At 34.2% G+C, this 72,089-nt stretch overlaps 1 protein-coding gene and 2 pseudogenes across 8 annotated transcripts; 2 read left to right on the top strand and 1 right to left on the bottom strand.

Annotated features, from left to right (window-relative positions):
* Positions 1 to 480: 480 nt before the first annotated feature.
* LOC308654666 (UDP-glucuronosyltransferase 2B31-like) lies at positions 481 to 7,935 on the bottom strand (annotated as a pseudogene). The gene is made up of 4 exons: positions 7,212 to 7,935; positions 6,187 to 6,335; positions 908 to 914; positions 481 to 701 (listed from the first exon to the last, which is right to left on the bottom strand). The product of its transcript is annotated as a UDP-glucuronosyltransferase 2B31-like (transcript).
* Positions 7,936 to 19,892: 11,957 nt separating this feature from the next.
* On the top strand, positions 19,893 to 42,080 carry LOC308655095 (sulfotransferase 1B1-like). Of its 6 annotated transcripts, none has more exons than XM_081304890.1 (9): positions 19,893 to 20,093; positions 23,573 to 23,764; positions 25,274 to 25,460; positions 25,735 to 25,863; positions 30,097 to 30,194; positions 34,751 to 34,877; positions 35,538 to 35,632; positions 36,617 to 36,797; positions 39,969 to 42,080. In XM_081304890.1, the coding sequence occupies exons 3-9, from the start codon at positions 25,313 to 25,315 to the stop codon at positions 40,079 to 40,081; spliced, it is 891 nt and encodes a 296-aa protein (XP_081161016.1). In that variant the 5' UTR covers positions 19,893 to 20,093; positions 23,573 to 23,764; positions 25,274 to 25,312; the 3' UTR covers positions 40,082 to 42,080. The 6 variants fall into 6 exon arrangements, with proteins under 6 accessions (XP_081161016.1, XP_081161017.1, XP_081161018.1 ...); XM_081304891.1 differs by having other exon boundaries at positions 25,277 to 25,460; XM_081304892.1 differs by lacking the exon at positions 23,573 to 23,764 and adding an exon at positions 39,426 to 39,495.
* Positions 20,186 to 20,758, top strand: LOC308654121 (E3 ubiquitin-protein ligase RNF5-like; annotated as a pseudogene). The gene has a single exon. The product of its transcript is annotated as an E3 ubiquitin-protein ligase RNF5-like (transcript).
* Positions 42,081 to 72,089: the final 30,009 nt, after the last annotated feature.

Consider the following 72,089-nt stretch of genomic DNA (forward strand, 5'->3'; position numbering starts at 1 on the left):
TTTGACAGTTCTTAGCAGAAGAAGTTATTAATGTTTAAGAAGATGGAAATAAAAATTTCCCTGATTAGATCATTCCATATTGTATACATATATCAAATTATTCTGCCATACCAAATAAGTATATATAATTTTTAAAAAGTTTGGTAGTTTTGGAAATTTTAGGTATCAAATGGAAGTATCTTATTTCTTCAACTGCATTGTCCTTCTCTTGTCATATTATTAAAAACTATGTTTTTTATATTTAGCTTTAAAGTAAAAATTTTTTAGTATCACATTATTTTACTAATAACTAGTACTACTAATTAAGTAAAATTTAAGATTATTTGCAATGTAAAAATGATTGGTTGAGAATAAAAGCACATTTCAGAGAATTAAATAATTTTAGTTATTAATATTAGACTCAAAGAGGAATAAATCTTTTCTCATTGTCAAGGGTACCTAATTGTAAATATTACTTGACTGAAAAAATTGTTATACTTATCAAGGTTCATTAATGACTGTATTCAATGCATTGAGTAAATCTATACTTGTCATTGTAATAAAATCCAATCTAAGAGCTGCTCCTTTGGCCTTTATGTGCATGACATTATCAGGTTGATCCACAAACAAGGGGATGCCAACCAGAGGTATCCCATGATGGATGGCCTCATAGATGCCATTGGTTTCACCATGAGTTATGAAATCTTTGGTTTTTGGATGACCTAGGATTGGAACAAATCAAGGAAAATTATTTATGTCAGAAGAAAAAGTGTCAAATATGTAATATAAAGCACTAAAGATAGTTTTCTAGGTAGTAGATTATTACAACTGTGAATCTATATTGCAATTACTTTCAAATCTTGGGGCAAGAGGCACCTATGTCCACTGGTGAGGTAGTGAAGACTACATGAAAGACGTGGTATGTTACGTGAGATCTGAAAAATGAAAACAAGGTTGTCACCTGGACAAACTAAAGGAGCACATGCTGGGTAGGACAACCAACCTGTGCAAACATAAGAGGGGACCTGGGTTTATGTGCTCAATTAAAACAACAATGACATCCCTGAGCATGCTGTGAAGGGTGTTCAGTGTAGCAGGGAGTGGGTTGTTTGTGGTTATGAAATCAGAGGTAGCAGTGACTACACTTCATTAGGAAATACAACTTCATGATTAAGATTTTAAACTTGATTAAGAAGTGTTTTTCAGTAGAAAAAGAGGATGATCAGAATGTTGTGCCAGAAACTACCTCTGAAGGCTGTACCTTCTAAGTTCAGGAAAGGACTCCTGGGATTTTAACTTCTAGGCCACACCACTGAGACATAAAGTTTATTGTGTAGTTTGCTCAGAATAAGTTTGTCTTACTATTTCTCTGCTAAGAATGCTTTGTAAATGTGGTTTGTTATTGTAGCACTTTTTACAACAAAACTGTACTTGAACAGTACCAAACTGTATGAAGTGTGTCCTCCACATGGGTTTTGAATTTCTATGAGGAATTTCATACAGTGTCTTGTAAATAAAGATTAAATTCTACCCTTTTTTCTTTACTTAAATTTTTTTTTTTTAAATTGTGGTTTTTGTTTCTTTTTTGTTGTTTTTGTTTTTGTCATGGAACATGCAGTCAGTTGTCATAAAAGAGTGAGGACTATTTTTTATTGGCATTTCAAATAACCCTATTGTAGGTCAAAGGTTAGTTGTAAAATTGTAGAAATAGAAGATAAGGGACAATCCAGGAAGTGACTAAAAAATTCTCTGTGAGAGGTAATTATCCCTGAAATAAAGATACTTGGATGACCATAAAGAACGCAAATTTGTGTAATAAATTCCCACAGTTGCTCTGTATTCATTTCCCTGGAGGACTAAAAGAAAATTTTTAAAAATTGGATTACTCTGAATTTTTCTTAAACTTTAGATATCCCCAAACTTGCTCCTTGATGACCTCTCCCTTTCCATCTCCTGCTTCTTCTTCCTTTAACATGTCATTGTTCCCCTCAGGTCCCTTGCACCCTTTGCTATGTCTCCTTCAAGGTCCTACCTCCTCCCTCTGCCTGTGCCCAGAGTGCACTTTTCACTTCCCTCTTTAGCGCCTCTGTTCCTGCATTGACAGTCACTTGTTCCTCTGTCTCAAGCAAGGGCTCTCAAGGAACTCAGGATCTTCCAAAAGCAACTACTTGAGGTTGAAAGGAAAACAGCTAATTAGACATAAACTGAATATGTTGTCCAAGTGATGGGCTTCAAAGTCACTCAGAGGACCACAAGATGTCTTGTCTCCCTCACCTAAAATGCAACCTCCCTTAAAATCCTTCTTCACAGATTATTTTAGTTCCATGAAACATTAACTCATATTGAACAAAAAATTTTACCTTGTTGTATTTTTGTCAGAAACACATTTAACTGAAATATTATGTGGAGATGATAACAGTGAGTTTTGTGTTGCCTGATTTGTGGCTAAAATTTTAGAATGAAAGTTAGAGGTTCTCTGTGTCTGCATGTTTATTTATTTATGTGTATGTATGCTTGTATGTTACATGTTACATATATATGATAATCTATTTCAACTCACTGTGAGATAAATGAGCACTTACATAAATTAAACATACCTAAGATTAACAGGAATGTAGAAAAACCCAAATTCTTTCAATATCACATGACTTTGTAAATCTTTGGTAAATGTGACTAGTTTGATGTTATTGGTTTACTAAAACAGATGTTTTTCTCATTTACCAACATAAGTATAATATGAGCTAAATATTTATTCTCCCTGGGTTTACTAGTCACCTATGGTTACAAATTGTTAACAAGGAAATAACTTGAGATGAGGGCTAGTATAGTATTGTTGCTGTTATAGTACGTCTTCCTAAAACCAGTTACCAAAATTTTTTTGTTTATTTGATACCTTAGTGATATACAAGTTAAATTAATCATAGACGTTTATTAGATTGTAGCCCATTTCTAAATAGACTAACTACTGAAACACTTAAGTATGCATTTATTTAGTTTTTACATGTGGATTTGAAGCTTAATTATATTTGGGTGTGTTAAGAAACATAAGAAATTATTGAATGACAAAATAGTCCTGTAAGAAAACATGTGTCACAAAAACATTTTCTTGTCAAATGGAAAACTTCTGCAGTTTTATAAACCTGCTAGCCCTAGATGAAGCAGATTTGGGAATGGATGATCTGATAAAGAACAATTATAGTATTTTGTGATGTTCTTGTTTGAGATTTTGCTGGAATTTGATGTTTTAGTTTCATGATTCAAGGCATCCCTTTTTCTTTTGTCTTATGCTATTTTTATATGTAACAAATTTGTAGTTTACACTTTTGTTAATGGAAATGAAACATTTATTGACTTCTCTTGTTTTAATCTCTGCACAATTTGGAAACAACATTATAAGTGCTCTTTACATTGAAGTCGAACTTGGCTTTCCAGGCTTCCTAGCTTCAGAAGGCTTTTAGAATTCTAATCTGAGATTCCTTTTGAAGAGATCTGGCAAGGCAAACCCCAAAGTCATTATGGTCAATTTCCATTTTTGCTTCACTTGTGAAACTAATCTGACCAATCCAATGAAACAAAGCATATTTTATCAGGAAGCATTACCTTACTTTATTTATCATTGTTCAGAAATGGAGTTGAGTAATTGTAGGTAAATTTTATGTTTCAATGGAATACCATGATACACCGTTTGTGTTGTTTTAACCTGTAAATTGGACTGGGCCATGTTGTGTTTATCCTTACTGAATTTTCAATTCTAGGTTCCTCACCAAACTAAAGTGTCCATTGTTTCTGCTATCTTTCTGTCATGGACCACTGGGAATGATAACCTGACTTCCCAGATGTTTTTTTTTTTTTTTTTTTTTTTTTGTGACTCTCTAAAGAATTTCCACCAGTTGAAGCTGGCTGGTTTCATGCTTTGCTCTAAGAAATCATCAAGACTGTGATGTTGATGTCTGTGCCATCACTTCCAATACTCTTAGGTGTGCTTTGGGAATTGAATATCCACAGATAGTTTCAAAGATTGGCTTTAAAAACAGATATTCAGCAATAAGTTGTTTTTTCAGAACTTCAAAAATACACTGTTTGAATCTTCAAAGAAATGCAACATGAAGACTTACTATTATATTCTAACTCTGGATTTGTAATTTTTCTACAATTTATATTCATGAAACAGATACATTACCTTCTAAAACCACTACAGTATCCTCAACATTAATAACATCTCCAAGGTACATCTCCCCACAAGGTACGATTTCTGTGTGTCTGAGTGGAATATTGGCCTGCTTGACCCTTCCTCACCAACAAAATCCTACCAATCTTGGTTCTCAAAGCAGAGCTCTTTCAAAATGAGAATTTTTTTTTTTTTTTTTTTTTTTTGCACTTGAAGCATGACATCTATCAATCATAGCTGTTTTCCTTAAATGTGGGTGGAGGGAGGATTATGATACATTGTAACACTAAACCATTTATCTATTCCTGCTGGAAAGATGATTTAACTTAAAATCATATAATATAGGTATCATATCTTTAAGAACTGACCAAGAAAACTTGAGTAAGTTTCTCACTGTAAGCTAGAGATTGTATAGCTTACTATATGAGATTCTTGTGAGATGGAAATCTATGCAAGAACACTATACAAATTTCATATACTTTCATTTTTGAAGACAGATTTTTCTCCATCACATATGCTTAAAATGGACACAAATGCACAGTACTTAAGGCTTTATAGTATTTCTCAAAAGCTGAAGAAAAATGTGTAAATGAGGCTTAGGTTAGAAAGATGGGGTAAAATCAAAGAAGCCTATTCCCACTGCTGTTGATGCTCTTTTATCATACCCATGGAAAATGTTATTAAGATCTTATTGTCATTATTCTTCATTTGCTTAACATTTGACATCTTCAATTGGAAGGACTAACCATAAATTATTTAAAAAGTATTATTCAAAAATCTATGTCTCAGTAAGTTTAAAGGAAATGTAAATGATTAAATGTTTTATGAGCTTATGGCATTTATTTTTGTGTATTAAGAATGTACTTTATATATAATCAGAGATATAAAAAATTTTGCTCTATATGTATAATATGAATTGAAATGCATTCTGCTGTCATATATATCAAATTAGAATAAAAAATAAAAAATAAATAAAAATGCTAAAAAAAAGAATTAAAAAAAATAAAAACAGATATTTGGATTTAAAATGTTCAACGAGATCAGAAAATGCGATGTTACTGCCAATAAAAGGGTAGACAAACAGAGTCTCTCAGGGACTGAGGATATAACTCAGTTGGTAGAGTGCTTGTCTTGCTTGCACAAAGCCCTAGGTTTGGTCCCCAGAACCACACACACACACACACACACACACACACATACACACACACACACACACACAAATCTCTTTGAAGTGATTATTTAATAGTGGAAAAAAATCCGTGCTATGTATTAGAATCATAAAAGTGTGGTATTTGCTAAAAATACACGAGATTCTTAAGGTTTTTCACAAGCCATATTATCCTAAATACTTATAAATTTTTTACAATTGTAAGCTAAAATCAGACTACACATACATGTAGCTCAAATTAATAGATATTCCTCAAATATGTAAAATTTATGCTCTTTGTTAATTGTGAAGTTTATATTTCTCCATCTCTTTCTGCCAGTCAGCTAAGGTGTGGAGACCCATGTTCTCTGAGGGAGTCATCCTGAGATTCCCCTATAGGCTTGGGGTAGATAAGAAATACCTGTGGTCTTTCCTTATTATAATATTTTCAAAAACTTTGTCTTTCTTGTTCACAGTTTGTCTTTCAATGTAAAATGTAAGAAAATTGAGAGCAAAGTCTATGCTACTTTGTTTCTCTGCATATCTGGAACTTTCATATGGTACACTCTAGTCACTTATTTGAATTATATTTTTACTATAATTTGTCATTATATATGACTAATATTTTCTTATATGTTGAATAATGAAGACTTACATTTAACTGACCTCATCCTCAAAATTCCCCCGGGTTTTTCTTTTCTACTGTAATAAAAATGAAATTCACATACTTATGTGGCATAGACTCATAAGAATTTCTATCTGCAGGTCTCATTACCCCATTACTATAACTTTTTTTTTCCCACACTGAATGAGACATTCTGAGTGAGAACAGAGGATCATTTCTGGTGAAAATTCAAGGACAACAGAACCAACTAAATGAAAACAGGTTTACCTTAGGCAAAGGTTTGGCAGGTCTGCAGTGGAGTCCTCCAATGAAATCAACATTTGGTAGGGTTAGGCGAGGAAATTCCAAATCCCAGTAGGTTCTAATGAACTAGATATCTGCTTTTGACATTGTCTGTAAAAATGTAGTGGGTCATCCTGAACAGGAAAAAGAATACAAATCTATAGGACATTAGAAAGTTGTCAGGTGGAAATGCGTATGACTGGTAAGTATCTGAAAGAACTTTTAATAGTGAAGCCAAATATGTTTAAAAGTGTGTATGCTTTAATAAAGCTAATGTGTGTGTATACATATTTATGTATGTATATATATTTATTGCTCATATTCATGTGGACATATAAGAAAGACATAATGTGAAAGATGAATAAAGTAACAAAATAATTGACTTTATAAATGAGGAAACTGACCTACCAATATGAAGACAGTTTCCTCAAAGCTACAGAGATGATTGTTTCAGAATTATCTGTAGAGGTTCTCAATCTATATCTATACTCGTGAAGATATTCAGTGATATTTAAAATTATTGCTTTTGAAGATGAAACCAAATGGATAGTAAAATGGTAATAAATATGTGTGACTGCCTAAGGAAGTCCTCAGTGGTTTATTTTGTGTGTGTGTGACTTTCTGTTGTGTCCAAAGATTTCAAACTGACTCTACAATTTAAACTTTTTGCTCAAGTTTTGAGTTTAATGTATTATTGTGGTAAAATATTTTAAAAAGATTTTAAAGTTAATATTTTTTAAAGTATCTCTTTATAGTCCTTCTTATTTTTTTAATATTTATTTTTTAGGTGTAGATGGACACAACACAATGCCTTTATCTTTATGTGGTGCTGAGGATCGAGCCCGGGTCCCGCCCATGCTAGGCGAGCGCTCTACCTCTGAGCCACAATCCCAGCCCCTAAAGTTAATCTTTTAAAAGATTAACTTATATGATTTCATATTCCTTCAGGCTTACTTTCAAAGACACGGCAAATTTTGGAATTTACATTGCTGTTAGAAAACAGGGCTTACCTAAAACTCCACTGTAAAACTGATTCCACTTCTTCTCATTAAATGTTTGGAACCAAAAATCAAAATAAAATACGTGCAGCATGTATTTTGTCTGCTCCATGAATGTTATTTGGTCACTTAATTCTGACAAAACAGGCACATAGGAAGGAGGGAATGAAAGTCCTGCACTATATTTTTTACACGTGTAGCCAGACAATAAGTGAAGAGTGTACACGAATGGTATTTAAAGTAACTCAGCTGGCAGCTCACCACAGGGACCAAATGCATCTGCAAGAATGACATTAAACTTGGATCCACGTAGTTTTGTCATAAGATTCTTGTTGAAAACTACTTCTTTACAGAGTGTCTCAAAGTACTCAGAATATTCCCATACCATTTGTTGGAACAGTGAAAAGTGTGTCCAAATTGATTTTTTTTTTGACAGCTCATAAATCACCTTCCTGATTGTTTCAATGAAATAAACCTCTAAATCATTTCTAGATATTGTTGTAGGGTAAATCTCAAATTTAATAGCAGATCCTTCTTTAACATAATGAAAAATGGAAGCTGAGGGTTTCAGAACAGTCACCTCATAAGCCCTCTGGACTAGTTCATCCAATATTGTCTTTATATTGATCCAATGGCTGTATTCCATTGGCCACACAAGCACCTTCCCACAACTTCCAGAACCAAAGTGACAACTCAGCTGTAACAGAAGCAAAACTGCAGTCATTTTCGTAGACATCCTGGTGAGATGCAAGACTTCCTTTTACACTGGATTCCCTCTGCTCTTGCTGATATTCAAGCAGAAATCATTAGTTAAAATATAACTTGTACACTCCCAAGTAAATACATACACTAATAGACAGAGTGTCTGACGGCCAAGTGGGAAAAGCAGATGGTAGATGACCTCATGTCCATATGAAAATGTGCCATGATTCCTTTCTGAGTGCTTTCTTGTAGTTAAGAGTTAATGACCTTACATGTATGTGTCACTTATGTTTTAGTTGACATGTTAGAATAATGTAAGAACAGTGGCATATGACATGTTACTTTTGTTTGCAGCTTCTGTGTACAGAAACAGAAATGTAGTCATGATCCTGGTGAATCAGCATTTGGGGATAATGTCCTTCAATGGATATTTTTTTTTTTTTTGGTGTGGTGGCAATCTTATTTTCACATAAATCACATATCATACAATTCAGCAATAAGTATAATGCTCAGTGGTCCACAGTACTATCTCTGAATTGTAGACCCACCATTGAAATCAAGATTAGAGAATTTTAGCATCCTGGAAATAAGCCCTGTGCCTCTAACCATTCTCCTTTTTTCCAGTCCTAGGAACCTCTAATATACTTTCTCTCTCTCTCTCTCTCTCTCTCTCTCTCTCTCTCTCTCTCTCTCTCTCTCTCTCATTCAAAGAAGAGAATTTATTTCTCACAGCTCTGGAGGCTGGGAAGTCCAGGATCAAGGAGTTGGCCTTGGAGGACTGGGCCTCTTGCCATGTCCTCACCTGGCAGAAGAGCAGAAGGGAGGATCGGGTCTGGGAAGCACAGCTTAGGACTTTCAGGAGGGTGGAGCTATCAGGACCTGAACATCTGCACCGGCTCCCATTCCAACACTGCTGCACCCAAGATGAGTTTCCAGCACTTGATTTTGGGGGGACACTTTGTAGGGACTAGTATCAAAGCTATCTAGGTACAGAATATGAACCATTTGCCACTATGTTATACTGGACTCCATTTCCTGGGTAATAGTTACTTTCAAAGCGTTACATTCTTAGTCTCCCCTTTATATATTAACTGAAAATGTATCACATTAGTGTAAGTAAAGATATGTCAATAATGTTCCAGTTATCTATCACTGTTTAACAAATTGCCCTCAAGTATAAAGGACTAGAACAGCAACATTTGTTTTGGTATCCTCTTTCATAATTTGGTGTTGACTGGGCTCAGCAAGGTGGTACTTACACAGGCTTTCTTAGGTGGATATGGTCCTGTGGCGGCAGAGATATAATCATGGAAGGTCACTCATTCATTTATCTGGTGATTGTCAAGAAAAAGTCAAACTGATGGTGGGTTGGACAATTCTCTTGCTCCACTAAAGGGTCATTTATCATGGGGGCATCTGTTTTGACTCAGATTCTAAAGAGAGTGGAGGACTGAATAAGAGAGAATGAAAGAGACAGAAAAAGGATACTGGAACAGAAACTAAAGATAGATGAGAGAGAGAGAGAGAGAGAGAGAGAGAGAGAGAGAGAGAGAGAGAGAATATGAATATGTGTTGTCTTTTCTAATAGTCTTTTAAAATAAACTATGTTACTTCTACTGCATTCTCTTTGTTGAGGGATCTACAAGACTTGCTGAAATTCAGCAGGAAAGTTCACTGAGAGGGGACATGGTTTGTTAAGGTTGTCAGAGTATTTGTAGTCATATGTCAAGCTATCACAAATTTTTGAAGTCACTAACAAAGACCGTTAAGTTACTATAAAGTGCATTAAATATTGATATTAAAAGCCAAGTAATTTCACAAAAAAATGTGTGAATTTAGATTTTTTACAGTTAGATAAATTTAAGATATATTTATTTATAGATTTCTTCGTAATTTTTTTATTTGTTCTTTTTATATATACATGACAGTAGAATGTATTTTAACATACATGAAGTATAACTTATTCTAACTAGGATCTCATCATTGTGATTGTACATGATGTGGAGTTTCACTTCTCATGTATTCATATATGAACATAGGAAAGCTGTGTCTGATTCATTCTATTGCCTTTCCTATTCCCATCCCACCTCCCTCTCCTTCATTCCAATGAACTTATATCTTTCCATCCCCCAGCTGTTGTGTATTAGCATCTGTATGTTAGAAGACTTGGCCTTTGGTTTGTGGGGATTGGCTTATTTCACTTAGGATGATAGTCTCCAGTTCCACCCGTTTACTGGGAAATGTCACAATTCCATTCTTCTTTATGGCTGAGTAATATTTTATTGTGTATATTTACCATGTTTTTTTTCCCATTCTGTAGGTTTTTTTCTGACAGTGCAAATATATAGGGAAGAGTTTCCCTAGTGAGCAAGCTCCGGCAGGGGGTACCTGGTGCCCTGTTTCCCACAATTGCAATGTCCAGCAGTTTCCCCCCGGAAGCTATTAAATAACTATCTAGTTTCTATGGTGATGTCCTTGGAGAGAAAGGGCTGCGTGTTTGTATTAACTTGGACCTTATTTCAGTTAGCTAGCACATGGGGTTAGAGAAATACTAAGCTAGAATGTAGACATGGAATGGGAGCTATGTAATTTTTGAGATAATAAACACAGCTGCTGGGAGGAGTGGCCACTTTTTCTTCTTGCTTCTGCGCTGAGGGTGTGTCTCTCTCTTTTGTTTGCTTCTTTACAGGTTTCTTTACAAGAATATTCTTTACACCATTTATCTGTTGAAGGGAACTTAGCTTGGTTCCCTAGCTTTGTGATTGTTAGTTGAACTGCTATAAACTTTGAAGTGGTTGCATCACTGCAGTATGCTGATTTTAAGCCATTTGGGTGTATGCTGAAGAGTGCAATAACTGGGTCAAATGGTGGTTCCATTCCAAGTTTTCTGAGGATTCTCCATATTCCTTTCTGGAATGGTTGTACCAATTTGCAGTCTCACCACCAATGTATGAGTGAAACTTTCTTCCATATCCTTGCCAACATTTATTGTTATTTGTATTCTTGATAAAGGCCATTCTGATTGGAGTGAGATGGAATCTCAGTGTACTTTTAAATTGTCTGTCTCTAATTTCTAGAAATGTTTAACATTTTTTTTGCATGTTTGTTGACTAATTGTATTTCTTCTGTGAAGTGTCTGTTCAGTTCCTTTGCCCATTTATTAATTGAGTTATTTGGTTTTTTAGTATTAAAATTTTTTGAGTTTTTTGTATATCCTGGAGATTAATGCTCTATCTGACACAGAGAGAAACCCACATAAATACAGTTATCTCATACTAGACAAAGGTGCTAAAAACACACATTGGATAAAAGATAGCTTCTTTAACAAGTGGTGCTGGGAAAACTGGAAATACATATGTAGCAGAATGAAATTGAACACCTATCTCTCATCCTGCACAAAACTCAACTCAAAGTACATCAAGGACCTAGGCATTAAGACCAGAGACCCTGTGTCTACTAGAAGAATATGTAGGCCCAATTCTCCATCATGTCAGCTTAGGAACCAAATTCCTCAAAAAGACCAGTACACCTTTTAATCCTCCCTATCCCTTTCCTTGGGCATTCTTCCCTGTAGTACCACAAGTCTTGCTCACATGTCATGATTGAGGTCTTGGCTTATGGGTCACCTCTCTGAGGTTTATTCCAGGTCATATTAGCATGGGAACCCTAGGCATTTCTTCTTTTGATTTGTGTTTATTTTTTATATTTGTTTTCTAGTATTTTAAAATGTAGATATATCATATGTTGTGAAAAAAGTCCCAGATTTAAATACAAAAAGCACAAAAAATGCACATATCCTAAGTGATTAGCTGGACATTTCACATTTAGCTTGGTAAATATGGTGAACCAAGGACACCATTGTACTCACTAACAGGATCATGATGCAAAATATTCCTAGAAGCACCCCTGCTCATGAGTACTTTTTGTTACTACTACTTTCCCCAAATTAATTATGATCTTGACTTCTAACACAAAGCTTAGTTTAATTTGTTTATATATTGTCATCATATGACATCTTCTCAATTATGCCTGTATTTTGTGTAGGAGCTCTGATTTAATTTTATTGCTATATTCTATTTATGAAAATACTATTTGTTATCTCATTGTTTTATGTATAATAGATATTTGAGTAGGTAACAGTTTTTTTCTGTCATTGGTAGTAATTCTGTTATAAAACATTCTTGTAAGTAGTTTTTAGTTAACATACTTAAATGTTTCTTTTGGGTATGTACATATGAGTTGAACTACTGAGACAAAAGTTCTTATTAAAATGTTGGTTGAGGGGCTGGAGTTGTGGCTCAGTGGTAGAGCTTTTGCCTAGCATGTGAGAGCAGTGGGTTCAATTCTCAGCACTGCATACAGTTAAGTGGATAAAATAAAGGTCCATGAGCATCTAAAAAATTTTAAAAAATCTTCATTGACTCTGAATTATTTAGAAAGGCATTCCTTATCTTTCATATTTTAGATATTCTAAAAGTTATCCCTTGGGTCCCACTATATTATTCTTGGTAATGTAGTTTAATGTGATACTCTGTTTAAGGAATAGTGCTGGTGGTAGCAATAATGAATGCTGAATTATGATAGTGATATTATGTGGATACTACACATTCCACACATTATTTTGCTTTGGAGAATTGAAAATATTAATTTAAAAAATTATTTCATCAAATATCATGCAGGACATTTTAATGTGTTTGAAAAGATCATAAATAAAATTTTAAAAATATCAACTCATTTAGAATGGTAGAAAATATTTACAAATGATACATCTGTTAAGAGGCTTACATCCATAGCCTGTAGAGAATCACTACAATAAATTATAAGAAGATAATTCTATTAAAATGCATAAAGAATGTGAATTCATATTTTTCTCAAGAATCTGTATTAATTGTGAATAAGAGCACAAAATAATTTGCTTTAGCCATAATGGAAATTCACATCAAGGCCACAATGAACTATAATCTTCTGTCCCCTATGAAAGCTATGATAAAAAGAAGCAGACGATAATGTATTAGCAATTATGAAAAGAAATTACTACCCTCTTGTATTGTTGCTTGGAATGAAAAGTTTGTAAGCGCTTTAGAAAAAAATTTGGTACACCTTTATATGCATAAAATTCCCATATGTGTACAAAATGAACTCAGATTCCATTTGTATTATTATGTAACTAGAAGAAATAAAAAGATATACTCATAATATATATAATTTATAATTATCAAAATTGGAGGCAACAAAGGCTTCCAGAATATATCACATGAATAAATTTCATGTGATGTATCCAATCATAAAATATTACTCAAGGAGAAAAGAAATAAAATTCTGATATATGGCATAAAATAAATGATGCCAAACATATGCCAGTAAAAGAAAGTAGATATAAAGAAACTAACCTGATTGATACATTTTGAAAAATATTCAGAAGAGGATAATTGATAGAAATAAGACATAAATGATGATATTCTTGAACTAAGTTCAATGCCATGTCACATGTCTTTTGGTAATAAAAATTTCCTAAAATTATAGTCTTAGAAGAGTTTCATAATTCTGTAAACATAGTAAATATAATTTAATTTGAGTTTTCTATTTTAAAGGCAAATTTTATATATGTGTGTTGTATATCAGTAATAAAATCTAACAAAATAATTATAATAATAAAATAAAAATTTGAGCAAAAATTTAGTTTCAAAAATTTTAATTACAGAATTAAGACATTAGTCATATTTCTTCAGATTCATTATTCTTTCCTCCCTCATGTAGATTCCATCATATTCTAAAAATTGCATCTCTTTTGTAAATAGTTTATGTACATGGCAAACATTTTGTGTATGCCTAGAAAAGTTGCACTAATTGATTACCCATTTAATCTACGAAGTCAATGCAACTTTGAAATAGTTACTATATTTGAAGTAGACAACAATCTTGAAATACTAAAATTTCATCTGTTCAGTTGAAAATAGAAACAGATTTCACATGGGTTTTATCAAATTATTTCAAAATTAGCCTCTGGAAATGGTCTGCAATTCATACTTACCAATGAGAAGATAATACTTCTATTAATTACCTAATGACAAATTTGCTATATTCATGAGGAGTCATTAATAATCATGCTCAAAGCCTTGAATATATGCACTGTTCTTAAGTCCAATCTAATAACTGCTTTCTTGACTTCCACATGAGCAATGTTATCAGGTTGATCTGCAAATAATGGAATGCCCACCATATGAACCCCATGGTAGAACACCTCACAGATGTCATTGGTCCAACAGTGAGTTATAAAAGCTTTTGTTTTTGGATAACCTAGGATTGAGTGAATGTCAACAAAACTATTAATTAGAAGTTTTAGAAATGAAATGAGAAATGTTAGTAAAAGGCACTAAAGTGTGGCTGAAATTGTGGCTCAGTGGTCGAGTGCTCACCTAGCATGCATGAGCCACTAGGTTCCATCATCCTCAGCACAATATAAAAATGAAGATATTGTGTCCACCTAAAACTAAAAAAATAAATATAAAACAAGGCACTAAAGGGAGCAATGTATTTTAGGTAACAAATTATTGTATCCATGATCCCACTTTGAAATTTCTATCATATATCATAGGATGAAGCAACTAAGTCCACTGGAGAGGTAAATGAAAGCTACATGGAAGAGGGGGTGCATGACTTGAGACTTGAAAAATGAACACAGAATTGATAGATAGAGAAAAAAAATGTAAAAGTTTTGGGTTAAAGTATCAGCATGTACCAATAAAAAATAAGTCCAGGAGGACACATTAAGACATTTTCTCACAAAGAAGTGAAGTCATTGAGTTTGGTATGTAGTGTGTCCAAGGCAGCAGAAAAGTGGTGGTGGTGGGGTGCTTGATTGTGAGGAAGGTGAGGGTATACTTCATATAAAATATGTCAACACTTCATGATAAAGATTCAGATTTTATGTCCATAGAAAATGAAGAAAAAATTGTAATAAAAGCTATTTTTATTGGCATTTAATATACTTCTTCAGTAGAGGAGAGTGAAAGTTGTAGAGATACCAGACAGAAAATCCAAGAGTTGATAGAAAAATCCTTGGAGAGAGAACTATATTTGGAAAAAAAAATGCATTCTGGCCCTAAAACAGCATGACTGAGCATAACAAAATGACACCTTTTATAATTTTTCCTTTCCCCATCCTCAGTACTGGAAGGAAAATATGAAGAAGTTAGGTTTCAAACCCAGGAGCACTTTACCACTGAGTGACATCTCAAGACCCTTTTATTTTTCATTTTGAGACAGGATTTCACTAAATTGCCTGAGCTGGCCTTGAATTGTTGGGATTGCAAACTATCATGCCAGGTTTCCACATGAGTGTTTTAAATAACAAGTGTGCAACCTTTTTTTTTTTTTTTCCTGTTGAACTATTATCTTGACTTGCTATTCAAGTTTTCAGCATTTATTCTCCAGAATCTTACCAAAAAGTTAATTCTGGGGAATTCCCTTGTATAGCTAAGTGTAGGGTCTTAAGTTACCTGGTTTCTTGCCATCAAATTTCCATAGAACCTGTTCGGTAAAGAAAACATTTATTCTATGACTTGTACTTTAAAGTTAGAGGATATTAGAATTCTAAAAAATCTGAGAGATCGTGAAGTTCAACACCTGAAACATAAAAAAGAGGACAAGAGTTTTTGAACAATAAGAATTACAAAGACTGAAGTAAATATCTGTAGTTCATGAATATCTTCATATTCAGTTGAGTACTTAATGTAATCTATGTTCATATATAGTAATTTAGAAAAATGCGATGATTAATGAAAAATTCTAGTGCTTAAGAAATTGTTTGGCAGTCAATATGATTGTAGTGTGGATAAAGGTAATAAATTACTACTAAGTTACATGTTTATTTGATTTTATGTATTTTATTCTAACTCTCATTTTCTAAATTTAAACGACCTTGTTTATTCCTTTCTGAGTTGTATGGGAAGGAGTTTACTTACATGCACTTGTTCATTTTTTGCTTATTATAGTTTTGTTTCTCTTGATATACAAAAAAATAAAATAATGCAATTAGATATTTGTGAAAAATAATTGAATCCTAACTAGGAAGTACATATAATTTGTTTTGGATTCCAAATTATTAAGTACTATTCAAAAGAAACATTTTAACCACTAATTGTGAAACTTAACCTAGACTTTTATTACTCTGTTTGAAAATTCCCTAAGTGTTGAAAAGAAGAAACCATGGATAATTTGTAAATAAACACACACTATTGAAAAAAAGTTCAAAATTGTGATGTTGCTACATTTGTTTAATTGTCTGTTAACAACTTGAACATATACTACAAAATAATGACAGTGGTTAGTAAGAAGATCTCATTAGTTCCAAGTTATTTTCATGTCCATGATCATAATACTTTGAAATTTACTGCACTCACTTTCTTATTCTTTCTTTTTTTAAATGCCTAATATTTCTTATTGAAATTTTTTAAATAGATGAACACAATGCCTTTATTTTATTTATTTATGTTTATGTGATACTGAGAATCAAACTTATGCTAGGCATGTGCTCTACCACTGAGCCTTAACCCCAGTCCCTTTATTCTTAATTTTTTTAGTGGTGCAGGATAATTATAAATAATAGTGGGATTTGTTGTTTTGGCCCCTAGAAAAATCCTATTGTTACTTTACTGGTTTAGTCAGGCCTTATCTCCATCAGGACTGTTCTGTGTCTGTGAATTATTTCTATTGAGTGGGTGTAAATCTGGGGAACTCACAAGATTTTATTGCCTTTAATGAATGATGATTGGATTCCACAGTGAGGGATTTAAATAAAGAGCTACTATTAAAGAGGAATAATTGAGGCTGGGGTTGTGGCTCAGCGGTAGAGCACTCACCTAGCACATACGGGGCATTGGGTTCAATCCTCAGTACCACATAAAAATAAAATAAAAGTATTGTATCGAACTACTACAAAACAAATTTTTTTTAAAAAGAGGAATGATTAAAAAAAAACTGACACAAAATACAATGTATTTTGTGTGAGTTTGTCTCTGTGACTTCTATTCTGTGCCATTGGTCTACATGCCTTTTTGGTGCCAATACCATACCATTTTTTTGTTACTATAGCTCTGTAGTATAGTTTAAGGTCTGATATTGTGTTTTCTCCTCCTTCACTTTTCTTACTGAGGATTACTTTTGTTATTATGGGTCTCTTAATACATTTCATGATTGCTTTTTATACTTCCATGAGTAATGTCATTGGAATTTTAATAGGAATTGCATTAAATATATATAATGCTTTTGGTAGTACAACCATTTTGACAATATTAATTCTGCCTGTCCAGGAGCATGGGAGATCTTTCCATCTTCTGAGGTTTTATTCAATTTATTTCTTTAGTGTTCTCCAATTTTCATTGTGGAGGTCTTTCACCTCTTTTGTTAGATTGATTCCATGTTATTTTATTTATTTATTTATTTATTTATTTATTTATTTATTTATTTATTTATTTATTTAAGGTTATTGTGAATGGGGTAGTTTTCCTAATCTTTCTCAGTGGATTTATCACTGATGTATAGGAATACATTTGATTTATAGGTGTTGATTTTATATCCTGATACTTTACTAAATTCATTTATTCATTCTAGAAGTTCTGGTGGAATTTTTTGATCCTGTAGATATAGAATAATGTCATCAGCAAATAGTGATAGTTTGAGTTCTTGTTTACCTATTTGTATCCCTTTAATTTCTTTCTTCTGTCTAATTGCTCTGGCTAGAGTTTCAAGGATGATATTGAATAGAAGTGGTGAAAAAGAACATCCCTTGTTTTGTTCCAGTTTTTAAAGGGAATGCTTTCAATTTTTCTCCATTTAGAATGATGCTGACTTTGGGTTTAGCACATATAGCTTTTACAATGTTGAGGTATGTTGCTACTATCCCTAGTTTTTCTAGTGTTTTGAAGATGAAGGTATGCTGTATTTTGTCAAATGCTTTTTCTGCATCTATTGAGATGATCATATTATTCTTGTTTTAAGTTTTTTAATATGATGAATTAAGTTTATTTATTTCTGTATGTTGAACCAACACTGCCTTTCTGGGATGAACCCCACTTGATTGTGGTGCACTATCTTTTTAAATATGTTTTTGTATGCAATTTTCCAGAATTTTATAGAGAATTTTTGCTTCTATGTTCATCAGAGATATTAGTCTGAAGTTTGCTTTCCTTAATGAATCTGTCTGGTTTTGGTATCAGGGTGATATTAGCCTTATAGAATGAGTTTGGAAGGGTTCCCTCCTTTTCTAGTTCATTGAATACTTTAAAGAGCATTGGAATTAATTCTTCTTTGAAAGTCTTGTAGAACTCAGCTGAGAATTCATTTGGTCCTGGGCTTTTCTTGGTTGGTAGGCTTTTGATGGTGTTTTCTATTTCATTACTTGAAATTGATCTGCTTAAATCATGTGTGACCTCCTTATTCAGTTTGAGTAGGTCATATGTCTCTAGAAATATGTCAGTGTCTTTGATGTTTTCTCTTTTATTGGAGTATAAATTTTCAAAAGAGTTTCTAATTATCTTCTGTATTTCAGAAATGTCTGTTGTGGTATTTCCTTCTTCCTGTCATATTTTAGTAATTTGAGTTTTCTCTTTTTCTCTTTGTTGACATGGCTAGGGGCTTATCTATTTAATTTATTTGTTCAAAGAACTAACCTTTCATTGGAGAGTCCTCCTTGATTGTTCTCTTTCTCTGACTCATTTAAATGTGTACAATTTTAATTTGTTATTCTCACAATGGGATGGTTTAATATGTTTGTTAATCTGAGTTTGTCCTGTACTTTTTCCTTAAAATGAAAAAATTGCTTGGATTTAAAACAACTCTTTGGGGTTGACAAAGGTTCAGGTAGTAAGGAAAACCTAGGGCAACAACAGAATTTCCAGGCATCCAAGCATAAGTGGGGCCTCCCAGTCAGGCTGACAGAAACAAAAACAAAAACAAAAACAACAAAACAAGATTCATCCTAGGGATATTTTAGAAAATACACCTTTACTTTATTTATTTTTATGTGGTGCTGAGGATTGAACCCAGTGCCTCACAGGTGTTAGGCAAGTGCTCTACCACTGAGCTACAGTCTCAGCCCCTTGCCTAGGGTTTTAATCTAGGGTAGTGGGATCCCATCCTCAGACCTCCACATTTCTATCTCATGCCTCAGTATGTTGATACTCTGCTGATATTAATTTAAATTGGTACAAACTTCTCAAAGTATATACTTGAGATTCTGAATTATCTGTTGGGAACATATGCTAAAATCACAATGCCCTTGAAAAATTTCCTTAAGAATCTGTAAATAAAATTGCTGGTGTAACAGAATGTTTTGGTTTCTTTCACAGTTTCCTGACTTTCTTGGGCTACACAAGTTTAGCCACTCAGCAATGGCTTAGTGATTGTCATTGTAGCTAAATTTGAGTTGAATGCAATTAACCAAAGGATTCATTTCAGCAAGTGGAATAAAGAAAATCTCATGGGTACTTAAGTGGTGGAGGACAAAGGTATATTTCTGAGCCCCCAATTTTTCCCCTTCATGCACACTACCAGCTTCTAGTTTACTCCTTATCTATTTAAATGAGTCAGTCAGCATTATAAAAAGAAAAAAAAAAAAGCTGAGAGGTTGTTGAAATGAATAGGGTGACAAAAAGCATTATGAAACCATCTCTGTTTCTGCTCTCCAAATAAATGTTCATCTTCGGTGTATCTTTGTTACACTTGATCTTTCCATCATATTGGAAACTCATGTTTTGTCTAGATGAAAACATACATGTACATCACAACCACTTTTCATCATGGTTGAAATTATTAGAAGGTATTCTTAGTAGTGAGGCAAAATATTCTGACCCACTGACTCTGCATGTGCTTTCCCTCTGCACTTCCTTCAGATCCTTTGCAGCCTGTGAGGGAATTCAGTTCTAAGCAAACTTGGCCTGAGCTCACTTCTGGTCACCACCCTCCTCCATTTCCTTTTCCGGGCTTCCTGGTTCTGCCAGCTGTGGAGACAGCAGGGCTGCTCTGCGAGTGTGTGTGTGTGTGTGTGTGTGTGTGTGTGTGTGTGTGCGCGCGCAGTTCAAACTGGTCACTACGTAACTGCCGGTGAATCGGAGAATGCTACCACTTTTGACTGCAGTGCTGGGTTCTGTCCTTACACTTGTTCACTTTCTGGAGAAGAGGCTACATTGAAAGGTAAAATTTTCTTTTTAATCTCTTAAAGATTTTGTCCAATATCTACTGAGCATTATGCTAGTTAGAATAATTTCTGGGCGGGGGGCGGGGGGCGAAACAGAACCGGCCATGGCAGCAGCAGAAGAGGAGGACGGGGGCCCCGAAGGGCCAAACCGCGAGCGGGGCGGGGCGGGCGCGACCTTCGAATGTAATATATGTTTGGAGACCGCTCGGGAAGCTGTGGTCAGTGTGTGTGGCCACCTGTACTGTTGGCCCTGTCTTCATCAGTGGCTGGAGACACGGCCAGAGCGGCAAGAGTGCCCAGTGTGTAAAGCTGGTATCAGCAGAGAGAAGGTTGTCCCGCTTTATGGGCGAGGGAGCCAGAAGCCCCAGGATCCCAGATTGAAAACTCCACCCCGCCCCCAGGGCCAGCGACCAGCTCCAGAGAGCAGAGGGGGATTCCAGCCATTTGGTGATACCGGGGGTTTTCACTTCTCATTTGGTGTTGGTGCTTTTCCCTTTGGCTTTTTCACCACTGTCTTCAATGCTCATGAGCCTTTCCGCGGGGGTGCAGGTGTGGATCTGGGACAGGGTCACCGGCCTCCAGCTGGCAGGATTCCCTCTTCCTGTTTCTCGCCATTTTCTTCTTTTTCTGGCTGCTCAGTATTTGAGCTGTCTTCTTCCTGCCCACCTCCAGCCAGAGGAGAATCAGTATTGGGGGTCCCTGCTGACCCTTCCTTACTTCTGGAACCCCATTCCCTGACCCCTCCATTTCTGTTGGTTGAGACCACTCTCCAGGAGGGCATGGGAAGGAGTAGCAACAACTGTGCATAGGATGAGAGACCAGCCTCTGAACTCTCTCTCTCCCTTGCTGGGTAGTAACTCCCAGCCCTGTGGAAGGAGGGCAGACTGAAAAGAGTGCCCTTTTTCCTCTCACCTAATGTTTTGCTTCCCCTGATTTCTTGATTTGATGTTGAAAGGTGGGCAATGCTCCCTCTGACTTTCCTCCATTCCTCTTGTTGATTTAATTTAATTTTTCTCTCCCCAGTGCCTAATATGAGTTTTGACTTTAAACACCCACTCCCCCCCCACTACCTCCTTTATTACAAGTTCAATAAAAAAGGTAAAATGTAAAAAAAAAAAAAAAAAAAAAAAAGAATAATTTCTGTTTTGAGCAGTTTCCTAATTTGATTGTTCTTTGCATAATTCTAATTTTTTTTCCCATGGGAAACTCAGTTCTGTTGTTTATGTCATGAAGAATCTTTCAAGTTTTCAATGTTCACATATTTTTCTGGGTTCAGTGGAATGCTTCTGAAGCATTGCCAGGATTGGAGATCTTCTCTTGAGAAATCAAGGCACTTCAGGATAAAGAAATCCTCTTTAAGGCCTCGTCTTTCTTTTCTTTCCCTGTCTTCTACACACACACACACACACACACACACACACTCACACACACACATCACTCTGAAGCACATTCCAGAATACAGACTGTGTTGTTTACTACATTTATTCCAGGAGCTGAAACTGGATGTGGACCTGATAGAGTCAAATTTTGTTACTGTGGAATGAATTAAAGAATGTGTGTTTTTATTAAGAGTCATTTAGTTTTTTTTTAATTTTAGCTTTAAATTTTTTTCATTTATTTTAATTAGTTCTACATGACAGTAGAATGCATGTATGCACTTTGATATATCATACATAGATGACATGTAATTTCTCATTTTTCTGGGTGTACATGTTGCAGAATCATATTCTAGTCACATATATACACACAGTAATAATGTCTGTTTCATTTTCATACTGTCTTTCCTATCCCCACATTTCCTCCCCTCCCTTCCCATCATTTCTCTCTACCCAATCTAAGGTGCTGCTATTCTTCCCTAGTGCTCCCCCATCATATTGTGAATTAGCATCTGCATATTAGAGAAAATATTTGGCCTTTGGTTTTATAGGATTGGCTTACTTTGCTTAGCATGATATTCTTCAATTCTAACCATTTACTGGCAAATGCCATGATTTCACTCTTCTTTAAAGCTGAGTAATTTTCTATTGCGTGTATATACCACATTTTCTTTATTCATTCATCTCTTGAGGGACACTTCAATAGGTTGGTTCCATAGTCTAGTTGTTGTGAATTGAGCTGCTGTAAACATTGATGTGGCTGCATCACTATAGTATGCTGATTTTAAGTCCTTTGGGTATAAACCAAGGTGTGGGATAGCTGGATCAAATGGTTCATTTCCAGTTTTCTGAGGAATCTCCATACTGTTTTCCATAGTGGTTGCACTAATTTAAAGTCCCATTAGCAATGTATGAGTGTACCTTTTTCATCTCATCCTCACCAACATTTATTGTTGCCTGTATTCTTCATGATTGCCATTCTGACAGGAGTGAGATGAAATCTTAGAGTAGTTTTGATTTGCATTTCTGTAATTACTAGAGATGTTGAACACTTTTTCATATATTTGCTGATCAATTGTATATCTTCTTCTGTGAAGTATCTGTTCAGTTCCTTTGCCCATTTATTGATTGGGTTATTTGTGTTTTTTTTTTTTGTTTTGTTTTGTTTTATTTTAAGTTTTTTGAGTTCTTTATATGTCCTAGAGATTAATGCTTTATCAGAGGTGTATGTGGTAAAGATTTCCTCACAATCTATAGGGTCTCTCCTCAGGTTATTATTTGCTTTGTTAATAAAAAACTTTTTAATTTGAATCCATCCCATTTATTAATTCTTGATTTTACTTCTTACACTTTAGGAGTCTTGTTAAGGAAGTCAGATCCCAGGCCAACATGGTGAAGATTTGGATCTATTTTTTCTTCTTTTAGGCCCAGGCTCTTTGTTCTAGTCTCTAAGTCTTTGATCCACTTTGAGTTGATTTTTGAGCAGAGTGAGAGATAGAGGTTTAATTTCATTTTGCTGTATATGGATTTTCAGTTTTGCCAGCATCATTTGTTGAATGGTGCCCTCTCAAATATTAAGGGCAAAATGATTATTTGAAAATCATGCTAAAATTCATGCTGTCTTTTCTCCAGTGAATGATTTTGGTACTCCTGTCTGGTATGAGATAACTGTATTTATGTGTGTTTATGTTTCTGTGTCCTCTGTTCTGTAACATTGGTCAACAAGTCTATTTTGGTGCCAATACCAAGTCATTTTTGTTACTATAGCTCTGTGGTATAGTTTAAGTTCTGGTATTGTGATGCCTTCTGCTTCACTTTTCTTGCTAAGGATTGCTTTGGCTATTCTGGGTTTCTTAAGAGTCATTTAGTTTTAATGGCAAATGACTCCATTTCTCCTAAGAGGGGCATTGTTTTTTTCTTTTAATCCATTCATCTTCCTTAATTTGATCTTAGACATTTTAATTTCCAGCCTATGGCTCAACTTGAACAGAAAGATTTCATATGTCATGGAGACTATAATTTGTCACCACAAAGATTGCCTGTCACTGTTCTGTGGGTTTAAAAGGTTTTTAAAAACTATATATTTTTTAAATTTTTAGTGACAACCCTCTTCCTGCACATCTGGTCAATGACACTAATCATCTTAGGTTTTCCAGCCCTCCCCTCTGTGTGGCCCTCCCCCTACAATTCTGAACTCACCATCAGCCAATGATTAGGATAAGTGATGCTAACTCAGGTCTAATCTCTTGGAGCTTCCTGATTTGGCCACACCCACTTCCCAGATGTGACTGGTATGTGTTAGAATTGGCCCCCTTACTGTGTTTTGTTACTCATTCCATCTTTCTCTGGCAACATTCTTTGAGCATAAACAGCCTGAACTTTTAGTCAGAGAGGAATTTCTTCATTGAAGAAAAATGCCCTTACAAGTTGTGAACACCCTATTTGAATGAGAGACTTGAGACAACTTTTAACTCTAGGTTGGGCCCATAGTCAGTGTGCAGAATGATTAAGTATACAGTAAAAATCCATTCTTGGGTTGCCACTCCTTTTATGTGTCTTTGGGAATATACTCTAAAGCTCTGTTTCTTTACGTCATCTACAGTATGAAAGGTGTATATTCAGAGTGGGTAAGAATTAGGAAAGACCAAATGGGGTGGCACAGGCCTATAATCCCAGCAGCTCTGGAGACCGAGGCAGGAAGATCATGAGTTCAAAGCCAGCCTCAGCAAAAATGAGGCACTGGGCAACTCAGTGAGATCCTGTCTCTAAATCAAATACAAAATAGGACTGGGAATGTGGCCCGCTGGTCTAGTCCCCTTGAGTTCAAACCCTGGTTCAAAGAAAAAAAAAATAGAAAAAACTGCATGTTACCAAAATCAATGCAATTTATTTTCTAGAAGCCATTGAATTCTTTGTGATAAATCATTTATACACACCCTATATCACTGAAGACTAAGTTAAAGGTGATTTAAAGTTTCCTCTCAAATATTAAGGAGAAAATGATTATTTGAATATTATGCTAAAATTCAAAAATCTGATTCTAGATTGGTACATGAGATTCCATATTTACAACAAACTCTCAGATGAGACCAATAGCATATTATGATTGTACATGGACTGCAGTTTGAATAATAGTTGTTAGTTAATTTGATAAATGTAAAATAGTACTATAAAATAAAAATAAAAATTAGAAATAATGGCTAATATTATCCAAGTTTAATAGAAACCGTAGCTCACATTTCCATCAAACTCAGTATAGCTGAAGTGTATGCTTGTAAACACACACACACACACACACACACACACACACACACACAAAATGACGCCAAGAAACACCATAATTAGATTGCTCAAAACCAGTATAAGGTAAACAATCCTAGAAGTAGACAGAGAAAACACATGAATTTTCTACAGAGAAAGGGTAGGAATGAGAATAGACTTCCTTTAAGGAAAAATAAGTTACAACTAAACTGATAATTATGAAAGATTTGATTTGTGTAAATCCTGATCTTTTAGCCTATTTCTATGAAACATGATTTTAAAATGAATATAAGATGTGTACTCCTATTTGTTTCCAAAGTTTCTGCTAAAGACCTTTGTTCTCTGTTGCTGAGCAATTTGCTACTGTTGCAATTTGTATGTTTATGCTTACAAAAATGTACTTTGCCTTTAGATCTTTGTGGACTCCATGTGTTAAAGGTCAATTTTGCTTTCTGTTATATTGCACTGTGTAAAGGATGATATTTTTCACTCAGATTCTGATTTCTAATATCTTTATTTCTCTATGATTTTACTGTCAGTAGGAAGTCTGTTAAGTATTTGTACAATCTGCTATAAAAATGACCTCCCAAAGTGATGTCCTGAGAAAAAATCTGAAGATGGTCCATGGTTACCCCATGGTCTATGCTTTTGCGCACAACTGGGAAAGGATTGAACAGTTCCGCAGCAGGCCAGATGACATTGTGATAGCCACTTACCCCAAATCAGGTGAGCTCTGCAGCCTGACTGATGCAGGTCTGACTTCAACTTTCATTTTCTGGAATCAACTTCTCTGTAAAATATCATCCTACGTGAAGTTAACATTCCTATCCCTCAGTGCCACTATCTCTTTCCAGTGTATTAAAATGAACATTGTGGTATAGAAATGGAAACTCAGGATTACTTTTTTTTCTAATAGATTATAGTAAGATGGCAGGCTTTCACTTTTCCTACTATAATTAGGTGCTTACTATAAAAATAATTCCTTTTTTTTCCCCTACAGGTACCACTTGGATTAGTGAAATCTTGGACATGGTTCTAAGTGGTGGAGATGTTGAAAAATGTAAGCGAGATGTTATTACTACTAAAGTTCCCATGCTGGAAATGGCTGTTCCTGGATTAAATATATCAGGTAAATTTGTCACCTGGTCATTGTAATTTTGTAGTATTGTTTACATAGATGTGTATTATTATATTCGTGATAGCCACTCAAAGAAATTCATAGATTTGGCAGCATGACATGAGAGTTTGCAAGCAATAGTATTACCAAGTCATATAAAGAACTGTTGCTTATTCTATTGCATATCCAGGTATTATATAAAAGATGAAAGAGTTCAAGAGTACAAAGCAGTTAAAAATTTGGTTAATAATATTAATAGCATTCCTCATGCTTCATTGACTTTTATCATACAGAATTTGTCACAATGAAACAATCATTTCAAACTTGGGACATTCTTGTAATTTAATAGGCAAAGAAGTACCAACTCTGTTTTAAGAACAGAATTTATTAATAAAATTTGTTTTTCATTTCACAAATATTTATTGAGTACTTCTTAAGAACTTCACTGTGCTATTAGTCAGTTACAAAATGATTATTAACTTATATATTTATACCCGGGAAGCTTACAAATGTATTTTGACAATGAAATTGTGAATACATTAATAACATCTCAATATTATTAGTTTTTATAAAGTATCAGATGCTAGGAAAGAGAATAATAGGAGAGTTTCCTTTAGGTTGGATATTAGGGGCAGTTGCTGGAATTAAAACTCAAAACTATGCACAAAGTTGGAAAAAGCACATTCCAAGAAGGTAAAGCATTAGGCATAAGAGTCTATTTTTTTTTTTTGTTTTTGGAGTGGAAGGGTACCAGGGATTGAACTCAGGGACACTCAACCACTAAGCTACATCCCAGCCCTATTTTGTATATTATTTAGGGACAGGGTCTTACCGAGTTGCTTAATGCCTAATTTTGCTGAGGCTGGCTTTGAACTCACAATCTTTTTGCCTTATTAGCCTTCTATGCCATACAGGAATGTGCCACCTCACCAGGCTGGCATAAGCACCTTGATGTAGAAATTACCCTGGTGTAGGACACGAACTAAAAAATGACCACTGAAAGAGGGGAAATAGGCATGTAAAGCAGAGATTAAGCAAGGATAAATTATGTGAGGCTTGTGATTCTTAATGTGGTCTTCAATTTTATTCTAAACAGTGCAAAAGAAGAATTTTAAGCAAGGAAGAGATATAAAGCTGTGTTATTTTTATTATTTAAAATGTACTTATTCCACTGACTTCTGAGAGAGATGGAATTGAAGATTCCAAACAAGATACATGTTGTATCTATTGTATTGATGAACTGTATAAGAAATATAAGGGAAATGTAATAATTAAGGGTGATTCCCATAGTTTTATTAAAAACAATCAAGTGGACTATGGAACCATTTACTACTATGGAAAATATTTGGACAGAAATACATCTGGGTGTAAGACAATTAATAATCAGCTTTGAAATGGTAGGTTTGAGAAGGCACTGAGAAATTTAAATAATGAATTAAAATCATAGTATTTGGAACATGTTGAAATATATGCATTAGGGCCACAGCATAACTAGCATGGAAAGTCATGGTATTTCCCTTAAATTGCATGGAAATGAAGGGAGAGGGAATGGGAAAATAAACAAGGAGAGAAATGAATTACAGTAGATGGGGTAGAGAGAGAAGTTGGGAGGGGAGGGGAGGGGGGATAGTAGGGGATAGGAAAGGTAGCAGAATACAACAATTACTAATAGGGCATTATGTAAAATTGTGGATGTGTAACTGACGTGATTCTGCAATCTGCATTTGGGGTAAAATTGGGAGTTCATAACCCACTTCAATCTAATGTATGAAATATGATATGTCAAGAGCTTTGTAATGTTGTGAACAACCAATAAAAAAGAATAAAATAAAATAAAATAAAATGATGGAAGATAAAAAAAAAAAAAGAAACTCATGGTATTGCCCAAGGAAAAATAGCAGGAAAACATGAGAAGAACAGAACTCTGTGGAAACCACCAAGATGTGGAGGCTTGGTAGGGGAATGAGAGTTGCCAAAAGACACGGAAAAGAAAGTGTCATTTACCTAGAAGGGAGGGAAAGAGCATGGAGTCCTATAGGCGTGATTGAAGGGTAGCTGAAGGGAAGTTTGTCTCTTGAGTGCTTCTGGAAACCAGAGATAAGAAGATGGATGGTGGTAAACCTTCCTATTAATGTCAAGAGCAGAATCCAAACCCTCTCCCATGGAGGATGTATCCCTCAGCAGATAGGCTGGACTAATAACTTCCATAGGCAGGCAGGGATCAACTGAAAGGGTATCAGTCCTTACTGTGGTTGTAGGCTAAGGGCAAACTGATAAGTCTGGAAACTGAAGGATTATGTTGAGGCAAGTTCCACAATGAGGTAAGACTTCAAATCCAGATTCCTCAGAAAATTTGGAATTTGGAATGGAACCATCATTTGACCCATTTATCCCACTCTTCAGCATATACCCAAAGGACTTAAAATCAGCATACTATAGTGATTGGCCACATCTATGTTCACTGCAGCTCCATTTACAATAGCTAAGCTATGGAACCAAACTAGGTGCCATTCAACAGATGAATGGGTAAAGAAAATGTGGTACATTACACACAATGGAATATTGCTCAGCCAAAGGAAAGTGTGAAATGAAAAAGTGATTGATCAAAAATAATCTGAGACAAAGAGTCAAGGATCATTGGTATGAAGCAGGGTTAGGATTTGAGGAATGCTGGGTAGGGCTGCCAGAGAGGGAATAGTTGTTCAGCTAGGAGATGAGGATAGACTCTGGCTTTCAGATTTACTCTGGAGCCTGAATGGGGATTATTGTGATGTCTTTGTGTCTTCTTAGCATGCATGTTTGTGGATATAAAGGGCTCATTTAAAGATACTCATATGGCAAAATGATTGTAAGATAGAGAAGGGAAAGAAATACTACAGGGAAGCTGAGGGAGAGACCTGGAAAAATAGATATGAGAAGACTTCATAAAAATAACAGAAGCAAGTTCATTTCATGGACATTTGGGAAGAGTGAATTATGGAAAATTACAATTTCTCATTTCTCTGTGATTGATAAAGTGACTGCATCCACATTAGAAGTATAATAAAATACCTAGTTGAATTTTATACATCTCTAATTAATGTTTTCAGATAATATACAAGAAACTCAATTAAATTGAAAATTCAGAAAAGTAACCATTGTTGTATGGGAGATATTTATGCTAACAAGATCTATTTTTTAATATAAAATTAAAATTTAACTGGACATTTTGCTTCTGCCAATCCTATTTTTATTGACATAAGAAGGTTCTTCTTAATGCTAATCATGTGCTGTCCACTCTGCTCTACTGGACATCCCTGGGTGAAGAATATGAGTTACTTTCCTGTTCTGCTGGAATATTCATTGTATTGAGTGTGTTTGGGGGTGAGGATGGGTAGGAGGTATGGCAAAAGTAACTAAAAAAGTAAACAAACTTAAATATGTATCATATAGAACATGTGAAGAGAGTGTCATAATGGCAACTGAGAGACTTTTAACATATATAAGAAATTATTGCAGCCTGGTGCAGTGTCACATACCTATAATCCCAGTGGCACGAGAGGCTGAGGCAGGAGGATCAAGAGTTCAAAGGCAGCCTCAGCAAAAGCAAGGCACCTAAGCAATTCAGTGAGACCCTGTCTCTAAATAAAATACAAAATTGGGCTGGTGATGTGGCTCAGTGATCCAGTGCTTCTGAGTTCAATTCCCAGCATCTCCTTCCCCCCACAATAAAGCAATCATTGCATACAACAGAAACAATTATTGTTTTCAGTGTGTAATCAGATGCAATTTTATGTGGGTAGACCTTTCTATGCAGAAGGTGAAAATATTATATAGGATAAGAAGTTAATTTTAATGTTATATTGAATATAAATAATATTGTGAAAAACAAAGGAAGGATGCATAATACCTTAAAATTTATTGGAATAAAGAGCTTCGAGAGAGGATAAAACTTCAAATTACTAAAGTGGGCATTTCTATCCCCCGATTTGGAGAAAGGGGAAATGAAGCATGGAGACTCAAATATTTTTTAAATATCTCAAAAATGAATAAGTAATAGTATTTGAACACAGGAAGGATAGTCTCAAATTGAACACTCAACTATTACACAACACTCCCCCTTGGAATACAGAGAAATGAATTGGTACAGCATTTAATTACATGATATGCTGCTCAAAACGTCTTGAAATATTGGTTGGGAAGATGAGAAAATACAGGCTCCTTGGAGACTCTAATATTTCTAAATGCCAAACTAAAATTCCCCAGGTATAGAACACTTAGAGAAGAATCCATCACCTCGTCTTGTGAAGACACATCTACCAACTGACCTTCTTCCTAAGTCTTTCTGGGAGAACAACTGCAAGGTAGATGCTATACTGGAAGCTGATTTTAAAATGTGACCCTGTCTCTTTACCATGCACATAGTAAGAAAATGGCCACATGTTTAATTGATTTGTGACCATGACCACTGAGCTATATGAGGAATTGTTTCTATTTTTAAAAATTAGTGTAAGCTTCCATGTTTAAGTTATCTAAACTTTAGTAGCAACAGAATCCTCACCTAAGGACAGTGTTAGTACTTTCATTCCTCTGGATAATGTGGCCTTCTACAAAAACTTAACATAAGAGTGCTGGTTCTTAATTGTATGGTAAAATTCTTCAGTGAACATTTATTAGTGCCTTCATGTTTGCTTTGCAGTAAGTTTTAAATTCCAAATTAAATTCTTCAATAACTATAATGCTGTTCAGGTTATCTATTTTATCTTACCTGCTAGTTTGCTAGTTTGTTATCTGTGAGAAATTTTCCAAGTTGTTGAACTTATTAATGAAAAATTATTCATATAATATATACCTATATTATTCTTATAGTGATTTTAGGATTTGTTATACTACCCATTGTTTTGTTCTTTATCTTAGTTGTTTGGATCTTCTTTCTTTTATCTTTGTTGTTCTTGCTAGAAGGTTATCAATTTTATTTTTAAAAATAGATTTTTGTTTCCATTATATTTCTACTTTTATTTTCATGAATTTGTTCTTTTATCTTTATTATTGTTCTCCTGCTTGTTTGTATTTAATTACCCTCCCTTTTCTAATTTATTCACATAAACATGTGGATTATTAATTTGGTGCCTTTCTTCTAGAGTTAGAATTTAGTGCAGTAATTTCCTCTCAGAATTGCTTTGGTTACATCTCACAAATTTTGATATGTTGTACTTTGATTTTCATTCAGTACTATGAATGTTTTTATTCAATTTTTTTAACTGTAGGATTATTTGAAAGTGTGTTCTTTAATTTCCAAGTGTTTAAAAATTTTCATGTTGCAATTTGGTTATTGCATTCTAGTTTGATTCCATTTTCATCAAAGACCATACATTATATAATTTTTAGTTTTTAAAATATCTTATATTTTATCTCTATTTTTGTGAATGTTCCATGGGCATTTGAGAAGAATGTGCATTTTTATTTTTTGGTTGAAACATTCTATAAATTTTGGTTAGACCCCATCGCTTGATAATATTATTCAATTCTTTGTCTTTGCTTGTTTTCTACCGGTTGGTGGTTTGGTCAGTTGGTGAGGGTAGAGTATAAATGCACCCAGCTATAAATTTTGACTTGCCTATTGCTGATTTCAGCTTTACTAGGTTTTGCTCTGTGTGTTCTGAAGTTATATTTTTTTGTGCTTGGGCATTAGGATTGCATGATCTCCCCAGTAGGTTCATCCTTTTGTCATTATGCAATGTCCTTTCTTGTCCCTAGTAATTTTTTCTACTGAATTTTACCTTGTCTAATACTCACATAGACACTCCTAGTTTTTCTTTCTGTCAATTTGTCTTTAAATTCATATACTTATACCATTTACCTTGAAAGAAAATTGACATTTTAAAACTGAAATCTGTCATGTTTTTTCTTTTTTTTTGGTTGTCATATCTTTGTTTCTGCATTTTTCCATTCTTACTTTACCAGAATGTTTTTTAAGAGGGTCATTTTCACTTATTTTTAATGTTTTTGAGGTTTTTGTTCTTTTTTTGTTTTGTTTTTAGATATGGTTTTCTCAGCGACTGCTCTAGATGTTACTATAAACATATAAACATACATAACTTATCATAGACTATTGTTGTGAACATTTTCTTACTTCAATTTTATTTCCTATACCCTCTCCATGTGTTAAACATAATGGTCTGAACTGTTTTCCTGGACATGAATAAATTGCCTCAACAGATGTTCTTTTAACCTTTGCTTCAATTATAAAATATGAAGAAAAAACTTGCCAAGTCAAAGACATTCTGTTTACTTCTCTTTAACCCATTTTCTTGCTCTTTTTTTCTTTCTGAAGATTCCATTCTTCTGTGGTTATTTCCTTTCTCTTCAGAGCTTTGGTTAGCCCTTCCTTAAGATAGGTCTGTAAGTAAGAGCTTTTTTTTTCATACACCTTGTCTGATAATGTCTTATTTCCCTTCCTGCTGGAAGTAGAGTTTTACCTGCATACAGATATGCAGTTGACAATATTTTGATTTCTGTACTTGAAAAGTATCTTGCCACTTCTTTTTGGCCTTCATGATTTTGAATGAGAAATTCATTGCCATTCACATTAATGATCCTTAAAAGGCAATGTGGTATCTCTCTGGCTGGTTTTAAGGTTTTTATTTGCCCTTATATTTAGAAGTTTATTAACAAAGTTGTCTTGGTCTGACTTTATTTGGTTTCTCCTTTTTGGAGTTAATTTGGCTTCTTGGATCTATAGTTTTGTTTTAATATATATGAGTTTTAGCTGTGACATTTTGTTACTGTGACCAAAATACCTGAATAGAGCAAGTTAGAGGTAGAAGAGATATTTTGGGCTCATGGGTTTCAAAGGATGTTCCATGGTGGACTGACTCCATTGCTCTAGGCCCAAAGTGAGGTAGTACATCATAGAGGAAGGACGTGGTGGAAGAGCACTGCTCTATTCACGGTGACCAAGAAACAGAGAAAGAGAGAGGAAGGAACCACAGGGAAGCTGAACCCTTCCAGTGCATGCCCCCAGTGACCCATCTCTTCCAGCCATGCCCCACCTGCCTACAGTTACCACCTAGTTAGTCCATTCAAAGTAGGATGGACTGATTAATTTCAGCTCTCACAATCCAATCATTTTACCTCTGGATTTCTTTGTATTAACACAGAAGCTTTTGGGGGACACCTCATGTACAAGCCATAACAATTTAGGAGGTTTTAGTCATTAATTCTCCAAAATATTTTTTCAGTTTTTTTCTTTCTCCTATTATTCTGGAGTTCTGAATATATGACTGAGAGATCTTTCATTATGGTTTCACAGATCCCTAAGATTCTGTTCATTTCTCTTCAGTCTTTTTTCTCTGTGTTGTTTACATCAAGTTACTTCTATTGATGTATCTTCAGGTTTGCTAATTGTATCCTCTATTATGGCTACTGTATTATTAAGTCCACCCAGTAAGCTGTTTTTATTTCAGTTATGGTAGATTTTAGGTCTATTATTTCCATGTATATAAAACTTTTCATGTATAACACATCTTTCCTATCTATGTTTTCATTTGTTTAAAGAAAAAATTTAATTGAGTGCTATAACATCTTATGAAGTTGATTTAGAATCCTGTTTAGATAACTCAGAATTCAATTCATCTCAGTATTGGTGTCTATTGTCTTTCTACATTTAAATTGTAATTTTCCTAGTATTTAGAAAGAAAGATTATTTCTATTTATATCCTGGATATTTTGACTATGTTTTTAGGATTAGTTTTAGTAGTTATTCACCCTGTTGAGGTTTACCATATAGATTTTTACTGTATTTTGGGGACTTTGTTCCTATAGGAGTTTTTTTTTCCCTAAGTCTGTGCAATGTTTTTCTTGTTGTGTTGACATTCTGGGGTTGTTGGTGATCTTTCTTTGTCCCTGCTCATGCCTTATGCAGAGGCAAATGATACCTCCTAGGATCACTGGCTAGTACTGACTGAACCACTAAAGGAGGACAGAGCCTTGATGTCTGCGTCTCCTTGTGCCACCTGGTGGAGAGCATGCAGAAACAGAGCTTTGCTGCTGTGGTACATGGAACTACTCATAGGGGCTTCAACTGTGGATCAGAAGCTGGGAAAGTCCGGGGCATCAGGTCATGTAGATGGGCCCAAGTATAGAACAGAGTTTGGGATTTTCCGCTATGTCTTTTTGGGCTTCTTATTTTATGATCTTTTGTCTAGAAATTAGGTTTTGTTTTATTTGGTTTATACTTGCTAAAGGTTCCAGGTCACAAAGCTCCTTGTTGTCCAGTTCAAGAGCATACAGGAGATAAAAAGAAAATCCAGAGGGAGCTTACTATATTAGTTTCCTCAGGTTATTCAGTTCCAGAGTTCCTATATCACTGTGTTAAGTTTTTAGGGCTTTAGTGATCCTTAGAGGAGAAAAGCAGGGGCGAATGGATCTGTGTCTTCCAGTTTTTGAACTGAATGCCCCTAAAAACTCATTTTCATGCCTGTCCTTGCTTTCTGTTTCCTCCTTAACCTTTATCTTTTTCAACCTGTTGTATGCTTCAGATACTTAAGCGGTAGAAATAAGGTCACCAAAGACTCACAATTTTCTTACTTTCAATTTGCTTGTTATTCTCTGTTCTTCCTGAAGATGTCGCTGTTTATTCATGGATCCCAGAGTCAAAGGAGCCAGAAACTGACAAGGCTTTTTCCAAAGCCCTCAGAACTTTCTGCTTCTTATCTCATAAAAAACATTGCTCTACCAGAAAAATCACTTAAATTAATTCTATATTTGAAGTGTTGATGAAGAAGCATTATGGTTCACAGTTTCTAGGAGGAAAAAGCACTCTGCCATTTTAATTATCTATGAGTGGGTTTTTTGTTTGTTTGTTTGTTTTCTTTTGTGAATAACTTTCATTTTATTTTCTTTTTCCTCTCTCCTGCAGATGATTTATGTTGCTCGAAATGCCAAGGATGTTGCAGTATCATTTTACCATTTTGACTTAATGAATAATTTACACCCTCTTCCTGGAACATGGGAAGAATATCTGGAGAAATTCATGACTGGAAATGGTTAAGTGATCTTTAGCTTAAAATTCATATATATATATATGAACTTTAATATATATATATATATATATATATATATATATATATATATATATATTTAATTTTAAACAGTACTGTTAGCCAGTACCGTTATGGATTTTCATTTCAAAACTTATTTTTTTAAATAAATATTTCAAACTCAGCACAAATACATTCAAATTCCATTTTAGAAAATTAGTCAACTGACCTAATATCGATCACTAGCATAATGAAAGTATTTTAGAATCCTTTCTCAGTTGCTAGAAATCTGTTCTCAGTCTGTGCTCACAATAGACATTGCTTAACTTGCTCAAATCATTAGTTGGCTCTGTTACACCTGCATTTGTAATAGATACTTGATAGAAAACATTTGTATGAGAATAGTTTCCTTCCATGTGAGACTGAATATAATTTATTGGCAGTCATTGTATTTTTATCTGAAATGTTTCCTTTGTATTTCATATTTAAAGAAAATTATTTGCTTGCACATCCATAAATGGCTAATTTTACCTCTTAAAATTGATCTTATATTCTCAATTCCTATGATTACTAAATTCCACAAAAAGTCTTTACAATTTAACTTATTGTTCAGAAAAAAAATGATTTGATGAATGTTATGGAAATGGACCTTTTCTCTGGTTTTAGTGGCCTATGGTTCTTGGTTTAATCACGTTAAGAGCTGGTGGAAGAAAAAGGAAGAACATCCGATACTTTTCTTGTACTATGAAGATATGAAAGAGGTAAAAGTGGCGGATATTTATAATGGATAATATCTTTGCCGTGTCCTAGGGCAAAATGATTAATCTTTATTTTTGAAACTGTCTCAAGTCCAAAATAATATCACTGCTTTCCTATCCTCCATGTCTGCTTATCTGAATCTTGATAGAGTCATTAACAATTTTCTAATTGAGAAATCAATGACGTATATTCATTCCTCTCATTCCTTAACCACTGTGTTTCTTTGAGCATCCTTTCCTTTTGAAATTGTCTCCTAAATTTCCCCAGATTTCATACCCATGATCATCCTCTGTATACTGTCCATTGACTCAGTTGTTTTTCTTTTTGAAATGTTTTCGATCACATCCAGGCTCACTTTCCCCATGAATATTTATGTCACTGTCCAACACAGGAATAGGCAATGCATTTCGGTAAATTGTAACTCATCTTTCTAAACTTCAGTTTGAGTTCCCCCAAATCTTCTAGATCTATCCATGGAGATTTTTTTGCTTTTAATGAAGTTACAAAGGTGAGTTTTCATCATTAGCAACTGAGAATGACCCACTTTTCATATTTTGTTCATTTTATTCTTAATAGTTAATGAGTAATTTAGTTCTTGATATCCTTGCACCTTATAATCTTGTCTGTTTTTTATACTTTTTTGAGGTGCTTAGATTGAGCCCATGCCTCAAGCATGCAAGGCAAACACAGTACCACTGATCCCTGGAGTCTTCTATTTAAAAAAAAAAAAAATATATATATATATATATGTATGTATATATATATTTTATGCCCAAACATGTTCTGTTAGTTTTCAAGGAAAATTTCAAATCTTCAATAATTTTAATTACTTAAAAAAATTATGGAGAATGAACCCAACTAATTATAAATTTCCTTCAACATTTGGGGTCAACCCATAAGAAAATTATAAATTTGTGTTTTTTTACATTATGATAGTCATTTATACTCCCATCATTTCCTTGGATGTGTGTTTTACCCACTGATAGAATACAAAGGAGGAAATCAAGAAGATTACTGGATTTCTAGAGAAGAACCTGAATGATGAGGTCTTGGATAAGATCATCCATCACACCTCATTTGAAGCGATGAAGGACAATCCTCTGGTGAATTACACACACCTGCCCACTGCAGTAATGGATCACAGCAAATCTCCTTTCATGCGCAAAGGTAAACACTTTGCTCATTTTAACCTCCTGTTTTACTTTCTTCTGGAGGATTAGCTCTGTGATCTCTCGTGCATTATTTAACTTGTTTAGGGTTTGGTTATTCACCTGTGAAAAATAGGACTCTAATAATACCTAGCACCAAAAGGTGCTCAATTTGCATCAACATTATTAAATGAAGTAATGTGTATAAAGCTGTTTGTAGAATACAATAAATGTCTGAGGAGTATTTCCCCTGTTATTTACTGTTCTGCTACATAGAAGTGGTTTTGGAGAATTGTGGTGAAAATACAATGTCTTCATTCTTCTTTAATTCTTTGTCTAACTTGGCATAGGCCCCTTTCTCCTCCTCAGTATTATATAAATTTTACTCAGTACCATACTCTGTTCTTTACAGCCTCCACATCATTTAGAAAATAGTGGTCGTCATTTATTTCACTAAGAAGCTTCACCAAAAGGAAGGACTTTTTTTTTTTTTTAGCCCTATGGAAAATTGCTGCTTCTTACAGATACTATCTGAATTACAGGAAACAGAAACAAAGTCCAGATTTAACATAGGAGAATATAAAATTTGGTGTTAAAATACAATTTTACCACATTTATGAAAATTGTGGGCTGGGTGCATGTTTGTAATCCTAGCAGCTTGGGCGGCTGAGGCAGGAGGATCACAAGTTCAAAGCCTGCTTCAACAAAAGTGAGGCCCTAAGCAACTCAGTGAGACCCTGTCTCTAAATAAATTACAAAAAGAAAAAAGAAAATTGTGTATATTGTGACTTATAATAGGAAACATGTAAAATGTGTTACTATTAATAAAAACACACTTAACAAATTATCTCAAATCTGAGAATTTATCCATCTAATAATTATATCACCATATAATTTCAATATTCTTTTTTGTGTGAGTGGGTGGAGAAGAATTTCAGTTAAAGTTCTTGGAAGCAAGCATAACTGTATGAATGTGTTCTGCACATGAACACATGAATGAAAACCATCAATTTGAAATGAGTTATACAATGAATTCTTTTCTAAAGAGGTTTTGATAACATTAAAACATAAAATATACTTAATGTTTTCAAATTAAGCTTTTTCCCCGCAAAATACTGCATATGACATCTTAAAAATTAGCTCTAGTAAAAGAGAGAAAGCCAGACTTTTCTTTATAAACATTACATTATAATTGGAGCAAAAATAAATATATGTATAAAATATATAATATAAAATATAATATATAAAAGATATATAATGTATTTTTTTCACTCCCTAGAAGAAAATTTAAAAACTCTTTTTAAGCAAATTCTCAGTGATAGATCACTGAATGTACTTTCCAAGATATTTTTCTTACTTCCAATCAGATAAAAATTGATGCCATCCTATGACATCTACTAAGATGTACATGTAGAGGAAACAACCTTTCATCTGGATTATTTAACTTCTTCAGTTCAACAGGAAGAGTACATGCTTTTCTAATAATGAGGTCAGTTTTTGCATTTCCTCTGGTGGTGATAAAGAAAAAAAACATTTGTGGTAGATAGATCTAGTGTATATCCAGGCTATGCATTTGCCAAAATCTATGATACTGAATACATTAATTCACCTGCCAAAGTTCTGTCTACATTATTGACAAAATGGGAAAACTCTGAACACTTATCTAATAAGTTTTTGTGGGAGTATTGTAGCAAATCAAATGCAAGCGTTTAGGGTGTTTTATAAACATAATACATGAAGAAGTAATAAATAATATGGGTCTAAATAGTTCAAGATTCATCTGTTCAGTCCACTCATTCTTGTATTTACTCAGTAATTCACATATACGATATGCTCTTTCTGCATACATACATGCAACACATACTTAGGACATTCAAGAATAAGTGACGAATACATTTTCTTCAAAAAGCTAACAATGGAATCTAAGAATCATACAAATGAAAGCTGGAAAGGGATCAATGTGAAGTAGGTCACAGGAACCTTACGCAGCCAGATTGGAAAAATGTCTTCATGGGAAAAATTAATGTCCTCATTTAGTGGCACAATAGTCAGCATAAAGGAGGGGACAGATGATGTCCAATGTCTATTCCTATGTCCCAACTAACGGCAACAAAAAAAATCTGGCCTTTGGCCAGCATTTACTTTATTTAAAAAATTGTTACAAAGCGTTTATATATATTATATAATTGATGCACATTTCAGAAGATCACCAGAATGCTTCACATATAACTTTTTATTTCTTAAATTTGTGTTCTTCTGTGTTTTTAATGACATCCTTGCTGATACACTACCCCATATATGTTTGTGTAAATCTTCATGTACATTACAAAGAGCTGTTACCATTTGGTAAACATAAAATAAATTATAATAAGCAGAACGGCAACCTTGTTTAGGAGTATATTTTTCATTGAGAATACCTGCAAGTTTTATTAAGGTATCATGAATTAACATAGTTCATAATTCAATATTTCATAAAATGGAAAATGCATTTTCCTCCTAGAATATTAGCAGCACATTAACAGTTTATTCATTTTAAAAATGAATTTTTATAATCATCCAAGTATTAGAGCTTAAATGTACATTTATGTCCTCCGAATTTTATTGTAAAAAAGATATTCAGGGGATGTTCTATGTGTGATTTTTATAGTGCTATTCTTACCCAACTTGAAAATCAAGTGCAAGCCTGGTGAATTTTGGGGAAAACAAGTGTCTTCCAGGTATCATTATATTTTTATTTATGAATGCTAGAAAACTATACATCCACATTCTGTTTCATGGTTCTTTGGGCTAATGATTTTTCTTTGTACATTTTCCCAAAGAAACTCAGGAAATATATAATAAGTTCTGATTATTGATCCAGAGGATTCAGTGATAATCCCATGACCCAGAACAGTCAGAAAAAAAAAATAAAAGAATCTCAGGAAAAAAAATTGTGCTTCCATGAATTTATATACAAAAATTAATCCTTCTAACTTTTTAAAATTTAGATTGTGTGTTTAGTTATAAGCCACATTTACAAATGGGAGGAAATTTCCAACTTTTTTAGTAAATGACACTTTAAAGTTTTCATACACAAGCAAGACTTTCCTTATGGCTTCTAATTGTTCTTTTGGTGTATGTTAGGTTTTCCTTCATAATGGATATATTTTAATTTTTCATATGTTTTCTTGTTTTTTTTTTTTATTTTTAGGGATTACTGGTGACTGGAAAAATTACTTCACAGTGGCCCAAAATGAGAAATTTGATGCCCTTTATAAAAAAGAAATGTCTGGAACTACACTTCGATTTTGCATAGAGATTTAAAGTGCTGAACTGTAAATTGAAGAAAGAAGAGATGACTCACAGTTTTTAGAAATAGAGCAGTTATGACTTGGCTGAACAATCAAATGATTATAGGAAGGAAAGACCTGGATTTTAAAACTTTGGATTTTTCAGCATCATTAACCGGGCTTCAGTTTGTTCCACTGTCTCTGAGATTCCTAAATCCCTAAAGCCAAGGCCCATCCTTCCCTTTTTTGTAGGCCAATGCTCCCTTTTCCTAGATTAGACCAGATAAGACAGTATTTACCCTCTTCAGTCTCCTATATCTTATGACTTAGTTAAGTTCATTTCCCTCTTACTGTGGTCTAAGAAATGCTGTTTTTTCAAACTAACATTGTATTTTCTGCCTCTGCTGGTTTCCTTTGCTGAATTATTTACCCAGGACACTGTATTCCACTATTTACTGGGTGTCAAGCTATTCTTGACGTCATACCTCATCTTTCTCTATTTCTATAACACACAGTTCATGTTCCAGATCTAGTGAAAATATTTTTTTCTATACCTTATTTCATGTCCAGGTCTCAAAAGGGCAAAGACTTACCTTATTCTCTCTAAGGTCTTCCCTGGGGACTTGAGCTTGTCTCTGAGAGCCTCTGTGAGGGCCAGGACCTGCTTCCTGTGGAGAGTCCTCATCTCTTGCAGACCCTTTTCAATTTCTACAAATCACACATGGACATGCTCTGGTCACTTTCATCTTCTCCAAATAGATTTGGATTCTCTAATAGAACCCAAGATAGGGTTATAAATGCTGCTGAAAATTTTCCAGTCTGCTGTCCAAGGAAGATTAGTCTGAGTCTCACTCTGCCCTCCTGACCCAGTATCCCTCCTACCTACTATCCCACACTATGGCTACGTGCTTCAACTCTTTGATAGATGTTTCCTGGGAACATTTATATTTCAACTCTGGTTCTTCCATGCATGTAGCTATGCCTCTATCCATGTGCAGCAAGAACTTTTACCTGAAGTTCATATCAGCATGTGCCAAATTAAATCCAAAGCCACCGTTCCCAAACTGAAGCTCCTTAGAGTGCTCTGGGCTGGTCCCTTTCATGTTCAGGAGTTGGAACTTCAAGTGCATTTCAGATCCCCTGAGGCATAATACAGATATCAGTGGGTCGTAGTTTTGCAAATATATCCTCTCAGTCTGGAATATTTGGAAACACTCCTTCAGCCTGTAACTACACTCCTTTTTAATCCCAGCAGAAGAGTGGTATAGAATCAACTCTATATTTCAAATCTATAAGTGATTGCCTCTACTTCTGGAAATATTTGCTTCTATACATTTACAGTGTATGCTATAAATCAAATCAGGGTATAAAACTTGTGTTCATGTGCTTTATAAACATATTTTGAGGGAGTTAATCCTGTGATTTTAGGGATATTTTGAACTAATTCCAGCTAATACTGGTGTTAAGAAGGAAGTAAGATAAGCCAATCATGTGTCTATTTGCTTTGTTATCTTTGCTAACACTAAGATTATGTGGCCTAACACATATGGGCTTCTGCAACTATTGTCTGTTATTGAGAAAAAAATCTCTGATCTAGACTTTAATCTTTCCAATAGATTGGCTGCACTAGTTGTCTTCACTAGCAGGATGTAATAATTTCCCCATGCCCTAGTTTTTCTTTTTAGGAAGAAGTTTCTAACTGGACTTGGTTCAGCAATAACAAAATACTGTAAGATTATCTATTCTCCAGGTATTTTTCTATGCACTAAATGTAGAGTGGAAAACAAAATCTAGATTTTCCTTTTCTATGGGTTATTTCCTCCTATTTATTCCTTAATCTATGATTCAAACATCCATTCTGATTCCCTCACTTTAAAGTTCACTCTTAATGCCACGAATTCCTAGTAGAATTCAGTTTTGGAACTGCTCTATATGTTTTGAAACCATAAAAAAACTGCCATCAAATTAATTTTTCAAAAATAAATTTTATCTCTATTTCTCTTTTAATTGCCAAATAAAACACAGTTACATTAACTTCATCCTCATGTTGTTGTTGTTGTGTTTTTGTTTGTTTGTAGGTTGGTTTGTTGGTTGTTTTTTTTTAACCTAACTGATGTACTATGAAGTAAGGACAGTGGTAACAAATATCTGTCAATGATGTGAATATTCCCTTATCTGCCACAAGTCTCATTATTCAATCAAGAAGTTAATAAACTTTTTAATAAACATGACAGCACAGAAATCTATTCCCTTTCACTGCACTCTGCTCTAACTTGTCTTACCCACACCATTTACTCCCTTTCCACCCTGGCCTTATTTTTCATTTGGTACAGTTACACCCTTTGAGGATTTTGAGGTTTGAGTACTATGCCCCATTTCACCATCAATCGACACAACACTCTCCTCCATATTTCACAGTGCCTTTCATATACAGACAAGAAGGTAGTACAACCTATTTCAAATACTTGATGTTAAAGAGATGTGAAAGCCAATTATTTTGCTAGAGTTTTTCAGAAAACTCACCAAAGGCAAGAAGGAAAAATAGGCCTAGAAATCACTAGTTTTTAGTAAGCTATCTGCACAAATGTCTCATTATTATTTGTGATGCTTGGACTTGTTATATATAAATAAAATTTCTATGTTATTAAAATGTTACCTTAAGCAGCAATCTTTTTTAAGCCGCCACTTATCTAATACAACGTTAATTATTGTTATTTGCCATATGAAATTCATTGATGACTATTTGGTGGCTCTGTGTGCCATTGACTTTTGTAACTTTTTGTGATATCTAATGCTTGATTTAGAGGTTAATTTAATTTTCTACCTTCAAAATATAAGTAGTCAAATGTCTTAGTAGAAAGTAAAGCATCCAAATTCATAGCTTCTATCTCACTAGTTAATAAATTGGCATATTGGTTTTTGTGCCTGGAAATGGGGACTAAATCAGAAAAGGAAGCAATAGAGAACAGAAGATAAGAGCACAGACTAGAGTAAAAGAGTCTTTTTGGCATCTGGTCTGTGCCACTTCCTAACCATGAAACTTGGGAACTTGAGACTGTAACTTAACTTTCCTATTGACTCAATTCCTTATCTGTACAATGTACACAGTGGGAAATTCTAAAAAGGATGACAAGAAATATTCAATAAAATAATTAGAATGGTACTTCTTATATATTGGTATGCTCACTTATTATTAGATGCCATTAAGAAATTTGGTTTTATAAATCTTGAAATTTTGTTTATCTAAATGGGCTTGAAGCATCGAATTTTTTATTTCACACAGATGACTTCAAAATGACAGATATTTTACGAGTTAATGAGAGGAAAAGAGTTCTCTGATTTTATTACATCTAATGATCATTCTTTTATTGTTTATTCCCAAGTTTAATTTTCCACATGTGTTAACTATTACTATATAAGGGATTATTGTCCAATAATAGTATTTTCAATGGAAGCCAATGATCATCATTCAAAGGAAAAGCATAAGAAAGTTGTGTAGATTGTAATACCTCTGCAAATAATGTTTAGAATGTAATGATACAACCTTTGAAAAAATATAAATAAAAGTTAGATATAATCAAGCAATCATTCCACATGGGTGGATTAAAATTTCTTAGTAGAAATTTGATTATGCTGGGAAGACTCTATGGTTAGTCTTTGCATCTATGAATATGTATATTCACATTTACCTATAATTTTCTTAATATCTATAGAAGGGGAAAATAAAATGAAATATATGGCAATTGTATAATTTAAAATTTGAAACAATGATATATGGGTTGATATAAAATTACTATACCTTGTATCTCATTGCCATTTCAATTAGAATTTATCAGATGTTAGACAATTTTATAGAAGAAATAGTACACCCATTTTTAAAGTATTCAAAGTGACACAACTGGGATTCAAATCTAAGCCTGTTTGATTCCAACTGTCATTCTTAACCATTATATGACAATACATAGAATTATATATAAGAAGTTCCTATGGATGTTAAGAACATCGTCATAGAAACAATTAGGTAATGGTGGTCAATGTTACAGTGTAAAAGTTCCAAGTTGTATTTATTCTCAGAGCACCAGTGTTGCACAGATGCAGCCTAAGAGCCTGTGTTTAGCCTGCCACCTGTGCCAGCTTCATGAATGAAGGTTGAGTAGTGAGAAACCCCTAGGGAGTTTTGAATTAAAAGAGACAAGCCTCTAATTACCTTTAAACCAGCTCCAGGACCCCTCTTCCTAGCTCCAGCCTCAAGCCACCTATTATGGTATCGAGGTTTACTGAAGAGGCCAGTGAGAGAGAGAGAGAGAGAGAGAGAGAGAGAGAGAGAGAGAGAGAACACACCAGGGAATGGGCTTTTATTGGAGAACAAAAAATTCTGGGGAAAATCCCATCCAATGAAGATTAAGGGGGGCAGCATCCCAAGGTCAGGGGTGACAATTGGGTCTTTGGGGTAGTGGCCAGACATGCCTCTGCGCGGACAAGCCCTCAGACCTGGAGAAGGGAGGGGAAAGCTCTGACATAGCTGTGTGTAAGCGCTTCTCACCCAGCCAGGGTGGTAACTCAAATCACATTCGAGGATGGCCTCCCACACCTGTGATTAAATTTCTAATGTTTGTTATAAACTATAATTGAACATAATTGGTACTTGTTTATAGTTTTAAATAGTAATGACAATAGCATTTTAAAGACTTTTGTAGGTTAATTAATTTTCCAGTATTGATTTTTAAACTTCCCAATTAGAAAGAAATGTCTCTGGTAAAATGCACCAGTCTCAACAAATGATTAGTAAGATAATTTTTGGAATGCAGCTTACTTATAAGATGAGCACTGACTCCACTGTCCTGTTCTCTCCTATTGAGGGCTTGAAGAAAACTAGTTGTGTAAATTTTATGGAAAAACTTCTCATGCAAGTTGGAATATGAAAAAAAGAGGAGAGAAAACAAAAATCTTCACAACTTATACTCTCTCTATCCCCTACTTTCCTCTAATCTTATTAGCAGGGGAACAAAAAATGCAATGCATATTATAAGCTTTAGAAAAGAAAAAATATCCTTGTGGTTCTCTCTAGAGATTCTGATTAAGAAAGTGTGTAGAATTTGGCCCCAGATTATGCATGTTATATAAACATCAAAGGTGAATCAATGCTTGTATTATGTATTGATTTTTCCTAGTGACAAATTTGACTACTCATGTTTTCCAAGGAGCAGCTCTATAGGCAGATAGATAATAGATACTTTCAAAACAGCTATCAAGGCATCCCTTTTGCACTGATTGAAATCATATTTATAAATAAAAAGTGAAAAATAAAATGAACAAATGAAATTTAAAACTAATGGTTTAATATAATTTGAAATGAAAAAGTACATTCAGCAAATTACACAGCTCAACATGAGCCTTTGTTCAAATTTGCACTGTTTCAAGTAGGAGAAATAGAAACTTTCCCAGTATAGTTTTCTCAGTCACTTTTATTTTTTGGGTACTGAGGATTGAACCCAACGTGCTTAACTATTGATTCACATCCTCAGCCCTTTTTATTTTTGTATTTTTAGACACTGTCTTCCCAAGTTGCTTAGGGAACTTAGAGAAATTGCAGAGGTTGGTGTTGAACTTATTGTCCTTCAACCTCAGCCTTCTAAGTCACTGTGATTACAGGTGTGTGACACAATACTTGGTTTAAAAGTGTCACTTTTGAATTATGATACTGTTTTACATAAATGTGTGTTTTCTCTTTTCTTGTATTCTGGGACTCTGTTCTCTCAATAGGTTACTCCCTAAATACTAGAAAAAGGAGAAATGAGGAACTCTCTGAACTTTACTGCTTGATTCAGGGTTCCGATTAATTGATATTCAATTATATTAAGTTAACTGATGTTCAGATAGCCTCAGAAAACAATGTATACAATGACATTTGAAAGAGAAGCAATGGTCAGCTTCAAAAATAAAACTCTTTAGTTATGATTCATCTAATGGTCAGCTTCATCTAATTTAAGGCTCTTCCTCTTAACATACTCCATGTTTAGATAGTTTCTATTTAAAAGATAGATTTTGGTTGTAAAGACTACTGTGATCTCAAAATAAAAATGGTTATAACACAAAAATTAAATAAAGATCTGCATAAATTACAAAGAATATTTAGAAATGAAATTTAAAAAAAATTAAAGTAAAATCTATAAAGGACCTATTAAGGATTTTATTTGCAATTTATTTGTTAAACATAAATTTTAATGGAGGCTAAAGAGATATCAAAGATGTATTTTTGCTGCTATAAAAATTATGTTTTTTGGTTCAAAGTTATCATATAAACTAAATATGATTTTGTTATTGTTAAACTTGTTTTTTATTTTCCTTGTAGAACTTTACAACTGTTACCTGCTAATGTGGAAGTACTACTTCTAACAGAATAATCTGAGTTAACTTGTGATAATCAGCCATCACCTACAGAACAGACAGGATATGATGCTTATTTTGAGTACTCACAGTGACCCCCCCAAAATGGAAGAGGTGACCATAAAATCATATATATTAAAGTTAAAACTCATTACTTACTCTTAAGACTGGTGTAACTGGCCTGCTCCATGTTTAACCCCAAAACTTGGACACAAAAGAGAAGGAGGTAAAAAGGCTAAGAGGAAAGCAGCCAATATTTTGGACCTTGTCTTCTAAGACCATCCAGGATCCAGGGAATGATGGAATCTCACTAAGGGCCCTGAAACTCTGTTGAGTCACCTGATCTCCCAATCAGTGGAATTGCAAGGACTCTAGAAAAAAGGAAGGAAATCACTGAACATTCTACAAGAGAGAGGGGAATTGAGGAAGGAAATATCCGTGATCCTTCCAGCGGAAGTGTGATCAGTAAGACCCTGACCTAAACTGGCAGTTGGTACATCTGATATAGGAAAAGCTAATAAAGGAGTCAAGAGGCTTCTCACAAGCTCCCCAAAGTGATCCCTGTGGAATCTCAGCCAAACTTAACCACAGATAGGACCATGGTTGATTTTTTTTTTTTATCAACTTGCTGTTAAACACTGTTATGGTTTAGACATTAGATGCTCCCCAAAAGCTCATATATAAGACAATTCGAGAAAGTTTAGAGATGAAATGTTGGTTTATAAGAGGTTTACCATAATCAATGAATTAATCCCCGGTAGAGATTAACTGAGTTGTGACTATAGGTAGATAGGGTGTGGCTAGAGGAGGTGTGTCTCTGGGGATGTGCTTTTGGGGTTTATATATTGTGAACTGAGTTTAGTCTCTCTTTCTGCTTCCTGGTGTGATATTCCCAGCCACTTTGCTCCACCACAACCTTCTGCCATGATGTTCTGCTTCACCTCAGGCACTGAGCAATGGCGTTAGCACTCTATGGTCTGAGACCTTTGAATCTGTGGGACCCAAACTAAACTTTTCCTCTTTTAAGATTATTTTTGTCAGGTACTTCAGTTGCAGCAGTGAAAATGCCGACTAAAACCAACACCTGGCAGAAAAGTGCAACAAAATTTACTCATACTATTATGAGAATAGAACTTGAGATGTGAATTTGTGTCAGCTCTGTCTAATTCTATCAAGAGAGCTCTAATGAACACAGCTAAAGGACTCCTCCACTAACCACAAAAAAGTAACACTAATTTTTAAAAGAGATATTTTATTGAATGAGATAGCTCAAGCAGATGACTGTGCCATGTTGTTTGTCTTTTTCTAAAATCTCTGCTAATATTTTTGAAGACTTAAATGACCGACCTCCATATACAAATAAATGGCAACTTGCTTAACTGTTAATGAGTTACTTATCTGTGTAAAAAAAACATATTGATTGCTTTTTTTACTAAATGTTTACAAAAACAATATCTTCGTTATGTTGTTTATTTTATCTTCACTGTCTTGTTTATTTTTATGTTTACATGATCCTGACCCTATGCATATCTCACTGAGTCACCCACCAACTGCCATGATGGACCTCTGAATTGCTCTGATGCTAAATACCCTTAACATTCCATGCCCTCCTGGACATAAAGTGACTTCAGGTCACTCTTAATTGCACCCTCTCTTGGAAAGTACCAGCCAGAACAAATCAATGCCCAAATACTCTAAAAGAATTTAGGGACACAAAGTTCTTGATACAGGGATTGATAAATAACTGACATACATGAGAACTGGGAATGTGAGTTTAAGGGAATAACTCCATAAATTGGGTCTATTGTGCTGACTTCTACATGCTTTCTTTTAGAAAATGATTTACTTTCAATCCTGCCAGGTAGAATATGTTACACTCATCAGCAAACGATCTGTTACAAATGCAGGTATAAAATGCTGATAAGAAGAACACAAGTAACCCTGGAGTGGTGGACATTTATGACCTTTACACAGATCAGTTTGCAGAGCTTATCAAGAAAAGAATAATTCCCCATAACCATAAAAATCTGTAAGAGCCAGTTCCAAACAGAATAAGTCAGCATGGGCCAAAGTGAACTGAGTTTTCCTGAAAGTTTACCATACACAGCAGGGATTTGAAAGTCTGATGTAAACCTGCTCAGTCAAGTCAAGAAGTAGACTTGAGTGTACTCTCTGGAAACTTCCCAGTACACCAGTAAAACAGGAGGGGAGACTGGGCAGCCCTCCCTCTCCTCTCTGAGAGAACTCACTCTTTCCCTTGAAAGTGTCCACTCTAAGTGGCATGTCTGAATTTTTTCTGGTATGATCACAGGAACTGGTGAGGAAGGACCACCATGCCTCAGCTCCTTGGTAGGCTCTTTCCTTGTAACACTTTTATCTTTGATATTGCAGATTAAATCCATAACTATAAATATTTGGAGGTTAAAAAACTGCATCATGTCTCAGTAAAGGAACAAGTTCAATATATAGAGGGTTAAACACTGTGAACAAAATTTAAAAAGAAAAGAAAAATGCCCCAGAACTGTTGGGAGACATAAAAGAAAACCTTTAAAAATCATATTGAATACATCTCAGAACTTACAAGGATAATGGACTCTTGACACTACTCAACTACTGAGAAGTTACAGTGACTGAGAGAATGCCTCATGAAGAAAGAAGTCACTGAATTTTTGTCAGAGTGTGCTGTGACATTTAACTTAGTTACTTGCCCAATCCTATTCTTTGGCTTGGCTCTGGAAATGACAGACTACATTCTGGGTGCAGATTGCTTGTTTCAAAAGGACTAATATGAATCTTGGTCTTCCAGCTTCGTGATGTGTGTTTTAACATGTGTGGAAGTTCCTAGAGAAATTTTCAAACTCATAGCTTTGTTTTGCTTTCCTTAAAGCTACCCCGTGACAGAGGTTGGTTTTTGTGTGTGTGTGGGGGGAGTTACTTAGGAAAAGCATTTTAGTAAATGTATCACAGTAGCCTAAGGCAAAGCATAAAAGTCCTGAGCAAATAATGGTCAGATCATGAGTCTGGCAGTGAGAATGTTGGGGAAAGAGATACTTAAGATATGAAATTATAAAAAAATATGAAATTACAAAAGCTTTTGCATATCTTGAGGAATCTGAAAAGTTATGTGCATGTCCACAAACTAGGCACATGCTCAAAATCCCCTGACTAAACCCTAGTTTTTAACCTCTGAAGTAATCCAATATTTCTCTGTAGTATTAAACTATAAGGAAGCAGGAATTAAGGTACAAAAATTTGCAAATGTTCTGGAAAATCTTTAAGTTCTGCATCAAAGAGTCAATTTGCTAAAGCTGTGAGAGTAATTCTTTATCTCAAGGAATTTGAGAATATTTCCACCAATTTAATAGTTAAGGAGTAAGGAAAAAATAGGTACTTCTGTGACCACGAATCAAAATGAATACTTTTATACAAAAATAATCTAGAAATGTTACTAAAAAACAACAGTAATGTGCATCAAACAGCAGCAACAATGAGGAAAATATCAAATGTAATTTCCATACTGATCACATTATGGTATTGGAAATGTCCATTTTACAACAAAAATCACAAGAAGACACCATAGCACATGCATAGAATAAGAAAAGAATTCAGTACATATTATCCATAAAGAAGGCCAGATATTGAAATGACTGGACAAAGCAATTTAAGTTAAATGTATAAATCATGTTCAAAGAAATGTAGGAAAATATGGACAAAGAGTTAAAGAAAACCAGAAGAACAATATCTCATCAAAAGTATTTCATAAAGAGACAAAAACCCTCAGAGGGAGTTGAATACAAATTTTGGATGGAAAACATACGGATCGTATAGTATTCCAAGGAAATAGATATCGAGATAGACAACCAATTAAGAAACAGAGGAGGAGAGGGAGAGAAAGTAGTATGTCCATAGTACTATCAGATACTTTAATCAAATAGTTTTGAGGGACAAGAAAGACATTAGATATTGACATAGAACCAATCTGTTAAGAATAAGTAAGCTTTAAAAATGTATGCTCATGATTATTCTGGGTTCTTCAGAGAAATGAATGTTCATCATGATGGAATGGGTAACAACTGAGAGAGCTGTGAAGTCCCATCATCTGCCCTCTGCAACCTGGATACTCCAGAAGTCTAGTGGTGTAGTTCACAGTCCTGAGATCCAGAAATTTGATGGTGTCAAAACAGATTGGGATTAACTTCCTGCCTGAACTGGGAACAACTTTCCCCTAAAGGGAATCTAAAGGACTAAATCCTCCAACCTGACAGGTACCAATAAAGCTGGGAACAATCTCAGGCCTTTGTAACTATTTTGGGACCTGTCTAGCAAAGACTTACTAAATGTGCATAGGTGTATTTCCTACTTTTTGTTACATTTTCCCCCTCTTCAGGTAAACTAAATCTGAATATGTACCACACCTGGCTTTTGTTTCTGTAAATTGTAACCTCTTTTGTGGGAATTGAGGAGAGGAAACAATCCAGCCTCTTTTTATAGTTTGATCAAACTGCATAAAATTCATTTTTCCTTTTGTCATTTTTGCCTATTTTGTATACAGCTGGCAAATGGCCAAATTAAGGCAGCCAAGATAAGCAGGGTCCCTAGGCTAAGCTAGTAACTGTCAATTTCAGTTGAGTTATGAAGGCCTGAGATTCAGGAATGCCCTCACTAACAAACATAAAATAATGTTGAATCAATTATATGAGAGTTCCAAGATCTGGTGAAGAGGACCCATGATATTAGTTATCCTTAGTCAATCCCTGCCAACTTGCCTTTCACCGTATCGCCATAAACTATATTCTTATCCTAATAAAGGGAAAAAACAAGGTCATAATTCCACTTACCATGATAGAACTAAGTTGTATAAAGCAAAATTCACATTTAACCTTCCCACAAATAGGAAGTAAAGTCTGATTGTTTACTCTTCTCCTTGATAGCTTTTAACATAAATGCTATATGAGGTAAAAAGAATGATACATGAATACAATAGTATACAATCAGGATACTTCATTTTATATGACAAGAAATGGGAAGGAAAAAAATATTAGAGAGAGAAATAAAGAGAGAGGGAGAGGCATGCACAAATATTTTCAGAACATTAAGAAGGGAGAAATATTTATAATAATTGCAGTATTATTTTCTTTAAGTGGTCTTTGATCATAGGTAATTTTCTAACTATACTTTCCCATTATGTATTTCCTTTGCTTTTGACAAACACCTCATCTAGTTGTCATTCTTTACTTCATAAGAGTGACTTAAAATGTCATTTCTAGGGGCTGGGGATGTGGCTCAAGTGGTAGTGCGCTCGCCTGGTATGCGCGGGGCACTGAGTTTGATCCTCAGCACCACATAAAAATTTAAAGAAAAAATTAAAGATGTTGTGTCCACCGAAAACTAAAAAACAAATATTGAAAAATTCTCTCTCTCTCTCTCTCTCTAAAGAAAAAGTCATTTCTATAGTGTCTGAGTCATTATCAATTCTGCCTAAACAGGGTCATAGTAGTGAGCCATTTTTTTTAATCTAATATGGCATAGTAATAGTAAGACATCCTCCAAGTATCTAAACATTGTTGTGTTTCCTGATAGAATCATTTGTCCACTTGAAATTAAGCCTTGGGTAAGCACAGATAAGGCTGCTTGAACAGGAAGCAAAAATATTGCTAGTGGATCACTAGGAGTATTAGTAAGTGGTACCACTCTCATTTCAAATCTGTGATTCCTGTCTGTGAATATGCCAATGGTAGGAACATATTACATATTAGACATTGACTCAGAGACTGTCCAGTCTTCCAAAGAACCTTGCCATAGTCCTGCAAGTTATTGCCATCTAATTGGCAATGTAAGTAGTTTTAAAAGACAACTCCCCTTGTACCAGCAAGTAAACTGCTTTAGGGTAGTGGTAAAAATGTTAACATATTTAACATTAACATATGAACATGGGCCAATTCTCAAACTCCATTTGCTGTAAAATCAGTTTCTTGATTAGAGGTAATACTGTATGGGATAGCATGATGGTGGAAAAGGCCTTCTGTAAGTTTGTAGATGGTAGTTTCAGTAGGAACATCTCATACCAGAAAGGCACATCTATTTCCAGACAAAAAGTTTCTATTCCAAGAAGAACAAAAGGGTGCCCCCTCCACAATGGGAGCAGTCCAAGAAATCAATCTGTGAGCCGATAGCTTTCAGATCACCACAGGTAGTTGCTATAGAAGGAACTCTGTGATTGTCATGGCTGCTTGGAGATTGGGGACTTAATATTGGTCAGATTAAGTTTGCCCTTGGTGAATGGAAATACATGTTTCTGATTATGATGGACATGTCATTATTTGTCATGAGCCCACTGAATAATCTGCAGTTTTCTAAAGAAAGGGGATGATGACTAGTTTCCAGAGAACAGGTCATCATCTCCACCTTGTGGTCCATCTGGACAAGTTCATTAAGCATTATCTTTAAATTGATCTTATGTTTGTTTCCATTGGTTACACCAGCACCTTTCCACAACTGCCAGAACCAAAGTCACTACTCAGCTACAGCAGCAGCAGCAGTTACTGCAATCATTTTAATAGGTTTCCTCATAAAATAATTTTTTTCTTTGTCCTCCAGTTAATATGTTTCTATGATTCTTTCGAGTTGAGTAAATGAATGCTAGGAAGATCTATCACACTTATTGCATTCAGGTCTATTCTGATAGTATTTTAAATAGGATCATTTTGTAAAGTGCATTTAGAATCTTTCATTGCAGCCATAAAAATATTGTAATTTTGGTCTTGTATTCTGAAAACTTGCTTTTCTCTGTTTTTCTAGATGATTCTTTAAGATATTTTCTAAATTTTTCTGTCTACTAACAGGAAGACTTAATTCTTTTTTTTTTTAAAGAGAGAGAGAGAATTTTTAATATTTATTTTTTAGTTTTTGGCAGACACAACATCTTTGTTTGTATGTGGTGCTGAGGATTGAACCCGGGCCGCACGCATGCCAGGCTACCACGCTACCGCTTGAGCCACATCCCCAGCCCAAGACTTCATTCTTTCAGATACATTTATCTTTTGTTTCATGTTGTTGGCAGTTGCCTTAGTTATAATCATAAAAAATTATGTTGAATAAAAGTGGTAAAATTGATCTTCTCATACTCTGCCTTATATTAGAAAGAAGATATTTTTTTTAATTCATTCTTTCTCCATCAAGTACAATATAAACTGAAGATGTTCCCCATCAGTTTTAGAAATTACTCTTCTTTTCTTTTTCAGTGCTGGGGATAAAACCAAGAACCTTGAGCATACTTGGCATATGCTCTGTGGATCTGGAAAGTGGTTGGTTACAAAACATGGATATATATAGATGCCAATTAATTGTATACTTTACATTGGTTAAAATGCTGACTTTCATAAATGTGTTTTTTATTTATATATGACAGTGGAATGCATTACAATTCTTATTTCACATATAGAGCACAATTTTTCATATCTGTGGTTGTATACACAGTATATTCACAGCAATTCATTTCTTCATACCTGTACTTTGGATAATAATGATCATCACATTCCACCATCATTAATAACCCTATGCCCCTTTCCTTCCCCTCCAATCCCTCTGCCTTATCTAGAGTTTGTCTATTCCTCCTATGCTCCTGCTCCCTATCTCACTATGAATCAGCCTCCTTATATCAAAGAAAATATTCGGTATTTGTTTTTTTGGGGATTGTCTAACTTAGCATTATCTTCTCTAACTCCATCCATTTACCTGTGATTGCCATGATTTTATTCTCTTTTATTGCTGAGTAATATTCTATTGTGTATATATGTCACATTTTTTTATCCATTCATCTATTGAAGGACATCTAGGTTGGTTCCACAGTTTAGCTATTATGAATTGTGCTGCTATAAACATTGATGTGGTTGTGTCCCTGTAGTATGCTGATTTTAAGTTCTTTGGGTATAGACCAAGGAGAGGAATCCTGGGTGAAATGGTGGTTCCTTCCCAATTTTTCAAGAAATCTCCATACTACTTTCCATATCTGATGCATCAATTTGCAGTCCCAACAGCAGTGTATGAGTGTACCTTTTCCCCCACATCCTCACCAACACTTTTTGTTGTTTGTATGCATAATAGCTGCCATTCTGACAGGAGTGAGATGAAATCTTAAAGTGGTTTTGATTTGCATTTCTCTAATTTGCTAGTGATGATGAACATTTTTTCATCTATTTGTTGATTGATTGTACATCATCTTCTGAGAAGTATCTCTTAAGGTCCTTGGCCCATTTATTGATTGAGTTATTTGTGATTTGTTTTAATATTTAGCTTTTTGAGTTCTTTATATACCCTAGAGATTAGTGCTCTATCTGATGTTTGAGGGGTAAATATTTGTTCCCAAGATGTAGGCTCTCTATTTGCCTCACAGATTATTTTTTTTTTGCTGAGAAGAAACTTTAGTTTGAGTCCATCCCATTTATTGATTTTTGATTTTTAATTCTTGTGCCAGAGGTGTCTTATTAAGAAAGTCGGTGCCTAATCCCAGATGATGGAGATGATGCCTACTTTTTCTTTTATTAGACACAGGGTCTCTGGTTGTATTCCTAAGTCCTTGATCCATTTTGAGTTAAGTTTTGTGCATGGTGAGAGATAGGAGTTTAATTTTATTATGTTGCATATGGATTTCCAGTTTTCCTAGCACCATTTGTTGAAGAGACTATCTTTCCTCCAATGCATGTTCTTGAAAACTTTGTCTAATATAAGATAATCGTAGTTTAGTGGGTTAGTCTCTGTGCCCTCTATTCTGTGCCATTGGTCTGCCAGTCTGTTTTGGTGCCAATACCATGATGTTTTTGTTACTATTGCTCCATAATATAGTTTAAGATCTGGTATAGTAATGCCACTTGCTTCACTCTTCCTACTAAAGATTGCTTTAGCTATTCTGGGTCTCTTATTTTCCAGATAAATTTCATGATCACTTTTTCTATTTCCATGAAGAATGTCATTGGAATTTTGATTGGAATTGCATTAAATCTGTATAGTGCTTTTGGAAGTATAGTCATTTTGATAATATTAATTCTGCTTATCCAAGAGCAAGGTAGATCTTTTCATCTTCTAATGTCTTCTTTGATTTCTTTCTTTAGAGTTCTGTGATTTTCATTATATAGATCTTTCACATCTTTTGTTGATTCCCAAGCATTTTATCTATCTATCTATTTATTTATTTATTTAATTTTTGAAGCTATCGAGACTGGGTTAGTTTTCCTTGTTTCCCTTTCTGACGATGTGTTACTGATATACAGAAATGCCTTGGGTTTATGGGTGTTGACTTTATATTTTGCTACTTTGCTGAATTAATTTACTAGTTCTAGAAATTTTCTTGTGGAACTTTTAGGGTCTTACAGGTATTGAATCATACCATTAGCAAATAGTGCCAATTTGAGTTCTTCTTTTCCTATGTGTACCCCTTTAATTTTTTCATCTGTCTAATTGCTCTAACCAATGTTTTAAGAACTGTGTTAAATAGAAGTGGTGAAAGAGGGCATCCCTGTCATGTTCCAGTTTTTAGAGGGAATACTTTCAGTTTTCCCATTTCTTTATTTTCTCTTGCTGGTGATTTTTAGTTTCATTCCATTAAAGTCTGATTGGATGAGGAAAAAGTTTCAATTTTTTGGACAAGTAAAGGCATTCTTTATGACCTACATTCATTCAGTTTGGGGAAAAGTTTCATTAACTGGTACAAAGAGTGTATCTTCTACAGCTAATGGATGTAATAATTTATAGCTATCTATAAAGTCCATTTGATCTGTAGTGTGAATTAATTCTAAAGATTTTTATTTTTTGAGGGGTGATTGATCTCATGAAAGTAGGGCTGTGAAGCCACCACTACCATTTTAAGGGGCCTCTTTCTCCCTTTATGTCCATCATTGTTTGTTTAAAAAAATGTGTGCAACCACATCAGTGTGTTCTTGTATGTGTTTCTCTCTCTCTCTCTCTCTCTCTCTCTGTGTTTGTGTGTATGCCATTGTTAAATGCTTTTGATAAGTTGTTCTCTTTATCCATATGTAGTGACTTCTACCTCTTCTGAGTGATTTTGGCTTCAAGTGTCCTTGGTTTCAAATGATTAATCACTAATGCTTACTTTTGGATTCCATTTGATTGGGATAAAATTCCAGATCATTTCACTTTGTGTGTTTCTTTGCCTGTGAGGTTAGTTTCTCCAAGGCACCAAACTGTTGGTTCTTATCTTTTAATCCAGTCAGCTGTTGTGTATCTTCTAATTTGAAAAACAGAAACTTTTATGTTAATGGTATTTATTCAAATATATATACTAACACTTATGTTTTTTTTTGTTTTTCTTCTGATTGTTTCAAATAATATCTCTGTTCATTTCTTTCTCTCTTATTTTAGAGAAATGATGTTTAGAGAATTGGGAATGATTTATTTATTCTTTTTTTTTTTCTGTGTGGTGCTGGCGACTGAACACAGAGTTTTGTGCATGTGAGGCAAGCCCTTTACCAACTGAGATATATCCAGCCCAGTAGTGATTTTTACTTGACTTTATTGTTTTTTCTCAATAATTGTTTTGGTTATTTTTCCACATTCTCTCTTTATTAAATTGCTGTTACATCTGCATTTTTATTTTCTTTTTCTTTTTATTGATGCATTATATTTGTACATAACAGTGGGATCTATTATAATAAATCCATGTGCACACATAATAAAACAATATAGTTTTAACAATTTCATTCCCAGTATCACTGGTTTCCCTCCACACCCCTCCCCCAATCCCCTTCTTTTATTCTACTGGTCTTCTTTCTATTTTTTTTAATTTGTTCTAATTGATTACGTATGACAGTAGAATGTATTTTGACACACTTTACACAAATAGAGCACAGTTTTTCATTCCTCTGGCTGTATGTGGTGCAGATTATACCACTAGCATAGTAATACATATATATGTAATAGGGTAATAATGTTTGCTTCATTCTACCATTCTTCCCATCCTAACTGTCCTACTCCTCCCCTCAGTCCTCTCTGCACAATCAAAGTTCCTTCATTCTTTCCCTACTCCAACCTCCATGGATAAGCATTGCTTATCAGAGAAAACATTTGGCCTTTGGTTTTGGGGGATTGGCTTATTTCACTTAGCATGATGTTTGCTAGTTTCATCCATTTACCTGCAAATGCCATAATTTCATCTTTCTGTAAGACTGAGTAAAATATTCCATTGTGTGTGTGTGTGTGTGTGTGTGTGTGTGTGTGTGTGTATATATATATCACATTTTTTATTTATTAATCTGTTGAAGGGCATCTAATTTAGTTCCATAGTTTAGCTATTGTGAGTTGAACTACTATAAACATTGATGTGGCTGCATCACTATAGTATGCTAACTTTAATTCCTTTGGGCATAAACCAAGGAGTAGGATAGGTGGGTCAAATGGTGGTTCCATTCCAAGAAAGCAATGTATTCTGTTTATCTGTTAATCCCTCTGCCTGAGTCATTTTCTGTGTCTTTCTGTCTCTTTATCTATTATTTATTCTTCTATTCCCTTTGGAACACAAGAAGAAGTGATCTTCCATTATAAATAATCAATTGTTGGAGAGATAAAAATATGCAAAAAGTTCCAGTTTTTCTAGCACATCAGCAGTTTGATTCTTGATACCAATTCTCAGGTATGTTGAATGAATGACCTTCAAATGATTATAGCTCTTGAGCTGAGACTGAATAAGAACTGCATTTGAGGATAATTTGTTATGCTGCAATAGATAACTGGAATAATAATTTGACATATCTTTAATTATACACATAATACTCTTTCTATTAACATGTAGGTGTAAAGATGGAAGACTATACATGTTACATTTTGAAAATAACTGTTAATAAGAAAGGGGAATCAGCATAACATGGTGGTAAATCCCCAGATAACATTAATGCTACTTCCTATAAAGCACTAGAGTAGTATGAGGTTGCCTGGGTTACTTAACCTACCTGCTTCACTTTTGATAAATTCACTTTTGATAATTATTACTTATGATAAAATGAAAATGAAAGTAAATGCCTTAACTAAGTCATAACTTCATTTAAAAGAAATGAGTTTATTAACATGGTAAACCTTTAAAAATTAGTTATTTTAATATTAAAATTCAACTGGCTCTAAGATAATTATTAAGTGGCTATAAAAATAATCAATTGGAAATTGTTTAATAAGTGAACATGTTGAGACACATATGACCCACCATTCTTCAGAAACATTCAAATCCTGTGAAGTCAACAATAAGCAATGAGACTGAAGTAGCTATGATGTCTCCCAAAAAAGAAAAACCCAGAAATGAACTGATTTGTTGTTAACTTTTTCAGATTTGAAAAAAAATCATCCTTTATAAAAGAGAAGGAATCCTTCCAAATTCATTCGGTAATTTCAACATTTCCCTGCTACAAAAAATGTTAGTTTTTTCAATACAACCATGCTGAACAGACTGAGAAATAATTCAGAGAAATCATATTCACATGAGTGTCAAAATAAACTAAATTTAGGAAATAACCAAAGAGTTGAAGTGCCTCTGAAACGGAAATTGTGAAACACTGACGAGAGAAACTGAAGGAAATGTCAGAAGTTAGAAAGACTGCTCACGTTTATGAACTTAGACAACTAATATTGCTAAAATGGTCATAGAACCATAAGACACCCAAAGATTCAATGAAATCTCCATCAACATACCAATGATATTCTTCACAGAACTAGAAAAGGCATATGAAAGTCTCTGTGTGGTCAAAGAAATCCTGAGACAAAAGAGAAATGCTGGAAGTATTGCAAAATGTGCTACAGAATCATATTAACAAATATAGAATGGTATTAGCATAAAACCAGATTGTAGACAATGGAATGGAATAGAAAATGCAAAAATAAACCTGTAGTTCTATAGTCAACTGATTCTTGCAAAGTTTCCAAAAATGTACATTGGAACAAAGATTCAAAAAATGGGAAAACAGGACATCTACATGTCAATATTAAATCTAGATTTCCTTGTCCCACCCTGTACAAAGTGATCTCAAAGTGGATCAAAGAATTTAGTGTTGGATATAAAAGTTTGGAGCTTACATGAAAAAATTGGGGAGACATTTTATGATGTAAGAAGAGGCAACAGTTTTCTGAATAGGACTACAAAGCTTGGGAAGTAAATGGAAGAAGTGGCATATTAGATTAGATCAAATTTAAAAGCTTCTAAACAGCAAATGAAGCAACTGGGAGAAAAGAGGAACCTTCAAATAGGACAAAATTTTTCATATGTATTCATTTGACAGCGAATTAATATTCAGAATATATAAAGAAGTAAACAAAAAAATGTTCGACCAAAGAACAAGCCATAGAAACAACAAATGGGAAAAGGATCTGAATAGACTCTTCTAAAAAGAAGTTCAAATCACCAATGTAGGAAGAAAAGTGCTGAACATCTTTAACAATAAGGAATATACAAATCAATGTACCTCACCCTGTCAGAGTGGCTGCTATCACAACAACAATAACAACAACAAAATAACATATGCTGGCAAGGATCTGAAGAAGAAAGAACCCCTATGTGCTGTTGGTAGAATGCAACTTCCAACAGCAACTATGGAAAACAGTATGGGGTTCCAAAAAAAAAAAACCCACTAAAATTACAACTATCATATGACCCACTCATAGACATACATTCAAAGGAATTGAAGTCAGTATATAAAAGAGATTCCTGAATGACTATCTTTATTACAGTACTATGCACAATAGCCAAGCTATGGAAACAGTATAGGTTTCTATTCACAGATGAAGGACTAAGGATAAGATAATATATCTATATCTATGTATCTATTCCTATAGATATAGATATATATTATATATCATCATACGGTTTTATATATTTATGATATATATGGTGATACACACATATATCACACATATATCACATACATATATAAGTTGTTATACACACATATAATTAGAATTTTATTTAGCTGTGAAGAAGAATAAAGTCATGTTCTTTGTAGAAAAATGAATGGAACTAGAGATCATCTTTTAATGGGAAATAAGCCAGAGAGAAGACAAGTATCACATATCTTTTCTCATTATGGGAATTAAAATAAAAACCCTGAACATCAAAGAGGTATTGTTAACATGGGGGAAAGTGGTTAGAGGAGAGAAGGAGGGGAAATTGTAGGCTGGGAGGATATGATTAAAACACAATACATGTACTCACGGAAATGTCACAAAGAATTTCCTTAATTTATAGAAATAATGATTGTATATTTACATAAAATATATTAAGTGAAAGTAATTCTGTTCATATTCCACATTATCTATATCTGTTTACCTGTTGATAGACACTTGGTTACATTATAGTCTTGGCTATTGTGAAACATGTTAAAAGCAAAATGGCAGTGTAGATATTTCTTTCACAAGCAGGTTTCTTTCCATTTGTATATATGCCCAGAAGGAAACTGGTTACATCTCATGGTATTTCTATTTCATTCTTTTTGTAATACTTCAGTACTCTTTTCTGTAATGTATACCCTAACTTACATTCCTACAAACAATGTAAAAGCCTACTCTTTTCTCTGTATCTTTGCCAATACTACTTATTTTTTGTCTTTCAATAGTGTTCACTATAACTGGAGTGAGATGATATATCACTGTAGTTTGATTTGTGTTTTTCTAATAATTATTGATGGTGAGCTTTTATGTTATACATTTGTGGACCACTTTTTATATCTCCTTTTTGAGAAATTTCTTTCTATTCCATTGTTTTTTCCTCTTTTTAATTGTTGTTGCTGGTGAGATAATTGGGACCTTGATATATTTAGGATATCATTCCCTTGTTGGATGAATGGCTTGCAAGTGTTTTATCCAATTCCATATGTTTTCATTTAATTCTTTTGATTGTTTCCTTTGATGTTCTGTTTTTCAATTTTTACTTATGTTGCTTGTGCTTTTGGGTTAGAGTCAATAACCCTTTGCTGAGGGTTATGGTCTGAAATGTTTCTTCTGGTAGTTTTACAATTTGCATACTTACATTTATATCTGTAATATGTTTTGAGTTGATTATTTATTTGGTAAATAGTAGAAGTACAGTTTTATTCTTCTATATGTGGAAATTAAGTTTTCTTTCACCATTTGTTGGTCCCTATGTTGAAAGTCAAGTAACTGTAAATTGGTGGACTGATGTTTTGGCTCTATATTCTGCTACAATGGTCCACTTATCAGATTTTATGCTAATTCTTTGCTGCTTCACTTTCTATAACTTAATATATTTTGTAATATATTTTGAGGCAAAATATTATAATATTTCTCACTGTTTTTTCAGAAGTATTATCTCTTCAAGTGTCTTTCATGGATCCAGGTAGTTTTTACTATATTTATATAGTGTGTGTATATGTGTGTATATATATATATATAAAATTTATATTATATTGGTTATTTCTGTGAAGGAGTTCCTCAGTATTTTGTTAAGTTTTGCTTTCTGACCTTAGATTGCTTTATATTTTGTGAACATTATACCAAATTGAATTCTTCTTATGAAGATGGTCTGTCTTTACATTTTTGCATGTGACTTATTCAATTTATTTTATCAGTGTTTCAGAATTAACATTTTATTTTTTTACCTTTCATGGTAAATTTATTGATAGCTAATTATTTTTCCATAACTATTATAAATTGAATTTATTTCTTGATTTTTCAGGTAGCTTCTTATTGGTGTTGATCATGAATCCAGTAACATTATCAAGAATGTTTTATCTATTATTTTTCATCCAAAGGTTTCTGGTGGAATGAGAAGGGTTTTTTTCTATATGAGATTATGTGGACTCAAAACAGTAATACTTTGAGAAACCATACTGATACTATGAGTGAATCCTTATTGTTTTTGTCTCAATGCATAATTGTAATTAAGTTTATTAAGTTTTTTTGGGTATGACTAATAAATTATAATATTAAATTTCTACATAGGTTCATATAGTCATATAGTTTAATCTTTCGCAGTGTTTGATTTTTTTCCCCAGAAAGATCCTTTTTGATTAAACACATGTCAGCTTCTAATACTGATGTGACCAAAATTTTCATATGGCTCCCCATGTATTTAGATTAATATCAAGTTAAATATTTATATACTTGTTTCCTCACTTAATTACTGCATGTTTGAAGAATATATTATTTATAATTTTGTTTTTTAAAAATGTACTGAGTAGGTTTTATGGCATAAATATACATTCATCACTTAAGCTACATTTATCAGATTCTACAAATTTTATATGCACTTGTATTTATTAATTTTTAAAATAATTTCTTAGTTATTACAAAAGTGCTCAAAATCACTTATTATTACACATTCTGTGTGTACTTTATTTTTGTTATTTAGACTTGTTTACTCTTTTTAGTAGATGCATAAAATTTAGAATGGTATTGTTTGGAATGGCTTATGAAATAATATTTTGAATAATTATTAGTATTTAATTTTAGAGGTTATTTTGGACTATTTTGGTAATAGTAGTAGAAGTAAAATAGCTTACATTGATTATGGCTTTATTGGGACTTGTCTTACATTTTCACTCATGGTTTTATTGTATACTTAAATTTATTATGTCTTATAAACAAGGTTTAGTTAGTTGAGTTAGTTTTAAAAATATGGTCTTTGATAATAATTCTGGTTTACCTTCACAATTGAATTAACTATTTAATTTTAGATTCATTTTCTGTTTTTCTGACCTATGTTTCATTCCCATTCTATTTACTTCTTGATACTTTAAAAGCACTATTCCATTGAATCTTATTAGTATTTTGTTTTTGTTCACGCATTATTAAAGTGTTCCTTTAGGTGATGATTTCCTTATACAGTGATATTACTAATCATTGTGATGAATGTTGAATTGATTGCAGATATGCTAGGCACTTTGTACTTTACATTGCATTTCCATTTGAATTGGGGAAATTTTGATAAAGAATTATTTAACTAAAATTAAACATTTTCATGCTTCAAAGTGCACTATGAAGAAATTGATGGATCTCTCTATAGTAGATGGATTTTCCACTTTGAAATGGAAGAGCATGTTTGCAAATCACCCAGTATGTCACTGTAAAACTGATTCCATCTCTTCTCATTAAATAATTTGAACCAAAAATCAAAATAAAGAACGTAGAGCATATATTTTACCTGCTCAACAAATGTCATTTGATTGCTTAATCCTGAAAATATAACAGGCATGTAGGAAGGAGAAAAAAGTAGTACCCTACTATACTTTTTAATTTTGTAACCAGGCGATAAGCAGAGACTGTAAACAAATGGTTTTTGAAGAATTTCAGCCAGCGGCTCACCACAGTGACAAATGACATCTGAAAAAATGACATCAAACCTTGATTCTTGTAGTTTTGCCATAAGTTTCTTGTTCAAAACTGCATCTCTACATATAGTCTCTACTTAATCAGAAAACTGACCCATAATTTTTTGAAATCTTGAATATTTCCAAAGTGGATTTTTCACTGTTTTATAAATAATTATACCAAGTGATTGAGTATAAAAATTCTCTATATATTCTCTTGAAAATGATGAAGCATAGTTCTCAAACTTAATGGCAGATGATTTGTCATCACCCACAAAAATGGAACCTGAATGTCTCAAAACAGTCACCTCATGCCCCCTCTGTGTGAGCTCCTCCAGTATTGTCTTTATATTGATCCAATGGTTGTATTCCATTGCCCACACCAGCACCTTTCCACAACCTCCAGAACCAAAGTGTAACAGCTGTAACAGGAGCAGAACTACAGTCATTTTCGTAGACATCCTGGTGAAATGAAAGGCTTCCTTTCACATTGAATTCCCTCTGCTCTTGCAAATATTCAAGAAGAAATCATTATTTGGTTAAAAAGTAACTTGTACGCATAAAAGGAAATACATAAGTGAACATTTAGTATACCTGGATGCCAAGTAGAAAAATCAAAGGTGACTTTGAAAAATCATTAGGTGACTTCCTGCTTGTGTATGTGTAATGACTCTTTCATAATTATACATGCTCTCCTGCAGTTAAGAATAGATTATCCTGCATGTGGAATACACCTATCTTATGTTAAAAGTTTTAGAATAGTGTGAGGAATGGTTGCAAATGAGATGACTTGTTCCTATAGATGCCTTGGGTGGAATTAAAGTAAATACATAGTTGAATCAACATTTCTTATAGATCATTGTTTAACAGATTGTTTTTTAAGTAAAATTTTTGTTTGCTTATAATTCACATAGGATGAAACAGATATCTCAATATGGTTCTTTCTGAATTTCCTTTTACTACTGGTAATAATATTTTTCCAGGTGTTTGTATATGTTTTCATTGACATTTTGAAAATTTTTCTTGAAGATATGTCTATCAGAGATTTTGGTCATTTTTTATTTTGTGATATCCTTATTATTGAGTTGCTAACTTTCTTTATATATTCTTGATGCAAATCCATTACCAGATGTATGATTTGGAAATAATAGTCATTTTTTTTCATTTATTTTATTGATTGTGTTCTTCATGTAGAAAAATTTAAAGATTCATAAAGTCCAATTTTTCCATTGAAATTTATTTGGGCATTTGTACCACATATTATTATCTTCAGGGTCATAAATATTTAAATATTTATTTATTTATTTCTAATCAGCCCAAATATGTGGTTCTTTTATTGCATCTTTTGAAACTAGTCTTAAAAATTAGAATAAAGTCCTTGTTCCCTGGTGTTGAAGATTAAAAACCTGAGAAATGCCGAGGCAAGAAAACAAGTTTTATTTAAATGATAGTACACACACACACACACACACACACACACACACACACACAGAGGAAGGGAGGAAGGGTGGGAGGGAGGAAGGGAGGAAGGGTGGGAGGGAGGGAGGGAGGGAGGGAGAGAGAGAGAGAAAGAGAGAGAGAGAGAGAGAGACAGACTTCCCACTTCTCAATGAGTAGGGGGTCTGGACCTGGTGCCCAAGGGAGTAGAGGAGTTCTGTTCATATCTAGATTTTGGATTTCCATTCATCTCACACACCCACCTTCTCTTATCTTGCCTATAGGTTGACCAAAATGTGGAAATGACAGAGGCAGAAAATGAACTACACACGGGATATTCATGTACAACTCCTTTCAATGAGGAACAATTCCTTTGAGACCACGTAGTCTTGGAAATAGGCTGAGAAGAGGGGAAAGTATTCTGGATATTAACATTTTATTTCCTTTTGAATTAACTCCCATCTGCCTGACATAATAATTTATTTCCTACATTGTTGGGATTTTTAATCCCCCCCCACTACCCCCACCGTTTCCTCCTGACCTGCGAGTGAGGTGGGAAGAGTATGCCCTAACCAGAAGGAGCCAAGAAAGGAGAGGGCCGACTGACTGCCCACACCCAGCCCTCCCTCGCCAGAGGACAATCACACACGTCAGAGAGACCAGTCAAGGCAGGAGCTTTTTTATTGAGGAAGCATACACAGCTAATGTAATGCACAGGAGCCAATCAGGATAAAGGTCAGAGGGGCTGGGAGAGTCCACATGTACACCCATTCCATGGTTTGTAAGGGAAGCTTACAAACAAGCTGTCCACGAGGGGCAGAAAAATGCTGCACCTATCCCTGGAGGTGGTCTGATTTTTCATCACAACCCATAGCACTGCCTCTTGGCTGATTGCCAGGCGCCATCTTAACTACATGTGGCCCCAGGACTGAGAAGCAGATTGCAGCCAGCAAGTAAGACTTTCTCTTTCCTGATGCAACATGCTCCACATGTTGCAGCGTGCCCCTATATTACACTATCGCTGTATTGACCTGTTTTCATTTTCCCCATCCCTCTGATTAAGGGAACCCTTACTGTTATGAGGGGAAATGGATGATGACTACCCTGATTGCTTCAGGCTGAGAGTTGGTGACAGGGGGCAAGCAGTTCAGGTTTCCCTTTAATGAATGATTTGGGTTGTTTGAGGGGTCTATGGTTGTTAGGATCTGTAAACAAGTCAGGATGGCGCCTGGCATTTTGCCAGAGGGAGTGGTTTTTGAAGTAACACCAGGGAGCCATTAAGTGTAGAAATTTCTTATTGGTTGACTGCTGTATCTAGTTTATGCTAATTAAGATAAGCTGTGTGGAATGTATAAATACCTCTGTTGTCCTACAATAAACGGCTCCCACTCCTGCTGTATCAATCTACACAAGTTGCTTGTCACCCCCCGGTTATTTTGTTGCAGCCGGACTGCGGCATATGGTAAAATTTTGGTTTAAAAAGAACAGGTTGTAAAGTCATCTGGATGTATGTGTTTCTATGAGAGAAATAAGACATGAGTGCTGAAATGAGATTAATACAAAATAAATGTTGCAGCATCTGAAACATGTCAATGAATATCATGATGATGAAAGAAACCAGTAATTTTACAACAGGAGGTGTAAAACTAAATTTTTTTTCCCATGACTAGTCCAATGAAGTCATGGCCCCTATTTGAGAATTTCAATGTTCAAGGATATTTGTTATATTGCCAGAGTAATCCAGACTATGAACACAACACTTAGTTTTTATAATGTCACAGAGGTCCCCATAAGAGTTACTAGTATCCTTGGAAGAACCCAAAGAGAGAGGAGTCAGATAAACAAAGGAGAAGTTAAATTATGAAAAGAAATCCTGGAATCTTGGAAGTTGCATTGGGAAAACTACAACCATATAGGAGCAGAAAGGCATTTCAGAAAAATGTATGAAACAATCTGCAATAACAACCCAACCTCCCAGGCGGGGACAGGGAAAACTGATATGCAAGCACCAGTTAAACTGGAGAGAGCAGGCAACCCAAAATTATAGCCACAAACTAGTAATAATAAATGTTAAGGAAACCCAGAGTTCTTAAAATGTTTATATTCAATTCAAGGGTTTCATTTGAAAATGCCTCCTCCTGCATAAAAAGCTAGCCTGAGAGAAGAATTTAATATTACCCTCACCATCTCTTAGTGTGTTATAACCAGGAGCCATCTCTAGAAGGGCCCCATTGTTAAGAAGTAACTACTCTATGAATCAGAAAAACAAGGAACACTACCAATTCTGGGTCCCTGTGGACACCCTGCTGCAAAGACAGATTCAGAGAGTTACAAGGAACAGTCTTAGTAAAGGGGAGGGTCTTTCAAAAACTGTTCTAAGAATTTAACAAATGGGGACATGGTCTGTGTAAGGTTGATGTCCTGTTCCTAACTCTCTCTGTTGATTAATGAAAACCTCATTTGTGGGGACCAGGTCTTAAAGGACTGAGACTGGTATTGGCATATTACATGATACCTGTAGATGTTTTCCCTTGAATGCAGAATTCAGTAGTCTCCCAGCTTTCCCCACAATGCAGGGCTATGGCAGAGTTAGGGAAGTTGCAATACCCCCAAGTGCATTGCTTGAATGTCTGCTTAGCACACATAATGCTGAAGTTCATAAGGACTAATAGTAGTTCTAGATATGCATTCAAATCCATGGGAATCTACTGAGTTCCACAGCAGACAAGACACCAATGAGTAGCCTGGAAGAGAACTTGTGGCCAGGCTCAGGTTATGTATTCAGCAATGTGTTTGATGGGAGCTCAGCAGTGGCCTAGTACCCCACCTCATGACCCATACCTAGTTAAGTTCAAATATCAGAGGGCCTAGAAAGGAGCTTCTTGAATTCAAGCACCTCAAGGGGAATACTTTCCTTGATTTCCTTTTTTTCCCTTTTCTTTTCCTACACACATTTTATTGTTTATTATGTTAATTTTTCATAGTTGTACCAGATTTTCATTAAACTTCAGTGAGGTATTTTCACTCATTCTCTATTGTCTTTTACTGTTTCATTTCCCCATCTTCTTTCTTTCTTAATTTTAGTTTTCTTAATTTTTAATATTTAGCTTTTTCTACAATATTTCTGCTCCTTCTCGACTTTGTGAGTTTTTTCATTCTCAATGCATTACCAATTTTTTCTATATATGATTTGTTTTTATTTTGTGATTATAGTTTATAATTCTTTTATCTTTCATGTTAAATTCATTCCTAGATAATTATTGTTTAAAATTATTGTAAATTTGATTGATTTCTTGATTTTTCAGGTAGTTTCTTATTGGTGTTTAGAAATACTAGCCACTTTTGTATATTCATCTTTTATCCACTAACATTATCAAGAGTACTTCATCTGTTCTTTTTCATTCAAAAGATTTCTGGTGGAGTGAGTATGCTTTTTCTCTACATAAGATCATGTGGAATCAAAATGGTGATAGTTTGACTTCTTCTTTTTCAATTTCAATGAACTTTCTTTCTTTGATTAATCATTCTGGGTTGCACTTCCAATATTATATTGGGGTAGAGTGGTGAAAGCTAACATTCTTTTTTCACTTCCAGACTTAGAGAAAAAAAATCGACTTTTCCCTATTCAATATCATGTTAACTGTGTGTTTTTAATATATGGCTTTAATTGTGTTCAGGTATGTTTCTTATACTTATAATGTACTTACAGGATTTATTGAAATTTACTGAATTTTATTGAGTACCTTCAATTTCCATTTGTGACAGTTGTCATTTTTACATTAGTAGCCATTTTCACTTGTGTGAATTGCCTATTCATCTCCTTCATCTATTTTATACATGACTATTCATATTTTTGTTTGGTGATTTGTAATATTTATAACTATTTGATGAATACTAATCTTGGCCATATAACCAAAAGCAATATACAGATTCAGTGAAATCCCTATAAAAGTACCAATAGCATTCTTCACAGAACTGGAAAAAAAGAGTCCTAAAATTTATGTGGAATTATCAGAGACCTAGGATACCCAAAGTAATTCTGATACCAGAAAGCAATGCTAAAGGCAACACAATGTCTGACTTCAAATTATACTGCAGAGCTATAGTAACAAAAATTGCACAGAATTAACATAAAGCACATACACCACTGGTACAGAGATGAAGATACAGAGAAAACCACACATATGTACAGTCATATAATTGTTGACAAAGGTGCCAAAAGTATACATTGGAGAAAAGATTGCCTTTTCCACAAATTATGTTGGGAAAATGACTTATCCACGTGTAGAAGAATGAAATTATACCCCTTTGTCCCACCCTACACAAAAATCAACCACAAGTAGATCAAAGACCTAGGAATTAGACCAGAAACTATGGAACTCCTTGAAGAAAATGAAGGATCAACATTTCACTGTATAGGCATAGGGAACAACTTTCTCAAGAGAAGTCCTAAAGTTTAGGAAATAATGCCAAGAGATAATAAATGGGAAGGTATCAAATTAGATAGCTTCTGCACACAACAAAGGAAACCATTAGAATTGTGAAAAGAGAACCTAGAGAATGGGAAAAAATCTTTGCTAGCTCTCTTCTGACAAAGGATGAATATATAAATATAGAAATTACTCAAAAAAATGTACACCAAATAACCAAATTATTAAATCAGCAAATGAATTAAACATATACTTCTTAAAAGAAGACATGCAAATGACCAACAACAATATGGAAAAAGAATGTTTGACGTCTTTAACCTTCATGGAAATGCAAATCAAAACTTCACTGAGATTACATTTCAAACAAGTCAGAATGGTAGTCATCAATAATAAAAAAGAATAATAAATGCTGAATGAAATGTGGAAAAAAAGAAACAACTTTTCACTGTTGATGAGATTGTCAACTAGTACAACCATATGGATGTCAATATGGAGATTTTTCAAAGGCTAGGCATGAAACCACCATATTACCCAGCTATACAACTTCTTAATACTTACCCCCAAAGAATTAAAGTCATCTTATTACAGTGATACCTTCATACTCATATTTTAAGCAGCACCATTCACAATAGCCAAATTATAGAACCAGCTTAGGTGCCTGCCAATGAATGAATAGATAAAGAAAATGTGGTATATATACATAATGAAGTGTTATTCAACCATAAAGAAAACATAAAATTATGTCATTTGCATGAAAGTGGATGGAACTGGAGATAATTGTGTTAGACAAAATAAGTCAAACTCATAAAATCAAGTGTTCTATGTTTTCTCTCATATGTGGAAGCTAGAGAGGAAAAGGAAAGACTGGTGTGAATCTCATGAAAATCAGTGGGAGATCAGGAGAGGGAAGGAGCCAAAGGATCAGAGGAGAAAAGGGTGGGAGAAAGTTCTGGGAAGTGCTATTGGCCAACTTATATTGTCATACTGTGTCTTTGTGTACATCTAAAATATGTCATATCAAATGCTATCAACTTGTATACTATAATGCATGAATAAAGAAGTGACAAAAGATATAAAAATAGGTTTTAATATTTATTTTTAATTAATAACTTATGACAAAGATTGTTTCTTGTGAGGCTTGGATGGTGGTCTTCATATCAAAAGAGAGAATTAACTGTTGTAGTTTGGGTGTGAGAGGTTCTCCAAAAGCTCACTTGAGAGACAATGTGAGATGGTTCAGAGGGGAAATGATTGGGTTGTGAGATCCTTAAGCCAATCAGTGAATTAATGACCTTATGGGATTCATTGAGAGGTAATTGAAGGCAGGTGGTGTGTAGCTGTAGGAGGCAGATAATGGTGGCCTGGCTTTGGGGTATATATTTTGTATGTAGCAAGTGGCGTCTCTCTCTCTGTGTGTCCTGGTCATGATGTGAGCTGCTTCCTTCCAGCACACTCTCCCAACAGGATGTTCTGCCTCACCTGGAGCACAGAGAAAATGAGCCAGTGAAAAAGCTGACTTACAAAAATAACTATTCCCCAGTTTTGGTCCACTTTGATCATAAAAATGTTCTGTGATGTTTTCTTTAAAGGACAGCCTTTGGACTACTTGTGGTTTTATTGATCTATTTTCCACACAATTTATATAATGTTTATATTGCTTTCAGTGTTAGTGATTATTATAATAGATAACAAGCTGAGGTTTGAAGGAAAAGTATGAAGATTTTATTTTCAGTCATTCCAAATGATTTAGATCCCTTATTAGAGTTATGGGTGGGATGAGGCAATTAGCTACTGAGAAAAGAGAGAAAAATTAGACAAGCTCTTCATAATTACAAATTATAGAACAGTAAACATAATTGCAAACTGTCTACAAAACAGTACATTTCACAATATAACATTAACAAATGTAGGTAGCATTGTGTCCTATTTGAGGTGAGAGCAAGATTCTTTCCTGTTCCTGTTCTGTATTAACACAACCTATAATTGAGACCTAGTATCTATGTCCAAAGTATGATTATGAGAGCGGGCAACCAGTTGAATTTATTTGAAGGATTAAGAGTAAATAATAATGAGCTAACGAATCCAAATATTTTCTTCAATAGCTCAACTGTAGAAACAGATAAAAATCATTATGTTTCTAATTCCATACACATTCTATTGGGAATTGACTTAGCTGAAACTTGGCAAACATACTTTCAGATGCTCAGGAGAGAAGTGATGCTTAGGCTGGGTTTATAGTAAAATATAGAAGAAATACTGGTTTCTGAAATCCAATAGAAGGATTTAGTCTTTTTACACAATTGAAATTATTGAGTGTTTTCTTTAAGAAAGTTAAATGTACAAAGTTCTGTACTAAAATTAAGTTAAAGTAGGCCAAGAATTTGAGAAACCATATTAATACTCTGAGTAAATCCTTACTAGTCTTATCACAAAGAATAATTATATTTAAGCTCAATAGGTTTATAGGTATGAAGAA

The sequence above is a fragment of the Spermophilus citellus genome, assembly GCF_964194105.1.
Source record: "Spermophilus citellus genome assembly, chromosome: 8".
Taxonomy (NCBI): domain Eukaryota; kingdom Metazoa; phylum Chordata; class Mammalia; order Rodentia; family Sciuridae; genus Spermophilus; species Spermophilus citellus.

Bases quoted from the DNA above. Each gene is read 5' to 3' on its own strand.
- LOC308655095 (XM_081304890.1), top strand. From the start codon at position 25,313: ATGACCTCCCAAAGTGATGTCCTGAGAAAAAATCTGAAGATGGTCCAT. The intron at 25,864-30,096 runs GTAAATTTGTCA...AAAATTCCCCAG, and splicing joins TCCTGGATTAAATATATCAG to GTATAGAACACTTAGAGAAG. The intron at 30,195-34,750 runs GTAGATGCTATA...TCTCTCCTGCAG, and splicing joins TCTGGGAGAACAACTGCAAG to ATGATTTATGTTGCTCGAAA.